A 72,089-nucleotide genomic window follows, 5' to 3' on the forward strand; every position below is an offset into this window, starting at 1 on the left:
CAATTAATAGTTTACTTTTTAAAGCAGACGTGTCAATCATTCTGCTTTACCTCATATCATTGTAAACTGAATATCTTTGGGTTTGGAGCGTTGGGTTGCACAAACAAAGATGAATCAATTAACAAAGAAAGTAAACAGCAGCTTAATCAATAATCAAAATAATTGTTAGCTGCAGCCACAAAATATTCACTGTTGCCACAAAATGTTGCCATGTATTGTTGCCATCAGACTGGTACTAAAGGAGTCTTGCACCTTTGAAACAGTTTAAGGCCAGAGGTACATTAACACTACATTAAAAAAAACAATAAAAACAACTAAAAGCAGAAATCATGTTGACTGTTCTGAATAGATGTTTTGGAAATGTTTGGTTGATATTTACATTGCAGGTTTTTTCATTTTAAGATTAAATGTAGAGCGAGCAACCGTGGCTGTTGATGGAAACTTTGGCTCTTGCTCGGTTACAGGATGTTTGTTATCAACAAGAAAAAGATATCCAGCAGAAAAACAATCCAAAACAAATACTCAAAGTCTTGGTATCCGAATCAAAAACAGGTGATCAATTATAAAAAACAGTGAGTCCGTTAACAAAGGCTGAAACATTGTTGTCGTGTTTTTTTTCTCTCTTTTCACGTAAAATATACACCTTATGTTCAGAGGGTTCCCGGGGCTCCAGCAGTCCACCAGGCAGAAAAAAACAACAACATTGTACCATCGCAGCATTTATTTGTCCCATTCTTCTGAAAACAGGACTAAGATACGATCCGTTCTATCGTACACAAGCATCCTTCATGTATCGTCACGTCTATGTTTCAGCATTATCACAACTCACGTATTATTTTTTTCTCCACGTTAAACGTACCGTATAAAAAAGGTTGACATGCACATTCTCTCCCTCACAGTCTCAGCGTCGAGCCCGCAGACGGTGAAGGCCCAGAGCCGCAGATGGATTTCGGGTAAACCAGCCCAGTTTTTTTTTTATGTCTTAGCAAACCATGGATAAGTAAGTTTGTACCTTTGTACGTACCTTATCAACATTTCTACAAGTTGCATATTAACATGAGCCGACTTGCTGCTAGGTGAGAGATAACAGTTCAACATCAAGGTATTTTTTTTCATCCGTGTTTGTGGCAACAGAACCAGGTATTTTAAGCCGAACCCAAACCAACTGGTTTATGTCACAACATAACACTGAAAATTAGACACAAAGAAACGTAAAGTTTCAACATAAACGTACATTATCAGCATCTATTCTGTCAATTAGGCATTTTTTTCCTCGTCACGTACAGACTTGTACATTGCGTTTAGATTTCCTGACCTGACTTTGGATTTGTGCACGCAGAAAATCTGCTTTTGCTTAAATCTAACTTTTTGAAACCATACTAGCTTTAAAGGAGGACATGAGTGTCGTTTGGAGTTGGAGCTTTCAAAAACTGGTTCACAAGTCGTCCTGGAAAGACATCATGGAGCCAAAGTGGCTGAAAATCTCCCAAACACGGTCCATCTACGGCTCTGGGCTCGATTTTCTTTTCATAATTAATATTAATAATCTCTAACTCACAACTCACACTGCAGACACGACAACGTACCAAACCTCACCTGCTCCGTGTCAAAAACTACAGAAGGTAACGCTACAATCAACTTAATCAATATCTCGACACCCCCCTGTGACCAAAACACACACACTCAAACACACACACACACACACACACACACACTCAAACACACAGAGTGATAAACTGAAAATCAACAAATGCACTTTTTGATAGAGGACGATGAAATAAGTCAGACTGAAATCCACAAATGCAAGATAGGAAGCTAGGACCTTAAAACACACACACAAATGCACACACACACACACACACACACACACACACACACACACACAAATGCAACACACACACACACACACACACACACACACACACACACACACACACACACACACACACACACACACACACACACACACACACAGTCTGCAGCAGAGGGTGGTCCGGAGCTTTAACAGAAAAACGTAGAAAACAATCAAAAATTGATTTAAAAAAACAAACTCCCATGAGTCTTTGGGCTCTGTTGTAACACTCTCTTCATCTCATATTAGCGGTGACATCACTTGATCACAGATCGACCGATGATGTCATACAGTCAGCCCCCGATCTTCCTGTCTGAGTCCAGTGGAGTGTTGAAAAAGAAGTTACAGGAAGAAACTGCCTTTCTTTCTCCCTGTGAGGGTGAGGCTGGGGGTGGGGGTGGGAGGGAGGTCAAGCGTGGGGTCAAAGGTCACAGGATGAAGGAGCAGGCAGTGGAGGATACAAAAACAAAGAAGAAACGAAAACGAAGAAGGGAGAGAAAAACTGTAGGCCCTTCAAAGGGTTTTGTAACCCGACCAGCAGCCATCACTTCCCTCCCATCTACTGGAAATAAAATAAAAAAAGAGAAGAAAGAAAAGAGAGAGAGAGAGGGAGAGAGAGAGAGGGAGAGAAAGGGGAGAGAGAGAGATAGAGAGAGAGAGATTGACAGATAAAATAATGAGTGCAAAGCTAGCGGTTGTTCTTGGCAGCCTCCTTGGCAGCCACAATGAGAGGAGTCAGACTGGAGAGAGGCTTCGCCATCTTCAGGAACTGATGCTGAGAGAGGAGAAGGAAGAGGGGAGGAAGAGGGAGGAGGGGAGGAAGAAAGGAGGAAAAGGGGAGAGCAGAGGAAGACAAGATAGGAGGGGAGAGAGGAATAGAGAGAAGAGGAGGGTAACAAAGGAAGAGAGGAAGAGGAGGAGAGAAGAGGAGGGGAGGGAGAGGTCCAGGGAGGAGAAGAGAAGATGGGAAAGGAAAAGGAGGAAGAGGAGAAACAGGGAGGAGGAGAAAGGAAAGCAAAGGCAGTGTGGTGGAAGGAGTGAAGGAAGGATTGAGGTGGAGGAAAGAAAGAAAAACATATTTTAGATTACTTTGCAAAAACAGACAAAGTATAGACACTAAAACAAACAATACACTCACTTCAATATACACTTGTATTCATAATGTTAGTGTTCAATCATGGTGTCCTACAACACTTCACATGTGATAATGTTTACTGTCTTCAGTCTATAAACACAATTCACTCTGTTTGTGTACACATTAATGGACCTGTACAGTATCTGAGTTTATATATTCATTATTATATTCTGTTGTGTAATGAACTTGTGTAAGCCTCACTGCAGAGGACTCACCACGTAGACACACTCCAATAAAGTGAATTACGTCTTAAACAAGTCTCAGTTTCACCTTGGAGCTCTGAGTCATCGTACAGTTACACAACTCATGTTGCTGCTCAGTTACACCTCCACCTCCACATCTCGACACCCACACCACTGCCTGTCTGTCTTCCTGTCTGTGAGAGGACAGCTGAACCTCAAAGAAACACCTAGCGGGGATCTAACTTTTATTTCTCAGACCACCTCTGAAGGCCGCTCGAGACAGACTGAGTATTTATTGTTTGTCGAGTGTGAAAGGATTTTCATACCATTTGTGTCGTCACCAACCCGAAACAATAAGAAGACCTCAGATACAGTATAAAGATAAGAGACACAAGATGTTATGAATTTAAAAAATGGGTCTGTCTCACTATCCTGTGGTGAAATGCAACTCAGCACAGTACTAAAGTACGTATTTGAGGTACTTGTACTTGACTTCAGTATTTCAGTGTATTGTATGCACACAGTGTACTGTACCTGCAGCAGCTCTTTGGCCGAGCCTCTCTTCTCCACGTCCATCTCCAGACATCTGTTCAGGAAGTCTCTGAACGTCGTCGTCAGTTTCTCTGGGTTCTGCAGCTCCGGCGTCCCATTGGTTGCTATGAGATACAGCGCCTAAGCAACAAACACGAGCAACATGTTCGTCAACATCCCGTGGAGCCCGTGTACAGTAAGTACTCAAACACATCTCATAAGCACTATGTGTAGCGGAGTTACTTTGGTGCCATCCAGTGGTGGTTTTAAGAATGACACTGAAGCAGCCATTCAGTGTTTAGGACTTAAGGTACTGTGGATATTTACAGAGAAACACTGCTATTATAAGATGCACCAGTCCTAAAGATTCCCAATTTCTCCTTCTGTTCCTGGAAACAGACTTTTTAAAGATAAACACTTTCAGTCCTGTTGGGAAAGTTTACCCAAGTCCAAGTTTTATGTGAGATGTTTCCTCGCCCTTTCTTTTGTTGTCCACTGCTCTAAAATATCTCCTTCTCTCCTCAGAGCCTGATCGGTGAAAGGAGAGAGCACCCAAGCTGATTTGAGGCTTCATGTCCATAAAGATAGAGACAGCAGAACGGAGAGCCCGACCAACACGAAGCCTTTTGTTGTGTTCGAGTTATTTTGATTTGTGTAGGTTTCCCGTAGTAACTTTGTGGTGGCAGAATTCTGGTTAATGCTTCATGTAATAAATGCATTTGTGGTATTTAATGTCAAACTGTTTTTGATCATATTCAGAGGAATAAAAATGCTGTGCTCATCAGTTCTCTTTAGCCTTCAGTAAATGCACTCGCAGAACCTCACCCTGAGAGGATTTTCATTCAGGTAAGGCGGCTCCCCCTCCACCATCTCGATGGCCATGATGCCCAGGGACCAGATGTCCACTTTGGGGCCGTAGGCTTTACGGGTCACGACCTCTGGAGCCATCCAGTACGGAGTCCCGACCATGGTGCTGCGTTTGCTCTGCTCTGGAGTGATCTGAGCGCAGAACCCAAAGTCAGCTGGGAGGAGGAGAGAGGACAGAGTCAGCCATGTGATCACAATGTTCAGATGAACACATCGATATTGTTTGAATCAAGCCTCGACATGATGTTTCACAAATCTACTGTAACAATATAAAGACTCAGGTAAATGCCATTAACTATAACATTTTATCATCTACTGACAGTCAAAGATACATCTTAAACACAGGCAAGTGGCACAACTAAATGATCATTTACATTTAAGAGGACAACAACCATTGTACTTTCATTCAGGAGTAAGTAAAGGAAGTCATTGTGTGGATAAAATATAATTTCCTGGAGTGTAACTCAGTATAAAGTCAAATATATGAGTCATGTGACTATTATCTCTCACATACTAACAGGAAAAATGAAATCTGCGCTTTAATGAATCCATCAAAACATTTTCACAGCATCTGTAAATGTTGCTTCGTCCTCCATCGAACATCGCTGAAAAAACACTTTGTTGAACATAATTGCTGATGCCTGATGGAAACATTTCCTCTATGGCCTCTGACATCACAGTGGTTGAATAGACTAAACGTCAATACAGGCTCCAACAGTGTCAGAGCTCCCTCTGCTGGTCCAACAGCCACAAAGCAAGACGCCATACTAAAACATTACAGTAACTAAAGTAGTGTTAAATACAATGAATGAATAATTGACAGAATGAGTGCTGCAGGACTGAGTTAAAACCCAGAAATGAGTTAGCATTTCTGCATGTCTGGTTCCCTCTTCTGGAGGTCAATCTTTATTTTTTGTATTTTTCGATAAATGCCTGAAATAAAGTCTGTGATTAACACAACCTTAAAAGATTTTCATGTTTTGTTCTAGGATATAATGTCAGTCAATACCTAAAAAAAATCATATAATCATTTCTAGTCAGCCTTTGACTCGGTCTTTCTATTTTTTTTATATAAACGTACTGTGTTACTCTGCCTTCTTTTATTATTTTTTAATTTTTTTTGTTGTAAAGCACTCTGTAACAAAGTTTTGAAAGGTGCTATATAAATAAAGTTGAGTTGAGTTGAAGTGGCTAAATGAGGCTACAGAGGTTGTTGGGGAGGTTGAACATCATCGCACCAAGAACAGAGACTCATCTACTCACTAGTCTCTCTTTACAGCCTCGTTGTGTTTATACTTGTAGATTTATCAATAAGTGTGTTAAATATAGTGTAGTAGGAAGCTTAGTGGTGGTGACGTTGAATTCATGCGATCGCAATGTTGTTTGTTTATAGCCTAAAATTAGCCTTTTACTTCTGATGATTGTATTAAGCTTCAAAAATCATAAAAGTGGTGTTCATCTGTGAGGATTATCTTGCTGAACAACACGTGTAAGTATCACAAACTCCTGTTAGCCACAGAGCTTATTCAAATTCAATTCCAATAAAAAAATCACATAGGCTTTTTGTTGAGTGAACCAGGGTGTTGCTAGCTTCTAGGTTAGCCTACAAAAATACGTCATCCCTGCAGCACTCTACGACACGATGTCAGCTGATGTGGACTGACTGAGTTTGACGGAGCCGTCCATGCCCAGCAGGATGTTGTCGCTCTTGATGTCTCGATGGATGACCTGGTTCGAGTGGAGGAACTCCAACGCCTGGAGACACTGGAGAGAGATAGAGACAAAGGGAAAAAAAATTTATGACAGAGAGACAGTAAGACAGAGAGAGACAGTAAGACAGAGAGAGAGAGCGAGAGAGAGAGAGAGACTGCTGGGTAAATGGGTGCAGTGTGACAAAGCTCTGAGACCTGATATTATCACGATAATGTACATTTTGATTATTGTCTCCTTATTGTATCCTCCTGGGTATCTAAATATCTCAGTGTAAGATGAAAGCAAATGAATAAAGCCAAATTTTACTATCATTAGTTTTTACCTTTACCTCTTCCTCTCTGGATGTATAAGGTTGCGTTATGTTTCTTGTTTCATAGATATCCCTTGACAATGAAAAGAAATAGACTGTGGCTCAATCTAAATGAACATGAGGCTTGAGAGACTATATATGTGGAGCAGGATACTCTCTTAATTATTTTTTTATACTTGGCTCTGTAGCCCTCAACACCACCGGCTCCCTTAAAACACCACCGGCTCCCTTAAAACACCACCGGCTCCTTTAAAACACCACCGGCTTCTTTAAAACACCACCGGCTCCTTTAAAACACCACCGGCTTCTTTAAAACACCACCGGCTCCTTTAAAACACCACCGGCTCCTTTAAAACACCACCGGCTTCTTTAAAGCCAACAAAGTAAGTGTCTGTTTTTCTGGGACATCCCAAACTCTGAATAATCCATGAATTTTAGGAGATGATCCAGGTCCAGAGAGAGCGGGAGAGAGACTGAGATGCTGTCAGAGTGAATGTTTCATGTCTTACCTCTCTGCAGACAGCAGCTATCTGAGCTTCATCCATGCAGGTTTCTGTTACAACATCAGTTAACGAACCTCCAGCCAGGTACTCCATCACCACCCACAGCTCATCACCCACCAGGTAACTATGGAAACAAGACATCAACATATGCAGGTATTTATGTTAATGACACGACTAGTATTTGAAACTCTTTTTGTCAGACCTTAGAAGAGACAAAATGTTTGAGAATCAGAGGGGACTCACTATATTTAACTAAAATAAAATATATATAATTTAAGAGTATTTTGTGAGTTACTGCTCAAATTTTTAAATGCGATTATTCATTTCAACAGTTTGTCAGTTTTATTGGTCGGCCTTTCTGTTAAAAGAACAATATGTAATTTCTGCCACTAGGGGTCTCTCTCAATCAAAACAAAATATAAGACGTTTGCCAAATGTTGTGTGGGGAGGGCCGGTCAGAGACAGAAACAGAACAGCTGCTCAGAGCCAGCCAGTTCTGGAGGAGAGAGTTGGTGCAGAGCCAGAACCTCTGGAGTCTGATTCTGCTCAAAGCTCAGAGACTACTTTTTAACTTTTGGGATTAAAAAGAGGATTTATCTTCACTCCTGTTTATCAACCTGACTGCAGCAGTGATCCGGAGGTGACCTCCACTGTCGGGTGTTTCTGTTCTGTAATGTCGACTGCTGACTGGAGCTGGAGGGGAAATGGACTTTACTTCATGAACGTAACATTACAGAGAGGAGAGGGGAAGAAGAGGAGAGAGAACCAGAGTCTGTGCTGAGTGCTGAGTTCACTCAGAGATGACCTTTAATTTAAACACACAGACACCCTCAGTTTGTGCCTTGCTCACTAGCTTATGGCTAATGTACAGTAAAATTGGGAATGGGGGAAACACAACGCTGGCTGTTTTTATTATTCAGTTTAGTGCGTCATGGACCACATTTATTCCCCATTTAACTTCGGAATAATGAACAAAATATGAAATAAATAAATGGAGATAAATACAAAAAGTACTTGATGATTTTGGGACACAGAGTCAACAACAACATTTAAAAGAATAAAAAGAGACAAAATGCATTCTTTTGTTAATCCTCTAAAATACACACACACACACACACACACACAGTAAATCAGAGACGGTGAAAATGTTGTTTCCATGGGGATGACAACTTTACAGTCTTGCATGTGCTCCTCAATGTCTCTGACGACAAACAGGTAACTACGGAAACCAGACACCCGCCCCCCTCCTACATGTCCACCGGGTTGGCATGGCAACAGCCACACTGAACTGGATGGCCTCTCATCACGGTTGAGTCGTAACGTGTTTCCAGGGAAAGTTTGGGAACTTCACATTTTGGCTCGTTTTACAGCAGATTGTGTTTTTGTTTCACATTTTTGCTGCAGTCATTATTCATTTTAGTCAGAACAGCAACATTAACAGAAGGATCTCAGCTGAGTGGGAACCTGCCAAAACTAAATATAATCCTCAAACTTTTAGCAGCAGTCTACAGGAAGGTTTTTTTCTGCTGACAGAGCTGTTCAAATGTTTCCCCCCTGCCTGTGTATCCTGAGTACTGATGAATACACACAGCGGTCACCTGTCAACCAATCACTATAGACACAGTGAGTAGGTTCACTCATGAAATACGATGTCATCCATAGCAACAGGGTCAACCCCACCTCCTGAACAGAAGTGACAACATGACGTTCCAACTTATTTCCTGAAAAACCAAACAATTTTGGTGATGTGAATTTCACTTTGATTTGTCCTAAAACTGAAGAGATTTCCACGTACTGTTACTTATGGGATAGTGTCAGACCTAAACACAGTTTTTAGTGTATAATGTGCAGTTGTCACGTTAGAAATAAACTGTAAGCATTTAGAGTGGTAAAATTATTATATCATTAATTTACACACTTGGTCATTTCCTTCCAGCCTTGATAACCATCGTCATGGTACCGGTTTTCTCTGACTGGGGTTTGAGGTTTTGTCGAGCCAGCTCACACAAAGAAAGCCGTATTTATGCTATGGTGGCCGAGTGTGTGTGTGTGTGTGTGTGTGTGTGTCTAACCTGTCCAGGTAGTTGACGATGTTGGGGTTCTTATTTTCCCTCATCACCAGAATCTCGTTGATGATCAGCTCCTTCTTCGGCTGCTGCTGCAGGTTCATCTGTTTAATGGCGACCTGAGACAAAAGACAAAATTTTGACTTTTCACAGAAGCTCGGACTCAGATTCAAGCAAATAAATCATACTGAATTGAAAGAAAGAGAGGCTGGAGAAAATGGGGAAAAGTACAATAAAAGAAAGACAGAGGTTTATTAGAAGAAAAGATAATGTGACAGAATAAACGAAGACAAGAGGATGAAAAAGAAAATGGTAAGAAACTGAAGACAGACAACAGACAGGCAGACGGAGAAGCGGTGTGGGGGGAAATATCTAAATCAAATGGCAGTAAAAGGTTGTTAGGCAGCGCAGCCTGACAGACATTCAAAACTGAGCCCACAGACTAATCCTCAGAGAGTGAAACTGAGGAGGATTAGCTGTCAGACGAACTGAGCTCCTTTAAAATTAACCTCGAAGCCTGAGCTATTGAAGACAGACGTAAATCCAGTTACTTTTCTCAGTGTGGAAACTCACTGTTCTCTTCCATCAAGTCTCTGTGCTTCTCTTCTTTACTTCATTTTACCTGAATAACGACTGACGCCCTGGATGAACCTACCTTCCTCTCACTCTACCATCTTTCCTAACCGCTCTTCATTAAATGCTTTCAGTTTGAACTTTATTTCCCCCGAGATTTGCAATTTAAACCATTTCGTCTTTCTTAGCTTTGGAAATTGATTTTAAATCCACTTCTGTATCATGATTTAACTTCATTTTACTTTAAAGTTGCTATTCTATTCTGGCCTTTCAGCTCACAATCAAACAGGCTGAACACTTTGTGTGGAGTCATCTTTATCGTCCCAGTGAACTTTATTTCTCCTCTACTTCCTCTTTGACTTCAGGATGTTTAACTTGATTCCTTTTCAACCTTTCAGAGTTTATTAAGTTTATTTGTTAATTAAGTTTGAGTAAAAAAAACAAACAAATAAAAAACAAGTATTATCTTTACAAAGCACTCTTAAAATCAACAATTTGATGCCACTTCTTTGTAAATTTAAAATCAATAATCATAAACTATTCAGCTTCTATCTGTAACTGAATTGTTTTTTAATCTATTTTGTATACTTTATGGCATTTTAAACTGAAACCTTCAATGATCTTCAGATCTCTATCTGGTGTTTCTGGTGATTTTGGTCGGACAGACGTCCAACATGGCGGCGCTACAGGCGTTTGCAGTAGCCTCATCAATTATGTTATCTGATGTGTTGTTAGATGGGAAAATTCTAGATATTTATTGATGTCTCTGTTTGTCTGTCTGTGTCTGTTAAATTAAGTCCTGAATGTCGAAGTTTAAATAAAAGGTATTAATAATAATTCATGTTTTCCTGTGTTGGTAAATTCATCATGGATCTTCAGAAGAGTTGAAAGCACAATATTTGATTTGTCAGATTTTTTATATATTCATGTATGTATAAATGGATGGATGGATGTGTTTTTTTTTGTGAATTATGTGTTGGGTGGATCGGCTAAAACATTCTCAGTCCTCAGACGATGAATCCTACTGACTTTATTGATCAGTGTGCGCTGGAGGCTTCAAGTATTCACTTCACACTTGTGTTTGCTGAATATTCGACCAGGATTGGCTTCAAAACTACATGTGATGTCACAAATCATGCTCGTTAGGCCCACACTTTGACAGTAGAAGGCTGTTTCGCATTCATTGCTCGGACTCTGCACATACATATTTTGTGTACAGCCTCAGAGAGCTGCTAGCATGTAGACTCTTGTTGTAACTATTATTCTCCAGTTTTACCAGCATGTCTTCTTAGCACTATTAGTACTCCCTTTGTAACCAATTGGCGAGGCTAGCTGTAAACTGAAGGAGGATCAAGAAGAGAGAAATGTATGAAGGAGAACAGAAATCTGGAGGATGATAAAGGAAACCTACCTCCTGTCCTGTAGCGATGTCTATAGCTGTGTACACAGTCCCAGACGCTCTGAAAACAGACAGCAGAGAGGTCCAGTTAAACTTTATAAAGTATGTCATCATTTCTCCGTTGAGATGGAAACTTCTTTTGTTTCTTACTTGAGGAAACACCACGAATATTTGCAGGTTTTAACACAGAGTCACCATATGAATAACAATGTGAATATGAAGAACAACTGAAACTGAACCAGGATCAATCTCAGGAGACTTGATGTACATGATGGATTAATGACTTACCCCTGTCCGATCTTCTCAAAGCGTGTATATTTCTTCTTGGGGTCTCCAACACTTACAATCGTCCCTGAGTTAAAGAAAGAAAGACAACAAAGCAAGAACTTATTGATTGATCAAACGGAACAGTAACGTGTATGGATCTGCTAGAGAGCAAGATGAACAAAATCCTGCCCTTTAATCCACAGCTGATTTTACAGTACCACTGAATCTGAATGGATAGAAGAGTCAGCTGTCTTTCTATCCATCCAAATTCTGCTTTATGTGGATCACACTCAGGTCAATGCAGCATGCTGACTGGGAGAAAGAGCTGAGAGAAGAGAAGATGGAGAGAAGGAACGAGGGATGACTAAAACTAAACATGTCAGAAAAAACGCCAATGGAGATGTAAAGAAATTCATAAAAATGTATAATAACAGTCAGTTCAGGAAGGAAAAGGTGATAAAGAGGAAGAAAGAAAGAAAGACAGGAAACAAAGAATGAAGTGAGAAAGGGAGGGATCGAGAGGAAATAATGACATGAGGAAGGAAAAAAATCGAGAAGGAAAGAAGGGCTAAAATAAAACCAGAAAAAAGGAAAGAATCAGTAACAGAAAGAAACAAAGACGTGATGGAAAGAAAGAATCGAGAAGGAAAGAAGAGCTGCAGCAGCTCAGTCTGCAGTAATCAGAGTCCACAGGAGGAAAATGATTAGAGGACAAAACTTGGAGTCACTCTGTAACCGCAGGAGACTGGATGATGGAAAGAGAGAGGACGACCAATCAGACGTGAGGATTGGACAGTGGGGGCGGGGACAGAGGATATCGGGTCTGTCAGTCAGAGAGACGGACAGGCAGTATCCTGGTCTTACCAGCAGAGGGAGATCTGAGCACATCTGGACAGGCGTGGGGCATGATTTAAAAAATATACAGGCGTTTATTCACCGGTTACAAATACACAACAACACATTTCATGAAGGGAGGAGTTTTAAGTATAGACACTTGTAAAAAAAATACATAAACACCCTTTAATTATGGGAATTTATACTTGATTTGAGTAAAAAGGATTTGGCAATATATTTTGAGACTGATCGATCTGAGGGACAACTTTTCAGCAGATATTCTTCCACACAAAATTATTTTAATTATTTTCTCACTTCTCTCTAATTATAACTCATTTCTTTACCACTGAGAAACTAATAGTTTTTACTTAAACTCATATTTAACCTGTTATCTTATTCATCATTATTTCAAAACTGTAAATCGAGGTCAAGTATACTGTGGTACATGGTGTAAAATGCTTTTAAGGGAAAGGTTTACCCAAAAATGAAAATTCAGTCATTATCTCCTCACCTCCATGATGATGGAAAGTCAGGTGAAGTTTCGTAGTCCACAAAACATTTCTGGATCTTCACAGTGAAACAGCGTTGCAGCATTCTGCTAAACAACTGAAGTAGCTGGAGACTTGCAGCTCCATACAGCTCACCTTGCATAATCCAAGTCTCAAGAAGCCCTGAGATCCCAAAATGATTTGAAAAGATGATATTGACACCATCTGTGCGACTCTTCAAGCTTGTGCACACACTTCAGACGGGGTACCCGCTAACACTTTCAGCTTAGCAGCTACAGTGAAGATTGCAGCTAAAAAAAACCTTTAAACAACACCTCTTCAAATAAATGTTTGGATCTCTGGGCTTGGATTATGTGAGATAAACTGTATTGAGCAATTTTATTTGGAGTTGCCAGCTACTTCAGTTGTTTAGGAGAATGCTGCAACGTTGTTTTGCTGTGAAGCTCCAGAAATGTTTTGTGGACTACGAAACTTCACCTGACTCTCCATCAGCATGGGGGTGAGTAGAGAATGACTCAATTAAATTTTTGGGGAGAATTTGTTCCTTTAACAACTTTAGGACATGATGTAAAAATCATGGATGTTCTAATAAAATTTGGACCCTTTTAATGATTGTTTAAATAAGCAAGATATTGCTATAAAATCACCAGAAAGTAAAAGAGTTTGTAAGACATGTTGGATGAATACCAAACACATTGTGTTCTTTAGCCTGCTGTGTATTCTGGACTTTGTTTTTCATGTCAGATTAATGTTAATACTTCATTCTAATTTAAAATAAGGAATATTATCATTTAACAACATTAAATTGAGGTAAAAAGAAATACTTTCACAGACAAAGCCTCTGTGTGGGAAGCTTGTTTGAATTGTCCATGTTAAATGCTGTAGTTGGTGGAGGAGAGCTTCAAGAGGAAAGCCTGTGGGTTTCTGTTCAACAAACCACAATGCAATTACTTTTATATCTGTGGTTAATTTCTGAGATCATCTTCGCTGAGCATCTGTTAGCTGTGGCAGCATCAGTCAACACAGCAGCCAGGCCGCCATGTTGAGAAACGTGACGGAACATTAACACTTCAATAAAGTTTTTAACAGGATCGTTTGAACACAGCGAGACACTGCAGGCGGTTTCTTTTGTTAGAAGTGATAACGTTATGTAACATCTTTCACAGAGCCTCACGAACTCTGGCAAACACTCCTCGCTGTAAAATCATTGTTTTCATCATGATGTGGAGGCCTAAAGTAAGAACTGGCACAGTATTATGTGCGTGGTTTATGTAATTGGTAAAATACTCAACAAACTATAAACCAAATTCACAAGAAAGAATATCTGTATCACAAAGAGGCTGTTCACATTTTATATTAAGTGTTGTCTTACTGTAGTGAACTATGTTTTCTGAGTTGTATTTGTTAAAAATATAATAAAATACTGTTCACTGTAAAAAATCTGGTTTGTGCTGAAATCACCACTGACCTGACTTGAGCTTAAAATAAATCCAAACCCTGAGTTTGCACATGAATGCAATGTGATGAAACAGCCTGTCAAAACTCAAAGTGCTAACGAGGCTAAAATTAGCACCCGGAGACTCTGTCCTCACTGAACTACAGCAGGTACACACAGCAGCAGTATTCACTTTGCAGACATATTAACACTCATATTATATAATAAAGCCTGTGAAAGACGTGTATGTACAGGCGCTGTCTTGTTAATACAAAATGTTAATGCATGTAATTGACTTTGTATGATTAAAAGCACTTTGATCATGACCCTGGTGGATTCCTAACTGGTCACAGCTCATTGGTTTTAATCTTCTCATGTCCTCGTAAGGCTTTTAATATATCAGCAGAGCACCTTGGACTTTGACTTCAGTCTAACAGACGCCAGCTTCACCTTTAACAAGGTGAAGTCACTGCTTCTCTACAGCTGATACTAATATTATTTCTAGGGGTGTTAGCATTTCTATTCAATACCAAAAATCAATTGAAATACACTTTCAGTTTTGATTATCAAATTTAAAAGCAGGATAGTTTTTTCTCCCAGTTTTTTTCTCTCTCCACCCCGCCTACTTGTGTGCATCCAGAGTATACAAAACCCACATCAGAGACAACACAGCTAGCTTAGCATTAGCCTGCAGCTGCACTTTCAGACACTTCATGTGTGCGCGTCTGAGCGTCTCAGATGTTGGGTTTATTTTCCTTGTTCAGCGATCCTTTATTGATTTGTTTGGGAAGAGGGTTTACTCAGGACAGCTTTGAGAAACCGAACTGTGTAACAGTAGCATAACGCTGTAAAAACAAACAAATGGAATTTTGAGAGTCATGATAGCCCGAATTATTCATACAAACAAAATCCAGGCAGGGCTTCAGATTCTCTTTTTATCAGAAAAGGAGTTTTCGAACCGCTCACTAAATTGTTGTCTGAAACTATAATGTAACTGGTGCCGATCATCATCATATACTGTCTGCATCCTTTGAGTGACACCAATTTAGTGGACTAGTGTCGGTGTATTTGTGTGTGCACTTGTCTGTCAGTCTCACCTAAACCTTGCACCATGCATATGTCCTCTATGTGGCCATTCACCTTCGTCCACACCAAACGGGGAAAACCATTTCTTTATGGAGCTGCTTTTTGCATGGAGGCACTGTCACAGCAGCATTAAGATATGCCCAAACCATGTAAAACAGCCTCGGGTCAAAAGATCACACTGTGGACTGGGGTGTCCACATACTGTCAGCCATATAGTTTTGTTCAGCCAGTGTGTGTGTCTGAAATAGTTCATGTGATTTAAATGTGTATAATAATGTAAAAAGTATACTAAAAAAATATATTTGCATGTATAAACAAGTCTTACGTAGTTTCTCCAGGATCTCCTCATCCGACATCTTCTTCTTCCTGGTTTTGTCTTGGGGGCGGGGCACAGAAGGCCCGGGGGCGGGGCTCGCACTTGGAGGGCTGCTGGGAGCTCCTTCTGCAGGGGGGGGCGGGGGTGACGGCAGCTGCAGCAGCTGTCGGCGGGGAGATGGGGGAGGTCGCAGCATCTTTGGTGGGAGGAGGAGGGAGGGGCTCGATCACTGAGCGAGTGTATATCTAAAAGAATGACAACACAGTTTAAAACGATCAAGAAAATATTACTTCACTCGTTTATTTTTATTGACAATTCTATGACATGTTAAAAGTATTCGTATATGCATCTTGTGCTAACTGTTAGAACAATTAGTCTTAAACCATCAAGTTTATGTGTAGATAAATCAAAACCAAGTGCTTCAAGTGAGCTGTGAGGTGTTTGAGGCCTGCTCCGCTTTCAGAACGTCGGCATGAAAAGACGAATAACAACAGAGAGAGACCATCGTGTGTGTGTGTGTGTGTGTCTGGTCGTGGGAGCTCCAGTCAGGTGCACTAGACTCGTCACCATGGAAACGTTGGTGGCGCCATGGAAGCAGCCTCTCAACCGCCGACCTGTCTGACAGAGGAGGAACAATGTGTGTTTGTGTGTGTGTGTGTGTGTGTGTGTGTGTGTGACAGTGAGCGTGTGAAAGCAAAGGACATAAAAAAGGAATTTGTGAAGTGTTAATGTGACAAACAGTGTGTGTGTGTGTGTGTGTGTGTGTGTGTGTGTGTGTGTGTGTGTGTGTGTGTGTGTGTGTGCGTGTGTGTGTGTGTGTGTGTGTGTGTGTGCAAGGGATGAAGGCTATAAAGACAAAATACTCATTCCCGACTCGTCAAATACTGACACTTTGAGATTGTAGGTCGAGTCGGCCTCCGTCCCAAAGTGTCAGTATTTGACAAGTCTTACAACATGGACCTTTAATGAAGCAGGATTTACTGCAGGAACGTTGTAGCTCGGTGTACCTAATAAACTTGCAATTGAGTATAAATCAGTCTGTGAGGAAAAAAGTGTGTGTGTGTGTGTATATGTGTATGTGTGTGTGTGTGTGTGTGTGTGTGTGTGTGTGTGTGTGTGTGTGTGTGTGTGTGTGTGTGTGTGTGTCTGTGGTGCTGACTTAACCTCACAGAAAACAGAAAGCTTCTTAGTAAGCGGTCTAAATAAAAATCCTCTGCTTCCCTTGTGACTGTCACACACACATATAAACATGTGCATACACACACACAAACACACACACACACACACACGCACACACACACACACGTCCCTGGGGTCTTATAATAGAGCCGAGGTGAGGCAGGACACAGGACCATTTAAAGATTAATGAGTGAGAGAAATCTAATGAGTGTGTGTGTGTGTGTGTGTGTGTGTGTGTGTGTGTGTGTGTGTGTACAGACTGTACATGATTAAGTAAACATTTGTTTGTTTGTGGAGAAAAGTCTAACGTGTGAACTATACAGCTAGTAAAATGGAGACATCCGGGGTTTAAGGCCGTTGTTGTTGTTCTGTACTGTCAGCTGTCAAGTACAGTCACGTTAATTATGAGTAATTATTAAGATAAACGTTAACATGGACAGTTGCAAACTAATTGTGATATGGCTGCTTTCACAGTAAACTCTGTAGTGAGCTTCTGGCTCTAAATTTAGTTTCAGGTTTTCTTTCATTCTTCCATAAATATTAGCATTATTATTGCCTACCTGTCCCTTTTGTGCACCTTTGTCTCAGCTTTTAGGAGTAAATCACTAAAAGTGTCAACCAATCATCCGTGAGACTCGAGACAACTTTTGAGTTGTTGTTGAAGTCAGCACACTTTCATGTGTTCTTCTTAGTTGTTCCATTTAAAGAGGAGATTGTGATGTAGATGATGTATCGATGTCTCGGCCTCATATTAATAACTAAGGATCAACTCGTGTTTTTTACTGATTATTAGTAAACAAGGAGACCAATTACTACTCTATATGCAGTAAAAATGAAAGTCTTAGTGACAGAATCTAGAATACCTAGTGATTGAATGTGAGTCCGTGAACTTCCACTAAATTTTGGAGGGAAATATTAAACTTTTTACTCGACTACATTTATTATGTAATTAACACTACAAGTTTCTTTTCAGATTCAGGTATACTTTACTGTTATTGGGCATCAGAGCCCAGAAGTACATTTCTAAATTAACATATTTTATCAGAAATCTGCCAAAAAAAAAACCCCACCAACATACCAATAATCAGAGATGCTGAATATCTGATGATATGATCGATCTATTCATACTAAGTAGGTGTTAGTTGTAGTGTTTGTGTGTACGCACAGTATATGTGTATGTGTGTTTGAGCTTGTATTGCCATCTTTGTGACGAACAATTTCAGTTATTAACCTACCTGATGAGGACCTTTGAGCATTTTGAGGACATTTGGGCCAATCCTCACTACTTCAACATTAGTGAAGGTTAAGGTGACGTTAAAATTAGGTTTAGGTGAGTTAAGAGAGGGTTGGACTACATGAGTGTTTGGTTGAGGTTGCATCATATCAATGTGGGTCCTAAGTATATATAGTAATGTGTCCTTACTGATTTGGTGTGCTCTGGTCGGGGGGCAATCACCGGCGGTGGCTCAGCCTCGTCTTCATCCTCGTCCTCAGATACCGTTGTTATGGCGGGCGTCTCCGACACGGCCTTGGAGCTCTGCGTGATGTCACAAGGGAAGAGAGGGCGGGGCTTCAGAGACATCATCGTCACGTGAGCCAACAGCGATACCAGACCCATCATTGCTTCCTACTGTTGCTGCCACTTCCTCTACTGCTTCGTCATCTCATCCTGCAGAGAAGTCCTCCAGCTCGTCTCCAGCTCTTCTTCTCTGCTCGTTTCTCACTCAGTTTAACCTTCTTCTTCTCTGTCTTTCCACCCTGTTTCCCTTCCCTTCTCTCGCCCTCCTCTCGTCATCACTGTTGATGTCTGAGAGCTCTGGTCATGTCTGGCTTCTGATGCCACTAGTCACACATCCTCCTCTCCATCCCTCTCTTTTTCTCTCCTCTATCTCTCTCTGATAGTCTGACGCTCGGCTGGTGGCCAAGCTGCAGAGACACGGAGACGGTGAAAGGAGGAAAAGATGCTGAATCACAATGCAGAGAGAGAGAGAGAGGGGGACAGAGAGAGAGAGGAAGAGGAGTGCATCTCTAGGAGTGGCATCATCATCACTTCCTCTCCCCTTCTTCTTTTTATTCTCACCTTTGTGGGTTTGTTTAAAGGCACCTTTCAAAAAACAGATGCACTGCTGTGAAAAAGCTTCCCCATTTATTTCAAGATGAACAACTGAGTTTGGAGCTGTATTGGAAATGTGTTGGCCAATCAAATTGCGTGAACTCACACGTTTCAGAATACCTGCGTCCTTTTAAGGGGAGATACCACAGGTGAATAGAGACGTTAAGACAGACATTTTGCAAATGAGGCATTATCTAGTTAAAGATGCATCATTTGCATAAATGTCCAGAACAGAAATGTGAATATTGGCTAGAGCCAGGATTAAAATCATTCATTTTGTTGAGCTATAACAGGCAAAGGTTTGTACTGAGGGAAATCTGGATATCTGATATCTGATCTATTTTGATCTCTCCATCAATCAAAAAATACTTTCAACAGCCACAAACAAATCTGATTTATCCATGTTGTATAAAATGTTCTGTAAATCAGTCCATGAATGATGTATGAACAAATCCCTCTGTAAAAACCTTCAGAATATAAGTAAGAATAACTGGTAAAGTGTTAGTTAATAGGTAATAAGGCCCCTAAGAAACATTAACATTATTAAGATGATATAACTTAATAATAGCATAGTCATTAATACATTTTAAGACATAAGTATTTATAAGAAACAGTTTCTAGACTGCCTAAGAACATTAATGTAATGTAATCTTTAAAAAAAACTGTTAATAAGTGCACAATAAAGGATCTAATAACCTTAACAAGAGCTTATCTTTGCTTTAAATCCAGTAGCTGCATTAAATAAAGTTAACTGTTAATTACTGCATAGTTAACTGCTAATAAATACATAATTAAGTATGTATTAATTTATAAATTATTAGTAAAGCAACAAAAAAGGCTTTGTAAAGATTTAACTATGACATAGTAGTATTATATATATATATATATATATAAGTGTGTGTAGGAAACACAATGTCTCCGACCTCCTCCACTTCTCTTCCTACTCCCTGTTACCCTCTCTCCTCAGACACTTCATCTCCTCTCGTGCTCTCGGTCTGTCTTGTCAAACGGTAGATTAAACTTCATCTCCAGCTCTCCTTTTTATAATCTCCTCATCGTCTCACCCTGCAGCTCTCCCTCCTTCCTTTATTAATCCTTTCATTCCTTGTTACCCTGACAGACTACAGACAGGCTCCATTTCCCTTCAACATACTCTCCTCTAACATTTCTACTCGACCTTGTTTACCCTCAAACTAGTCTTTAGGGCGTCTTCTGAAATGTCTTGATTAGAGCTGTAACGATTAATCGGTTAGTTTAATTTTAGAATAGTTTTCAAATATTAAGTTAATCGGCAATTATTTTGATAATCAGTTTGAGTACTGTTTTTTTTGGGGGGGGGTGCTCTATGACAGTAAACTGAATATCTTTAGGTCGGGAATGTCTGAATTGTGTTTTTCAAAATTTTCTGACATTTTACAGACAACTAATCGATTGGTCAAGAAAATATCGCCAGATTATCACAATGAAAGTAATCGTTAGTTGCAGCTCCAGCCTGATTAACATGTTAATGCAGACATGATTTACTGTTCAATTCTCGGTTATTTTACCACCTGTGCTTCATATTGTTTTAGTTGTAGTCTCTTGGCTCTTAAAATTCACCTGTGCACATGGTAGTCACATAAGTAATAAAAATATGTCTGCTGCTGTGATAGTTTGATTTCCTTGATCAATGTAAAAACCTCAAAGTCACCACAGCCTCTGTGTCCACTGAATATGACGTCACTGTCAACGTACAATGTTAGGCTGAGTGACTGAGGAGTGACACGACAGAAATTCAGTGGGATTTTTGAGATGGATATCCAGAACCTCACAGGGAATTTCCTGTAGTTACTCTGTTAAAAAATATTGCGACAGAAGCTTCTGAAAGTATTTTTGTTCAGTGTTATTTATTCTCTTGGTTAAAGCTTGACTTTTCTCATCTCTAACAGTAAATTAACGGCGCTGTTAGTTTGTTCCACTGACGTGTGATCACTGATGGTTGCCTTGTATGAGGGACATAAGACACATTCTGTGTTCGTGTCTGTGTGTTGACACAATGCTTTCTTACCGTTGTGGTGGAGGAGATGTAGGCATCTGAGTTTTTATCTGCAGGGGAAAAAAACACAATTAGAAATAAAAACAAGAGGAAGGAGGATGATGTGTGTGTGTGAGTGTGTGAGTGTGTGTGTGTGTCTACCTGTGAAGCTCATGTATTTCTGGCTGTTGGCTGTTTCTTTCGAGTCGTAGAACTTTAAAACGTCGAGGACGGCCTGAGGATTCTTCTTCTGCTCCAGTTTGGTGATGTTGGACGTCTGCAGGAGCCGAGCCCACTGCTCGGGCATGCCCTACACACACACGCACACACACACGCACACACACACGCACACGCACACACGCGCACACACACACACACACACACACACACACAATTTTACTTCTTTTCAGATGCCATATAGTCCATGTGTATTTTTTTTGTATTTGTTATTTTGAGCCGTGTTAAACAGAAATTTCCATCGCTTTATGATGAACAATAAGTTTCAGACAAAAACAACACATACATCACACACATAGTGTTCCTACAGACTCCTAACAAGCCAGTCTTGTCATATTTGTACTTCAGTCACATAAACTGGGTCACATCTCCTTGTTTTCTGGTTCTCTTTCTACTCATCTGTCTGGGTCAGTCTATCCTACACACACACACCCACACACCCACACACCCACACACACACACACACACACACACACACACACACACACACACACACACACACACACACACACACACACACACACACACACATCCATCCCTCACTCTATTCAGGTCTCATCTTCCTTCCTGAACCATCAGTTCCTCCATACTTCCAGTGTCTCGTGTTGAATGTTCAGCGCTCTGCTGTTGTTTACTCACTGGATTATATTTAGATTGTGTTGATTTGAGTAAAAATGACAAATGGTTATTTGCATATAGAAGTGTGTGAGCAGCAGGAACTATGTCCCAGATTACAGAAAAGGAAGGAGTGTGTACGTGTGTGTGCACACACACGTACACACACACACACACAATTTAACTCCCAGCTAAAAGAGCTTGGTCAGGCGGATCAAGTGAGTCAGCTAAACAAGGCGTCTTTGTCTAATGTGATTATTTAAAAAGGTTCATTTGTAGAGAACACGACACACACACACACACACACACACACACAAACACACACACACACACACACACACTTGCATGCAACAGTAACCATGGGTCCTTTGGTAAGCAATTAAAAAGTGATGTAAACACACCAGACACACAAATACACACCACAACTGTGGAGTGTGTTGCCACACACATGGGAACAAACACACACACACACACACACTTACAGTAAACTCTCCAGTGACAGCATCAAAGCCGACATGGATGGTGTGTTCAAAATCAGATGGCAGAGAAATCTCTGGACGCTCCTTCTTCTTATAGGCTGAAAGAAAGAAAAACAATTTTAATTTCTGTTACAGATTAGACTCGTTAAATATACTGTATATATTTCAGGATATTCAAGGTTTCAACTTTAAGGATGCAGGATTATCTGATAATTCATTTTCCCTAAAAACAAAAGGTTTAAGAGTCCTGACTCGGCTCTGAAAGGCTGCAGAAGAGTGGTTGAGATGTTGAACCATTTCAATAATTAAACTGACTGTGACAGAAAATCCTAAATGCAACATTTTGGGGAAAAGGGCCCTTGAACAGGAGGTACAAAGAAAGCCAGGTTCATTAAAATTCCTGGAAAGGTCTTAAATCCAGAGAGAAACTGTAAGAAGGGATAGAGGAAGAGGTAGAGGCAGAGGCAGATAGAGAGGGAAAGCTTGAGGAAAACAACCACAGAAAATTAGGAAGTAGGAGGAGGAAGAGGAAACTGGTGATGGAGAGAAAAATACAGATAGAGTGAGAAAAAAGAAAGAGACAGACGACAAAGGAGACGCCATATGTTGAAAACGATGCAAGATGATCCTCTGGGAAATCATAACTCCACTGAGAATCACAGACAGCAGAGCCCCCTGGGACGACTAACAATGATGCAGGACCACCAGCCTCCCACAAAGCATCATGGGTAATCTGTGTGTGTGTGTGTGTGTGTGTGTGTGTGTGTGTGTGTGTGTGTGTGTGTGTGTGTGTGTGTGTGTGTGTAATACGCCACTGAAGTAAAATACCATAGTATAAACTATAGAAAATAAAAAAACTTAAAGCCAAAGTTCAGGATGTGTTTATTCATCTTCTAGCTGATAGTTCGATGAGAAGATCGATGCCGGTCTCATGTCTGCCTGCCAGCAAATGTTTAGCTTTTAGCTTAGCACAAAGACTGGCCTGTTGCAGCACAAACTCTGTGTGAGTACATGCATGTGTGTATTGTCTAAAGTAGGCCAGCCATGTGAAACTGTTACAGCACTGCTTCCTTTATCTGTGCAGAAGTTTGAAGGTCACACGTTGTTGAATTAACACTTAAAACACTTTTATTTTCATGAGTGAACTTTATACAGCAGTGTAGAGCCCCAACAATTGATTGATTAGCTGTCAAATATTAAATTAATCGCCAACTATTTTGATAATTGATTGATTGTTTTGAATATTTTTTTCAAGAAAAAAGACCAAATTCTCTGATTGCAGCTTCTTAAATGTGAATATTTTCTGGTTTTCTTTCCCGCTCTATGACAGTGAACTGAATATCTTTGGGTTGACGACAAAACACGAGATTTGAGACACTTTTTCGCAGTTTTCTAACATTTTACAAACCAAAAACCTGATCAATTAATTTAGAAAAAAATAATCAACACATTTATCAACAGTGAAAATAATCATTTGCAGCCCTACAGTAGTTCTCATTGAGAATCTGTGTCAGGATCTGTACAGGATTTAAATTGAATTTCTGTCATCCAGCACTACTGTTAGTCATGTTATCTCACTGTTACTGTCACTGTCAGAGCTGTGTTAACTTACTGCACACGCACACACAGTGTTTCCTACTTCTGCTGCTTCAAATTAAAGGTATTCAACGAGTGAAACACAAAGTGGCTTTATTGTAAATCAGTCAAAGGAAACAAAATGCATTTATCAGTAAGGTAGGACTAACAGATCGTTTTACAAAACTAGACATTTTCATCATCATTTTGAAATATTTCATGAAGGAATGGTAGAGTGAGGAGCAGCCATAGAGAGCTGTTAGACCTCCAACACCAGTGTACCGTGTGGATTAATCACGTCTTTCAGATTATCAATCTAATCACTAAAGTCCAGACATGTAACTCCAGTCATTTGGTCCAAGTCTCAAGCAAGTCTTCAAGTCAGGTCACTTTATTTCTCCCTCAAGCTTCTGCAGTCTAACCTTCAGTACAGTATCTTTATAAAGACAAAAGACAAGGTATTTGTAAATGTCTAATAATATTATTCAATTTATCTAACCTGTTCAAAAGGTATAACAGTGTATTGAATTTGTATTTTAGTTGTTGATATTCAGTGAAATATATGTAATCAAACAAATAACTTTATTAAAGCTGATCTATTTCTTAATTTCTTCTCAATCAAAAAAACCATCCCCTCCACCTCACTTTTAAACAGTGAAATACTGACAGCCAGACTTAATTAAAACTGAAAAACTAAACTGAAAACAACCGACTGTCGAGTCATTCCGGATTTCATGTCTCAAATCAAGTTCAAGTCAAGTCTCAAGTCATTTATTTTCTGTCAAATCTAGCTGCAAGTCCTCAAAACTGTCACAATGACTCGAGTCTACGTCACTGCTAAAGTCAGTATCAGATTCAGAATGAAGAACAGGTGCATCACTGTCGGTTTCAGTACAGGTGCAGTATGTCTGCAGCTGTATGGACTCGCTGTATGGATGATGAAACAGAAACAATTTGCTGTGTTTAATGAGATTCTGAGAGAGCGACTCCGCTCTCTGTACTGACACAACAAGGCCAAACTCATCTGTCTCCATGAGCACAATAACACTGTAAACATGAGTCTATTTATATAATCTAGCACTGGTAACACTGCACGCTTTACTGAATGTTCTGGCCTTTCCTTCTAAATCAGTGGCCTCACTGCACTCATAATTGAATCTGAATTCTATCATGTAATCCTTGTTTGTGTTGTAAAGACTGCAGCTGTAGCAGTCTGTCTGTGAGGCAGAAATACTCTTTATGTTTCCCCAATTAACGACTGGAATTCAGTGATACATGTTTGTATCGTATGGACACTGGACCGAAATGCAAAAATGCAACTTTTTAAAATGAAACTGAAGACAAAAATGGAGCATCAAACAAACTAGAAAAGAACAGATTGCTCAGTCTTTGACGACGACATGTCGGTCAACACACATCGACTGCTAACATGTCCACATTAACAGTGCTCCTCATGTCTTATCAGCACATTTCTGCACCTCTCTGCACTTTTTAATGGTTGAGATAAACAGTAGTTTCCTCAACAGACTTCAAAGAAGCTCAGAGAAGCTAAAGGAGAGTTGAATTCTGCTGCAGAGCATCTGAAAGCAGCGTCTGACACAATAAGGCCAGGCTGATGTAAACTGTACAACTCTGCTCTGATACACAGAGGGAGGCTGTGGAAGTGGAAGCAGACACTCTGAGGAGGTTTAAATATGTTTGCTGACTATTGATCGAGCTGCGATTGATCTGGTAATAAAAACATGATATCTTGAACATTTTCTCAGAAAATGACGTGGAGAAACTCTGGCACTGTTTAAAAAATGACTATATTTGGCTATAATTGGTGTGATTTTAACGTGAAGATAAAAATGTTTTGCCGTGACACCTTGTTGCTTCTTTTTGAACCCGCACCTCTTCTGAGTTCACTAGTTCAGGTTCTGGTACTTTATATTCTGACAGAGGCCTCTCCTATATGTAAAAATTGAATCTATACTTGCATGATTTTATGGTTTCATGCCGTTTTCTTCTGCCACAAATGATAGAAATACGAGCATTCTGAATTTCAAGTTTATCTTGTGGCTGAATGACTTTATATCACTCCAAGCCAGATATACTAGAAATACTTTTCAAAGAAGAGATATAATATTTCTCCAAAAACATCCTATTTAAGTATATTTTAACCTTTTAGACGAGATGTGTTGTGGCTTTTGTTCCCACCAAGTACAATATTTTTTTTCCTGCATTACAACACAGACAACTGTCAAAACATTTAAAAGGTGAAGATAAATGTGCAAAACAGGTTTTATATCATGCACATTTCTTCTGTCTGTAATCAAGGCCCCTGTTACTTCCGGATAGCAGCAGATGTTTGTGAACACAAGCTCTGTTTCAGTGATCCAACCATTAAACTAGTAACCACAACATCCCCAGACTCCTTTAAAAAATGCTCAATTTTGAGAGTTGTTGAGGAGAAACTTAAAAAACGGCTTCTTATTCTTTCTCAATTTCATTCTAAATTTCTGTTTCAACTGATTTCACCATTTACAGTCAAATTATAAAGGGAGACAACATTTCATCCAGGGCAGTAAACAGTAACCAATATAGACTACTTCTTTGCCACCCTGGAGAAAGTCCCCAGATTCCTTTAAAGAATTGCTCAATTTTGTGAGTGGCTGAGTTAGGAGAAACTTTATAAACTATGTGAAAAGCTCTCTGACAAATTCTTAATTATTTGGGCCTGATTCTTAATTCGGCAAATGTCCTACATCAAGATATTTCTCTTCTTCGTGTACTAAACATCATGTCAGTTTTGTCCTAGAGATGTGCTTGTTTATTTGCATGTGGAGCGGGGAGATGAGATTCAGAATCACAAGCGGTCACTCAAGACACATATTCATGTCAGGTCTGAACAGGCTCCAACAGGGCTGAAGTGCTTTGCTCAAAGGCAACATGTGTGTGGGCAGAAATGTGATGTCAGCACTCACTCTTATCGCCTCCACCGGTCAGGATGAAGCGGATCGAGCGGTCTTTCTTCTTCTTGTCCTCCGGGTTCGGTGGGAGGGGCTTGGAGCCGTGGTTGAGGGGGGCGGGGTCCTTGTTGCAGGAGCCAATCATGGTGCTGGTATTCCTCATGGGCGGAGCTGGGGGCTTGTCCTCGACCTCCCCATTATCAGACATCTTCAGCTAGGCTGCAGCCGGCCGCTCCTGCACAAAAACACACCAATCACAGAGGACGCAAGGTGAGCGGCAGCAGAATCAACCAATCATAGTTGAGCATTCAGAATTCATTCATTTTTGTAATTATTTATTCATATCTTGAAGGTTTTTTTTCTATTTCATTTGACTTTTAATGTCCCATTATTATTATTTTTTTTAATAGTGTCTTGTTTCTTTTAGATCTTAGTTTTATGCCTTTTATGCGCTACACAAGAAAGGCAACCTCAAATACAAATGTATTACATATTGTTGGTTAATTAGTAGGCTGTAAATCCAAAAAGGAACAAAAACAATTTAATTATTAACAATAAAAGGTAATTTACTCTGCTGTAGATATGTGAAGAAAACCAAACGAAACACAATTTTTGGTTTGGGTTTTTTATCATCAAGTCGGAAATCAAAGCTAGAAAAAGAAACGAACAAAGAGTTTCCATTTGCTCACTGAATCTATTTGATCTACAAACACTGTGCTGACTAAACCATGGTGTGTGTGTGTGTGTGTGTGTGTGTGTGTGTGTGTGTGTGTGTGTGTGTGTGTGTGTGTGTGTGTGTGTGTGTGTGTGTGTGTGTTTGTCTACTGACTCAGACTTAAATGCTGTGAGGAGAAGGAAAAGAGCAACTTTCAGCCTCTTCAAAAGATCACACACACACAAACACACATGCACGCACACACACTGTTGTGTAATTACAACCTGGAGTATGTACACACAGCTGAGAGGCAGAGAGGGGCATTTTAATAACACACACACACACACACACACACACACACACACACCCTCATGCAAAAAAAAACCCTACACCATCATGCACGCAAGCTAACCTGCTCTGCTAAATGCTCCAGTGGACGCAGAGTACCACGAGGACAGTCTTATGTGGGTCAGAGCTACACAGAAGAAGTCAACACACACACACACACACACACACACACACACACACACACACACACACACACACACACACACACACACACACACACTGAGATAATGATGATTCATCAGTGATCTATTAATCCTCATAAAGAATTTGATTTGTCAGAACATTTTTACAGTCCTGACAGTATCAGTTCCCTGCAGGTGTTTTCAGCTGCTGCAGTATGAAATATACTGAGCAGAGGAAACAGCACTTTTCTTCCTACTGGTCCAAACTTTGTTGATGTTGATATTTTATCATATCAATCCAGGCTGCATGTTAGGGTAAAAAAATCATATTGCGATTAGTTTTGCAGATATTGAGATTCGACATGATTCACGATCAGTGGAAACGAATATTTTTGGATCACAATTCTCATTTTGGCTGACAAAAAATATTAAAATTACTGTGATTATTGGGGTCTGTACCAAACAAACGTGTTTTTCTTACATCTGGTGAACAAGATTTGTACACCACTACAGTACTTCATTATAATACCTTTTTGTCACACATTTTACTTTTATCCAAAAATAGTGTGATAGTGTGATTTGGATATTGCACTTAGCCATATTGCAATTTTATTTAATATAATATTTTGATTAATTGTGCAACACTAATATTCATCAATAAAGTCAACACTGAAAGACTAAACTAAATTTAGTTTCTAAAGTGTGTTTGTAGTACAAAATCCAGGATAAGTTACTGAGTGTCCTCATGACTGAGTCAGTCTGCTGCTCCAGTAAAATCAAACATGTAAAATATTCAGATTTTCCTTGAATGTCCCGGATCAAATCCCCCAGGCTGTCCACACCAGAACAAAACTTTTCATAAAGGGGAACTCCACATATTAAAAAGCAAACAGCTGAAGGCGTTTTCGAACCTGCATCATCCAGTCTCTGGTTTGTTTGAACAGATCTGAACACAGCAATCGTACTCAGACCAAAACAACCACACTGAGACTTTAGAGGAAGTCCAGTCACAAACTAATTCTGGAGTGGTTGGTCTAAGATGGGAACGTAATCTAACCTCAAGCCGGTCCAACTACAAGCCAACCTTGAGACCTCAAGAATAGGGAAGATTTTGAAACCAAAGTGGGGGTGTCGGCGACACAGAGACGTTGTTTCCTTCATTCTGGTGACTTTTGAAGAATTAAAAAAGAAAACCCCAAAGTAAAAAATTGCACCACAGCAGCATTATTATGTTAAATACTTTTAATTTTACTTTCAAATCTCAGGGAAGATTGCAGAATTACTCGCCCCCTGGGGTGAACTTGGCATTAACTAATATTCACCAGTTTTCATTCATTCATTCATGTCCCTTATAGAGTCTGTGCATGCAACTGCCTTTTATTTGTCAGACTTTTGACCCCCATGATCGATAGGAAAAACAATGTGGCAGATTTTACAAAATGCATGCCACTTTCCTTTAAAACTTTTTGTGAGAAACGGGAATTCATCTTTCCAGGACGTCTGAAATTTGATTTCTTTCTCTTCTCCATGTATCTGTCCGTCTCTCACTCACTGAGAAGGATGAGACTCAACAGTACAGAAGACTACACACTGTATAGTGCCAAGAACAGGTTGTAATAAAAGGGGAGAAGGGTTTAAAAATGTGTCATAAATCGGGAGAAAAACGGGAGAATTGGCAAGTATTGCTACAAGGTGATCTATGTAAGTTGAAGCTAATGGGCTTCCATAGCCATGTGTGCTTTGCATGCTGGGATGCTGATGAGTGTAATCAAACAGTTTCTAGTAGCTCAGCAGGGAGTGAACTGAGGTCTGACCTGGACTAGCAAATTAAGTACGTTGTCTTCTCGAGATTTCGGCAGTTGGAGCTTCGTCAGAACTTTCTCCCGTTGTTTACCTTCCTGCTCAGACGCATCCAACCAATGAGAGAAGTGAATGTTTCCATGTGGCTTTCAGAGTGAAGAGAAAAAAAAAAAGACTAAATTTCTCCACCAGGGAACGGAAAACAACAGAAAATGATTTCCTATTTACAAAGAACTATAAGAATGGTATAAATGGACTTGAAGAAGTGAGCAGAAAGTTTTAAGGAGACTCAGCAGAAACAAGAAGGTGAAGATTCAGCTCACACATTCAGCCTCAAAGATCATTTACAAAACACAGATTTAAAAACTCCACAAAGCAGCAGGTAGATCTTACCTTAGCAGGCCTGGACAAACATGTCTACAGCTTCAATCCACAAACAAACAAACAAAAAGAAAACAAATCACTCTGTATGAAGAGAAACTGTTGGATCCACTGAGAGCTAAAGAGGAGAGTGACTGCCTGAGATTGAGAGGCTCTGTCTGCCTTTTGACCAACCCTGCCTCCCATAGACGGTGATGTCACAGAATGATGTCACAAGGTGAGTCACATGAGGAAGTGGGAAATATGGCATACACTTCAGACACACACTCAGACACACACACATAGAGGCACCATGAAAAACTAAAACACACAAGTGTTTATTGTGTCTGCTGGGTCAAAACACACACACACACCAAGTCACACACAAGTACAGAGGTGGAGTGTGTTTACAGTCACACATACAAACAATCATTGTTTACAGGGAAGTGATGCCCCCTTTGTTGTCTGTTGATCTAACACACACACACACACACACACACACACACACACACACACACACACACACACACACACACACACACACACACACACACGTCATCCAAACACAAGCACACACACTGAAACTGAGTCTAAAACCACCTTTAACCCCCTGAAATAGCTTCTTTAAAAATAGCCTGACAGTGACATTATAAATCTTTGTCAATCTTTAACTAACACACACACACACACACACACACACACACACACACAAGGGATGTGACAACAGAGGTCTCATATTTCAGACACTGCTGTCAGTTTCAGCAGAGCCCTGTTATCAAACAAACCCACACACTGTCTGCTGCATCACACACACACACACACACACACACACACACACACACACACACACACACACACACACACACACTAATTGACCTTCTAAAGTGAGCACCAGATGAGTAAAGTGAGGGTTTTCCCAACCACGTAAGACTTTATCTTTAAACATAATACAGTCATCTCTCCTGGACAATGTGTCATTGAGCAAGGCACTAAACCTAACTCTAACCCTAACCCTATCGTAAACTAACGTTCGAGCTAAAATCATAAAATACAGTATACAATATAAATATTGAGTGAACGTCGAGCGGATATTTTTGACATTTGCAGACGTCGCATTGGACTAGAAGTACTAACAATGACAAGGAAACAGCACAACATGATGTCACACATTACAACATGACAACAAGAAGAAACATCACAACACAACATAAAGCTACACACAGTGTAAGAAAACACAAGCAGACACACAGCAACGACATCAGGCAACAGAGTCAGACAGCAATTCACTTCATACTTTGCATCACCAGTTAATCTCGTTTATTTTATCCAACCATAATCCCACAAACATCAAGAGCATAAAATTTCAAAACAAGAATGGTAACCAAGGTTAGTAACTGTGGACAAGAGAAAAGGCTGTGAAACTTTACGTCTGAGAGGATGAAACCATCAAAACAACCTGACAAAAAATCACAGCACAGCAACCAGTGGATCAACAAAAACAACACAAACAGTCTGTGTTTATGGTGTGCAGAGACACACTTCACTGCACACACACACAAACACACACAGTATAGTGTGTCTGTCTGACTGATGAGAAAATATCACAGTGTCAGAGACCTTATATGATATCTGGAATTACAGCACACACACACACACACACACACACTCACACACAGGATGATTACAGTGTGTCTCGGAGCTGTCATGGCCGACCCATCTATTTCTCTGCTGACAACTTTCTCACTTTTCACCTCCTCGTCCACTTTGCTTATGTTCTTCTCCCTTCTCCTCCTCTTCTCATCACGCTCTGCGTCCTCCTGTCACCTCGCAGGAGTCTCTATCTTTTCTTTTCCACATCCAAATCTTCTTTTCTCACATATTAAACCTTTACTTTTTGCTTCATCCTTCTCTCCTCCTGACATTGCCTCAACACGATCAGCTGATGGTTCTACGAGTGAAGAGGTCTCACTGTGTTGGGAATTGCTTGAACTACAGAAGCACTCAGTCCACTGTGTTTGTAGTGTTAGAGCTTCTTCCTTTACAAATGATCTTTGGTCGTGGATAACCACAGAAACCAATAAACGGGCAAGTTTTGTTTTGGCTCTTTATCAAGTTACTGACAGAATTAAGGTTAATTAATGACAGCTGATATGAGCTGCAACCTGAGACGTTGTTGCTGTACTGTAGGTTGTGTAAAGGAGAGCAGTGCTACACCAACAGCAAGCTGAGGTTAGGAAAAAGAAGACAAGAAGGATTGATTTTTGTTCAGGAGACATCTCTGCCTGCTGAGGCTGGACACGGGCTTGATGAAGGTGGAGGTCAGAACCAAAACACAACAAAAAGGTGAAAGATGATAAAAAAAACAGTCTGAAGAACTGAGGGAATCTGCAGCATCGTGTAATTATTCTGTGTTTCTCACTTTGACCACCCGCCTTCTACATTACAGTCATCTGATCCATATTTACTATAGAAATATTGATTAGCGCAGCTTTAAAATGGAGAATCACTCATCAGTTCATATTCTATTCTCTTGTGCCCTCATCACAAACAGCTCTGCAGCAGCCTTCAAACCCTGATATCAAGTCTCTGGAAAAACACATTACTGCTGCTGAGATGTAGCAGAGCTTCATGACTCTGTCTGTTGTCCATCGACCTCACTGACTCATTATGTCCATCTCTCTATAATGTACTTATCAATGACAACGAAACCGAATCAAACAGAGACAATATTTTCAAAATATACATCCAGCAACCACAGGCAGATACTGTATATGTCCATGTCCATGTAAGAGACTCACACTCACACACACATCTCACGAGATAGCTGCCATTAAATGTCAGCACTTCCTGGAAACGCCATGTCAGCCTCTGCAGCCACGTTTACTGGAAGAGTTCACACACACACACAGAGAACCATCCGTGCATACATTTACCCTCCCTGACACACACACACACACACACATTGGTGCATGTCATTGCTGTTTAAACTCAGCACAGTCTTCACAGTCTCCTCCTGCACTGCATCTCTTTACTCACGCTATCAAGTAAAACATTCATCCTATAGGCCACAAGTTTCCTATTTTTTTTTCTTCACACGATATTTGTCCACTGCTCACTTTCAAGATGAATATGTGGAGCTAGTTTTGCTAAAGTTGTTTTTTTCTGATTTATATGAGAGTTCAGGTAGACGATAAATAAACGGATCCATAATGTGAATCAGGCTGGAATTACTGTAAAATAAATCACACAAAAACATATTTTAGTAAAATAATAAAAAAAATAAAAAACCGCCAGATGAACAGGAACATGTCTATTCGCCAAATATAGCTGCAACAAGTAATCAATTAATTGCTGGTTTTCCTTGACACTCACTTTGGGTTCTGAGAAACTGTAATGGACATTTTTCACAAGAGAATTATCAATAGATTCATTAATAATCAAAATAATCATTAGCTGCAGCTGGGGGTGTTACGATATACTGATACTGACATAGCCATGACATTCAAAAATGAAATATTAATATACACATATTATAATATTGTGTATATAATCTTATACCTTAAGTAATTTCTGCTTCCTTTCATTCTCACTTTGTCATTGAAGTGGCAGCAATGCATCTTAACGCTGGTTGCCACCTGGCATGCTGGTTGATTTGACAGCAGGTCAATTCTGCAAATAAAATGTATTTTATTCTACTGTAAAGCAGCTATTGTTGCCACACACACACACACACACACACACACACACACACAGACAGTCACACTTACTTCCCTCTCTGCCTCCGTCCTTGTTAAACATTTAGCTGACCTAGCAGACCCAGCAGGGGGGATCCGCCCCTGCCGTAGCCAGGAGAGTTCAGTGTCTCTGGGCATGGTGAGGGCACAGAGCCCCTGCCTGCTGCTGGATCTCCCACTGTTACACTCACACACTCAACACTGTCGGACACTCATAGCTATAACAACCTCTGTGTGTGTGTGTGTGTGTGTGTGTGTGTGTGTGTGTGTGTGTGTGTGTGTGTGTGTGTGTGTAGTGTGAGGGAGGAGATAAATAAGAGACATAAACAGGAAGAGACAAAGAGACAGAGACAGATGAAAGGAGAGATGGAGACATTAGAGCGGGCTGTCAGCCAAAGAAGCAACAAAAGAACAAAAGAAGAAGAAAGACGAGGAGTAAATTTCTTCTGAGCTCTGAAATCCCCAAAACACCAACCGAGACAAACAGCAGAGAGACCGAACAGGTCTGACTGATCAAGACGAGGAAACACCACAGAGGAAGAGGAGAGGAAGAGGAGAGGAAGAGGAGAGGAAGAGGAGAGATCGAATTCTGTCTCGTCTGTCAACTCCGACATCAGGTCGTCATGGTAATGAGACAAACCCCAAGGCCCAGACTTCAAATGTATATTTTAACATATTTTACAGAAAAGACACATATATATGGATACATGTGCAAGTCCCAACACACACAGACACACACGCACACATACACACACACACACACACACACACAACCTCACACACGCAGACACACACACACACACACACACAACCTCACACACACACACACAACCTCACACACACAGAATCTATTTTCAAGTTCAAATGCACAGTGTCTCCACACACACACACACACACACACACACACACACACACACACACACACACACACACACACACACACACACACACACAGACGTCTCGACCACACCCATTATAATTTGGGTCTTTGAAGTGCCAACCTCGGGAGAGTCCTGCGTTACACTCTTCATCCCGACTCTTCTTTTGTGTTCAGTACAGTTTTCATTCTTTTTCATTTTTCATCAGCTCGATTAATATAAAAACAAAAAGCTTTAAAGTTTCATTTTCAAACCAACAGTCCAAAACCAAAAGACTCTTCATTAACTATCGTGACTGCTAAAGAAAGCAAATCCTCACATTTAATAAACTTGAACCAGCAAATAACTGAAATGACTTCAATCTACTGATCGATTAATTGACTAACTGTTACATTTGCATTCATCACCATGAACACACACACTGTTGTTCACTTTGAATCCCACACACACACACAGTCCTGCTGCCACAAATACTCACCAAATGTGGATTAATCCGCTGCAGGAAATAGTCCCCAACAAATGCATTATTTCCCCTTTGTTTTACTGAGACTTCTTAAAAAATTGAAACATTTCTTTTGTGACCAGTTTAAAAAGATTTCAGTAGAAACCAGTGGGCTTGGGTTGAGTGCTACAGATGTTATTGATAGTTTTTGTCTTTTGTTTATGGGAAAATAAAAAGAATCACATCAGCCTTATCATTTAAAACCTTTTACAGATACACACACACACACACACACTCCGCACTTTCATTAATTATCAACACATCTGAGAAGCAGCGAGTGTGTGTTTAAAGGCTGTGCCAGTGTGCGTGTGTGTGTGTGTGTTAGAGAGACAGATGGTAATTTTTGAAGAGCAGGATGTGGCCAAACATAAAATAATGGATAGATGAGAAGAAGGAGAGCAGAAAGCGAGAGAAGAGAAAAGAGGAGAGGAGAGGAGAGGAGAGGGGGATGGTGGTTTTCTTCTGCATGGATGAAGGAGATGACAAGCCAATTGGGATGGGGCGAGAGACACAGAGAGAGAGAGAGAGAGAGGGAGAGAGAGAGAGGGAGAGAGAGAGAGAGAGAGAGAGAGAGAGGAAGTTAAGAAAATAAGAGAATAAAAGCAAAGAGTAAGAGAGGGAGAGGGTGTGGATGAAAAGAGAGCGTGCGTGACCAAATAACAGACTGTCCCCTTAGCAGGGGGCGTGCACACACACACACACACACACACACACACACACACACACACACACACACACACACACACACACACACACACACACACACACACACACACACACACACACACACACACACACACACACACACACTGCAGTAGATCAGTTGGAGGTGTTCGGTGCCTTGCCCGGGGGAACTTCAACTCATAACAACATAATCGGTTCAGGTGTCAAAATCCCTCTCATTTTACCCATAATCCTTTGTGTTTCAGGCTCCTGTAGTCCGCTCGGATTACATCCTCATTCCAAATGAGCAGCTCTCTATTTAGACAACTTTTCAGGTTTTAGACGTCTCTGCATTGTTTTTTAGTGCTTTCATTTTCTGCCCTCAGAGTCTCTGTAGGGTCCATTTCAGAGCTGAAGAGATTTGTGAGATAACTGATAAATATTTTTCAAGCAATAACTCTAAAAATTCTAAAAACTCAGAAGCTTCTCATTTGTGAGGAACTGCTTCCTTTCTCCGATTCATATGATTGTAAATTGAATTTCTTTGGCGTGTTGGTCAGAAATAACAAGACATACTGTACAATGACATCACTTGGGGCTTTGTGAGATTGTTGCAGTTAATTCAGGAGATGTTAGAACAGACTAAACATTTAATCAAGATGTATTAAGATGTACTAATCAAGAAAATCAATCAATCATAACATAAATAATCATTAGTTGCACCCAAAGTCTATTGACTTTAAGATTATATTAATTTAAACAGAAAATAAGATCATCACATCAACAAAAGCTGACGGCATGAATGGTTTAACTTCGTACAACAACATTTTGTAAATTGTTCGTATGTTTTTCTTTGCTTTCATCTCCACTCCGCAGCTAAATGTGCACAGCATGAGTCCAAGACAACTTTAACTGTAGTCACTTTATCTAAGGCCTTGAATTTAACATTATTTCAGATGTTTCAAGAAATTTCCCAGAAATACTAGAGTTCCATAAATAGACCAGAACAGACACAGATTACAGAAATATCTATTGTACTCACACACACACACACACACACAGGACATGATTAACTAGCTGTCCATCCGGCTGTGTGTGCAGCACATTGATTATGCAGGTTATTATAAGCAAGGCATCCCATCCCAGAACTGCTGCCACACACCATACAACCATCTGTCCAGCCCCGCCTCAGCATATTGCCTTCAGGGGCCAACTGAGGCCACTGTGTGTGTGTGTGTGTGTGTGTGTGTAGTGTGCGGTGTGTGTGTGCATGCGTGCGTGTGCTTATAAAAACATACATAATAAATTTAGTTCACTACCCACTGAGATCATCTGGGCGATCTCTCGCTGCTCGGCTCAGTCATGAGAACATTTACATGGTTGTCCGCTAATCGTTGCCGGTTTTGAATAATCAGTCGAGAAGAGTCAAATCTCATTTTGTCAGCGCAGTGCAGTCGACTTAACTACTTTTGAACCAGACGCTGGTACAGCTTTCTCTACTGTCCAGTGTGAATAAAGACATGAAAAACAATCTCAAACTCAAAGTGCAGCTGCTCTGAACAGCCCTGTAAACACTAACTTATGCTCACTTATGATAAAGAAGTCTGAACAGTGGAAGACATCTGAAAGTGCTGGAAATGAATTATTGTTAATTTCTCTCATTGGTGAAGTGACAAGATTTCTAATAGACGCCACAATTTCATTCTGATTCAGATGGCAAAGATGTGATTATAAACCTGTTATCAAGGCATCTTGATGACCCATAATTAAAATAAAATAATGAATTTATTTCCATTATCTTTGCTCGCACTCAGCCTAATTTACATCCATAACGCTTCATCATCCAATTTGTTCAGCGGTAAAGAACTTACAGTCCAGTCTTACAAAACTGTTACAGGTAATGTTAATAATAGTGTTGAGAGTTAGGTTTTAAATTTCCATTTATTGACTTTTCTTTATCAAGACACAATCTTTAATAAGAGAAGCCCAGAGGACAGACTCTGCTAATGACTTGAAAATCAGAAGGTGGCCACGCCCTCAAGCTTACCCTGCTTTTTTGTGTATTTTACTCTGAATAGGACCATATTTTACAAATTTAACATCATGCTATATTGAAGAAGACTTGAAACTAGCCATAAACTCATTAGGAAACAGTTTATTGAGATAATAAATCAAGTGAGAAGTACAGTAATTTACTCATACGCTTACAAACAATCTGACCAAATTCCAGCCTCCTTTCGGCCATTAGAAAACACTCTCTGTTCAGAACAGGAAGCTCTGCCCAGTTTCTTATACACTCAATGGTTTACACCATGTAAGAGCAGTGCTGCAAAACTGTCCAGGTATCAATGAATTGTAGTCGGAAAGACACTGAGCAGTACCACAACCAAGAAACAAAAGAGGATGGCTTCAGTGTGAAAGAAAAGCGATTAAATGAGAAGCTACTAGTCCCTCAAAACCTTGGAGGCTGTTTGATGCGATGTGTGATAAGATGAGTACAGGCTTCACTGGTCTACTGGACAAACTGGGTCCTGATTATCATCCCAACTGTACTTCCTGTCAAACTGAACCAGCATCACTGCTTAAATCATTTTAACCCAGTTTATGTCCATTTTGAGCGAGACATTCATGAGAGCACGAAAACAGAGAAATGCACCTGACAGTGATAAGACAGACAGTCAACTGGCATTTTACAGACATTTAAATACCCAGAGGCACTTCTTCAGGCTAACCCCGTCACGCTGGCATCATTTTTATTTATTATCGAGAAAAAACATTTTGTGCTTAAAGAAAGTAAAAAAAAATCTGTTGCATTGAGGAAATTGCCCTCTCTCTTCAGCTTGTCTAATTCAATACATCATAAGTCGTGTTAGTTTCCTCTCGATCTACTGAACCAGAAAGCATCGAAACTGACAGTCCTGTGAAATGAAACCATCCCTGTTCATCGGAGACGAAGGATCTGATGACATGTCTCTTGTTTAAGGGAAAACATTTAATTATAAAGTTCAACTGAGCAAAGTCTGATTAAAAGCTAACAGCTCAAAGCATAATGGTTTAAACGTTTGAAAGGGAAACGATCTTGTCACAAACTAAACCTCACACCTTCAGTGTTGGACAGCAAACGATCTACTCCACAGTAAACTACAGAGAAAATTGAACTTGTGTTAAAATGGGTGTTTGTGTGATACATACGTACATACAGGCAGACTGAGAGCTTTGATCTAGAGCTGAAACAATGAGTTGATTCATTGATTAGTTGATAATCAAAAATAAAAATCAACTCAGCCCGGTCTCCAGGAAATAATGTTAGCAGTTAACGTTTCTGCAAACCACAGATACGACGATACAGTTGAAAACTGTACCAAACGTGCCATAACACGTTCCCATCTGAAGGAGATGGTGGTGGCGTTATTACAGCTAGCAAGAACGTCAAGTCACACCACTGGATATTTGTATGGATGTTTTTGTCTAGTCAAAAACTGGTGTTTTTCAAGGAGACCTGCGGACATTTACAACAGATTTTTTGGCAAGCAAAACCGGCCATTTTTCAAAACACATATTTTAAGCCAAACCATGAGTGTTTCCTCGACCTAACCGAGTGTTTTGTGTGCTTAGACCTAACCAGAGCATAAATACAGAGTTGTGACAAGAGAGAAATTAGAAATTCAACCTAAACAAGTGTAAAGTTGCAACATAAGAAATGTTCAGCTTTAACTTATCTATGTTTTTTATAGACATATAACATTTTTTCAAGCACAATTTGCTGTTTCTCTTGATCCTACAGGATAGTAAATTGAGTATTTTGGGGCTTTAGACTTTTGGTCAGCAATTAAAAAAATGTAATATAATAAGGTGATGGGCTTTTCCCTTGTAAAGTAGACCAACAGATTAATCAGTTAATATAGTAAATAATCAGCAGATTAATAAATAATGACAAATTGTTTGTCAATATTAGCCTGTGTCAGGTGTCAAAGATAAGATGCTGTGTGAGTGTGTGCAAATTTAGGGTGAAAGCATCAAAGGCCAGATCGTGATGTGTGTGATGTCTTTGTGTGTGTGCGTGTACATGTGTGTGTGTGTCTTTGTGTGTGTGTGAGTGAGTGTGAGTGCGTTTCTAAGATCAAGTACATAGAACTACAAAGTAATCACCGACAACACGGACTCCAGAGTCTTCCTTTAAGTCAACACATACACAACAAAATCCAATAAGGAACCAGTACACATACACACACACACACACACACACACACACACACACACGCACACGCACACGCACACACACACACACAGAGAGAGCTTTACATAATCAATACTGACATGGACTACAAGGTCACATTAAGACCCCCAGCTGGGAGACCTGATGTTTCAGGTCTGTTGTGCCCTTTAGACTATACACACACACACACACACACACACACACACACACACACACACACACACACACACACCTTTTTCTCCCATGTGTCTCCTTTTATTGCGTCAGTGAAATTTAAAACCAAATCAAATCATCACGAGGAAAATGTGAGGATTTCCTTCGGTTATAAAAATGAATAAATCCACTTTTCACATATGAAATATCGTTCAAAAATTATAATCTCATCCTGACTAGAGGAGGTGATGATAAAGTGATTATTATTTAATCACCATTATTAATTTAATGAATCAAATGAAGTATGCTAAGCGACAACATCATAGAAGAGGAGGCAAGTGTCGAGTTACTTGGCAGAAACTGTACTGGTGATGCTATGATCTGTTTAATGAGCGGGCATTACAGGTGTGTGTGGCGTCCACCTGTCATTGTCGGACCCACATTAACAAGCGATTACGTCTCAGGTAAAAAATTAAAGACTAATTCAAACATTTGTCCTGTTAATCATGATGCACACATACACACGTACATAACACACACACAGCCAGCCAACATACATGTGTGAATGACGTTGGTTATGTCACCTTTTACAGGCATTGACTTTGACTGCATCATCACCACCTTTTCTACTGATACTGAATTGTTCTGCAAGGTATACTTTAAAAAAATCTACTTCTGGGGCAGAAAATGAATGTAAACTTTATTTAAAGTGATTTCCTCCACACATGAACATAACGCAGATTGAAGGAAGAGGAACAACAAAAGGAGGAGAGCATTAAAGAAGTCCTTAATGATTTAACAGCTGAGCATCGCTGACTCTGTGTGTGTCTGATGTCATAGGAAAGGTCTGAATCAGCAGCTGCTATTGGTCAGAGTTGACTTACTGCCTCTGATTGATTGGCCGTCCGAAGTCGACCTGATTGGTTTTACGAGAAGCAGAAGAGCTGGAAAATACCAGGACAGAGGAAGAGAGGGAGGGAGGGAAGGATAGATTATAAATAGGAACAATAAAAGCAAATGAGTAAAAAAAAGGGGAGGTAGAGTTAAGTTAGAGGAAGTTAAGTTAGTTAGAGGTTGGAGTCGGTATATAGGAAGGCTATACAGTTAAATGTCTACACTGTAGGCTGTCATTTAGGAGAGGAGGTTTGCAACATCAGCAGGCTGAGGAGGACAAAACACAGAAGAGTTCAGTAAATAAAGAAATGAAATTTTGAATGTTTTGGCTTTACTTTAATTGAAGCACTACAATACTGAGATACTATGTGGGTGAAAAGAGGTAAAGAAGAAAAGGAAACATCCAAAAACAGATTTAAGTAAGACATGAAAGATAACAGAAAGAACAAAAGAGAGAAAAGGACATTAAAAAAAGAGAAAGAAGAAGAAGATGGAGGACGAGAAGCTGCAGGAGATGAAGACGCCCGAAGTGAAGCGTTCGATTCAATCCCAGGATGCACTGCAGAGCCTTAAGTGGCAAGTCCTCTAATGATGGTAATAGGCTTAATGTAAACTTACACACACACACACACACACACATCAGATATCCAGTCAGTAACATGGATACACACTTTACCCTATACTGTACCATGATTGAAATCAACACACACACACACACACACACACACACACACACACACACACACACATACACAGCGCGGTTAGGATCGCATAATGTGAGCCATAAACATGATGGAAGCATCTTTCACACACACACACACACACACACACACACACACACACACACACACACACACACACTGCAGTGGAGATAAATCAGTCGTGGCATCCAATAGATTGCCGCACAGCAGAAGAAGATTCCTACAGTCTGTCGTATACAAAGCTGCAGGTGTGTGTGTGTGTGTGTGTGTGTGTGTGTGTGTGTGTGTGTGTGCGTGTCCTATATATTTTATACGGGGTGGAGGATATAGGTATAGGTATGTATAACTGGATGTCTTCTCTCTTCTCCTTCACACCGGCAGCTGTGTCCCTTACAGGCTCCCGTACATCTCCGGTCCCATTTCTCTCCTCCAGCAGGTCAACAAATCAGAGACTTTTAATTAAATTTATGTACAGAATTAAATTTAGTAGGGGTGTCATGATTCTCTGATTCCAAGATTAGACTTCACTTTCGATTTAAACATTTTTTTTAGCACTGGCGGCTCTACCATCGTTAGACTATATCAACAGATCGTTGGCTTTATGCCCTGACAACTGTCATTTTCAAAGTCATCTTCTTTGAAAATATTGGGGTACTTTACAGCAACAGCTTGACTTTATCCTGGTGGCTCTTTGGAGGTTAGACTTTTTTAAGTTCAAATAATATTCACCAAAAATATAGAAAAATAAAAGGATCTATTAAAAATAATAAAATAATAAACCTGACAATGTCTTTGTGCACACAGGATAAGTGACTGGAACTTGTGGGGTTTATTGTTTTTAGTTGAACAAGTCGGCTGGAGAGAGAAAAAATACTGGGAAAATCAACAATCCCGCTTTTGATTTCGATGATCGAAACTGAAAGCTCATTTTGAGTCATCGCAATCGTGACACCACTAATAATTATGAGTATCAATATCAGTACACTGAGGAGACTTCAGCCTACAATGACATTTAATTTCAAGTAAACAATGTTTCAGCGGTGTTGTAGTTTTCTAATTCATCAGAATTACAGATAATCGGATTACAGATTGATGGCAGAAATTTGTTTCACACTCTCTCTCTCTGTTTAAATTAAAAACTACATAATTGGCATGACAGCTAATGATGCATTTAGCAAAGGAAATGTAAAGGATCAAAGAGAAAAAATAAATTTAAACTCTCTAAACTCTGACAGCAGCTGAACCCTCTGTCTCTTTTTCACACTTTTCTACTTCGTCTTTCCATCACCCCACTCCGTTTAATCTGTCTGGAAAGTGTTCTGCTTACAGCTATTCATCATTTCAATGTGTGCGAGGAAGAAGGAGGACATTTTTTTTTTTTAAAAGTTTTTAAAAAGACTGAATGAATGAAAAGAGGAATCTCTCTGGTCTGAGTGATCCAACAATGAGCAAGCACGAAGGGAAGAGCAAGACAAAAGAGGACAAAAAGGGAAAGTAACACAGAGACTAAGTGGACCAGCGGGAGCGAGAGACATACTGAAAGAACACAAAGTAAAGAGAGAGAGAGAGAGAGAGAGGGGGCAAGTGGGGGCCAGAGGAAAATAAAGAGTGAGGGATCAAAGAATAGAAAGAAAGCTGAGTAGCAACATGAGACCACTGGAATTTAGACAAAACCATTTTTTACTGGAAAATCTGTCTGAGAGTTCACACTAACACACACACACACACACACACACACACTTTATTCTCTAGATCAATCAACAGAAAAGCAATCGGCAACCTCTTTTTAAAATCAATTAATTGTTTGTTTTGGACATTTCTAACATTTTTGGAAACGACTAATCAAATCAGCTGTGGGGCGGCTGTGGCTCAGGGTCTTGTTATCGGAAGGTCGCTGGTTCGACTCCCCTGGTCTGCATGTCAAAGTGTCCTTGGGCAAGATACTGAACCCCAAAACTGCTCCTGATGTGCTGGTCGGCACCTTGCATGGCCGTCAGTGCATGTATGAATTACTGTAAGTCGCTTCGGACCAAAGCGTCTGCTAAATGCCTTAAATGTACATCAATAATCAGCAGATTAATCTATAATGAAAACAGTCATTTAATACAGCTCCGACTTTATATTGTGATTTTGTAACGTCAATATTATGCTCATAGCGTCAGGTAACGTCTAAACTTAATTACTTAACTAACAAAATGCACCTAAAAAGGCTAAATGTAGGGATTATATATGTATTCACTGGATTGTGGTGTCGGTTTCACAGATTTTGACACTAACTGAGATGAAACAAACTCAGCTCAGTGGCTCATTATCACACTCACAGACTGCTTGTCCATGTTCCATGTTCACGTATAAAAATGTCGATATTTGGTGCCCGCATATCGATAATCGAATCTCAAGAGGAATTATCAGGATAGATTGACGTATCAGATATTTTGTCCCTCCTTACGGACAACTTTAAAAATAGACAAAATCTAAAATCATCATTTGATGTCAAATCAGCAACTCTCTCTCTCTCTGTGTATGTGTGTGTGTGTGTGTGTGTGTGTTTGTTGTGGTGCTGGGTTTATCTCAGCCACGCCACGAAGACACGGGATGGCAAACACATACACACACAATCCATCAGCTTCATATTACACACAAACTTGAAAGCAGTGATACACCTGTCTCAAAGATATCTCTCTCTCACACACACACACGCACACACACACACACACCAAACTGAAACAGCTTTTCCACCTGGGGAAGGAGAGATATACAAATCCAGCTGTTGTTCAAAGCAATGAGCTGTGTTCCACTCACTGGCTGGATAAAAGACGCAGCTCTTCTGGTCTGAAAAGTGAAAAGTGAACCCAAGTGGAAATGCTTTAAATCTGCATCCTTTCTGATGACCAGCAGGAGTCGAATCTACTGGTTTCAGAAAGAAGTCTGATTGTAGGTAATAGAGTTAGACCTAGTCTTAGTCTGCATGATTATCGGGGACGGTATTGAGCATTTTTCAAATTTTGTCATTGGTGTTTTTTGTGTGACTGCCAATAAAATGAATAAATGAAAAAATGCAGTACTTTGGCTCTGATGCAGCATCCTGGTCACCACTCTGTGGTCTCAGTGTATCAACACCATCTGATGTCACAAGTAATAGCAGATCAGCACTGAATAATCTGAATTAGCAAAGTAACTAATAACTAAAGTTATCAAATAAAAAGTAGCAGAACATGAAACTGTTGAAGCAAATTACCTCAAAATTGTAAATAAGTACAGTACTTGGGTAAATTGCAGTTGGTTACATTCCAGCACTGGTTATTCTCGACTTTGAGACAAAGATTTTTATTTTTCCTCGACCCCTAGTAGGTAAGCTTATGAGGAAATGAGCTAACTTCTCACTTCTGTCTTCCAGGACATGTGGACCAGCGCCAAGACCGTGTGCTGGAAAACGCTGGAATATGGAATATGTCATTTCAGAGTCATTGGGAATCACGAGGATGTGCCGTTTCTGCCTCAATGTGAAGAAGTATCTTGAGTTTTTTAGTTTAAAAAAAACAAAAAAAAAAACAGTGGATCATACCGTATCACACATTCCTTTTGTGTGGCAATATTCAAAACACTCACAGAGGCGTCCAGAGCTCACACACACGCACACACAATGATGCAGTACATAAAAAATGCATGGTGAGCCCGCAGAGGCCCAGTTCTCAGGAGCACCGTAAACTCCCCCACCCTTAAAGACACACTCACACTCACTCAGGTGTGCCGGTGGGTGGAGGGGGTTCTTTCTCCGTCCCTGATCTACCAGCTGTCAGACTCCGCCCTGCCGCACCCCCATTACTATGGAAACCCCATAAATAATGGAGGCTGCAGTGCATGCTGGGAGCCATCAGGCCAGAAAGGCAGAATCCCATTACAGCTGACTTACATAATGTGAAACACTCTGGTTTCCCTCAGTGAACCACAGCACTGATGAGCTGCTGCATGCTTCCTCTGAAACGTCTTTAGTGTATGAATGATCTAATGAACAGCATGTCTGCAGGGTGACCTGAACCAGAGACAGAGACTGAGAGCATGAGTCCTAAAAGTCCCTGCTGCTAGAGGAGCGTTTCTCTGCTTAATGAACACTCTCAGCATGTTGGATTAAACAACACATTCAACAATCAGTAATTAACCGGCTGCTCTTTTGTGTCTTTTTCTCGATATCTCATCAAGACAAGAATTTCACATTAAAACATAGTGAGTGGGCCCCCCTAAAAACACAAATAACCCTTTTAAAAACATTTTTTCCAGTGTTTGCAGACATGAAACAATGTACAACCTGGGAATGAGTCTCAAAAATAAAGAAATATCTTTTTTAGAAAGTTTGCATGACCAATCGTCTTACTACACTACACTATATGCACTTAAAAAGGTCCAATATACAACATTCAGCCTCACCAGATGTCAAGAAACAACTATTTGTTATGTGAAGATTCAGTGGAGTACAGGCGACCTGTGCAGAGAGTGACGTCACACTCCCTCTCTGTGAATTATTATAATTATATCATTATTATCATTGAGCTTCTATGTTTTCTGTTTTGGAGCTGATCTGGCAATGCATGTATGTTAGTGCATGTTAGGCCCCTCCCTTCGGAAACGTTGCACTGCCCCATTTATGGACACAGAGAGAAGGGTTATGTGTGTTCTGACTTATGGGAAGGTTTGTTTTGGTTTAACATGCTGGTGCTGAACTGCGACCACTAGTTGTGCTCAATTTGGCATTTAGGACCTTGAACTAAAAATCAAATCTACAAGTTAAAGTTAGAATAGTTTAGAATAACAACTAAAGTCCACGTGTAAAGATGGAAATGACTCAGAATTACAGTCCTACCTGTTAATGTCGTATCCGGGTCGCTCCTCTCACAGAAAAGCAAAGAGGCAGCTTCAACCTGCAGCCTGCACACAAACAGAGAGACAGCTGTCATTAGACACTGCTGATCACCTGGTCACTTTTATCAAGGCTTGGAAAGGCTGACAGTATCTCCTGGGTTGTTAGATTTTAATGCCTCTTCATAAAATCACATTTTACAGTCCTGCAGTCGTCAGCATCACAAGAGAAGGACATGACGGCATGTAAATGTCGCTTTGAAACATGACTGAGACGATCACAGAGAGAATCTGAGTAAACAACATTTGGATTTTCCACGTAACTGAACATGGTGAGAATTCATCGACACACAATTAAGAATAAGCAGGAGCGACTGTGTTGGCCATGTTTGTGGAAGGGTGCAATAATTCACTAATCATTTACCGCGTTTTGTTGCGTCTGGTGCTGCACATACTTCAAAATCAGCCTGCTAAAAATCTTTCTGATAACAGAAATCCAAAGTCTGGCTCGCAGACAGCATGCAGTGATCTTTGGGATGAACTGGAACGGAGACCAAAATGAGAAGAAGGAAATATCTTCCTAACCTATTGTGGTGGTTTGGATGGCAAACTTTTAGGTCGGGTTTTACATTTCTATGAGTGGAAGGAAACTCATTCACAAAAATGTTTAAATATATTCACATGAGTGTGGACGGGGCTTCTCTCTGTGCTTTTTTCCCATCTTTCTGCCTTTCTTAGCAGATGGGGTCCACATGCCATCACACAAACAAACAGTCTGTCGTGTTATAAGTGAGGATGAAGCCGTTTGTGTGTCCACAGCGTGTTGGTGTCATCGGGGGCTCAGACGAGGATGAACAGATGATGGTTTGAAAGAGGAAGAGGGAGGTCAAACAGAAGGAGGGCAGGAGGTGAGAGCCAGCCCTGCAGCTGTCCACACATTCACACCTGATTGTGAGAGGACACACACACACACACGCACATGCCAACAGCCAGAAGGTTATGCACACGTAGCTGTAGATTATGGCTTATTAAGGTGTTGGTAAACTCTCATTACCATGGGCTAATGCGACATGTTGCCAGCTGTGTGTTCGTTGCTCTTTCACCTGTGCTACTCTCTCTCACACACACACACACACACACACACACACACACACACACACACACACACACACACACACACACACACACACACACACACACACACACACACACACACACACACACACACACAGACTCAGAGTGACATTTGGCACAGCGTTAGCCTTTGCTAATCATACATCCACTCACTAAGCTTCCAGTTCAGGTGAGCTGCAAGTTGCTCACACAGATCACTCATTATCTGATGGACTGATTTAGGTTCACTTTCAGCACTCAGTTCAGGCAACACAAGACATTCAGAGCTGCTGTATCCAGGTAAAGACAGGGTGCCGTTTTTCTATTACATCTGCCAGCCTGGCTCTACTCGGTTTGACTCGGTGTGGCAGGGATTTGCATATCCACGACAACTGGGCTACCTCCCTGAAGGTGAGTCTTGAACCAGTGATGCGCTTGTCTCGATCCGCACAGTACTATCGAAGAATGACCACGAACAAAGTGGCTCTGCTAATTCAGTTATAAACATGTTTCAAACAACATCAACATCATCATCTGAAAGTGAACACGATAAAACAGTAAAACACAGCAGATGTTTGAAAGAACAAACCGGACGAGAAAAACTCCAGAGATTCAGTTAGAAGCTACAAAAGTACTGAGAGCTGAACACACTGAACTCATCGAGGGGGGGTGGGTGCTTGCTTTGGGTTGGCTGCAGTCACGAGACGTCACCGCAGCCCGCTTGCAGGCAGGACGGGCGTAGTTTGGCCCTACTTCAATTTTAAGGCATTTTTGAGTAAAAAAGTCCAACATCCTCTGGTTTCAAGTTATCAAGTGTGAGGATTTGGTACTTCCACTCCACAACATTTTGAGGGTAAATATTTGTGTATACATTTTACTCAACTACATTTATCTGATGACTTGAATAACTAGTTACTTTGCAGTAGAAGTAGTAGAAGAACATTTTTAATTATTTATATGTATTTATATCATTGTATGGGCAATGGGATAAAATAAATAAACAAAATAAATAAATAAAATGTGGAATATTGGATCAGACCGACCAGGCAGATAATTGGTTGAACCAAAGTATACATGATATACATTATTTTTTACATTTTACTTGTAGTTTTGACACATATCCTTGATATGTGTATATCCTTATAACACTGCTCTTCTGTTAGTTTGTAATTAAAGATTGCACACAATAATTCATTTGGACAACAGTGACTTGTAGAACGATACCATGATAATATCATTTATTACAGCGTTAGACTCTGCTAACAAGTTATTAAGGATAGTATTTGATCATTACTCAGCACTAATCTACTGTCATTATTAACAGGTTTATTGTTCACTTTGAAACAGTTTGGCTGCCATACATGCAGCTTCATTGCTGTCAGTGGTAACGTCATTATTAGAGCAGACTGCGGAGGTTTAGCTCCAAATTAGCTTTGTCTGTTCAGTTCAAGGCTGAAGCATCAACAACCACAGCAGCCTGAAAATCCAACGTGTTGCTCTCTAAACCAGCTTTGTTTCCCCCCCCCTACCGGCTGCCTGTCTTATCTGTGAGGTGAAACACACACATACAATAAGTCAGACTACTTGTGCGTGTAATGTACTTGGCAGAGAAATGTGAAAGTAATTGTGTTTCATGGCTGCAAGCCTAATTATTCCTGCCGAGCATGCCGATTATCTGATGAATGCTGACAAGCAGCTGCCGGAGACGCACACATGAAAATATGTTGGAATCTTACTCAAAATCTAAAACTAAACATGAATGAAGCATCAGTAGACTTTAGAGAAATAAGCATTGAGCATAAGTTTAACCTAAAAATAATAACTTCAGTCATTCTCTCCTCCCCCCATGCTGACAGAAAGTCAAGGGGAAGTATCGTAGTCCACAAAACATTTCTGGAGCTTCACACTAAAACAGCGTAGCAGCATTCTCCAAAACAACTGCAGTAGCTGGGGACCTGCTTTAAAACTTCCCATGACTTTCCATCAACAGGAGATGATTTACATTTCTGGGTGGACTTATCCTTTAAGTTGAGGAAGGATATCAGTGTGAATCAGTGCTGCGACTAATGATAATTTACATTATGGATTAATATGATTGTTTGGTCTGTAAATAAATAAATAAATAAATAATAGGTCCCCGGAGCCCATGTTATGTCTTAACATTGCTTTTGTTTTTTGTCCGACAGTCCTGAACTAAATGATATTCAATTTTCAAAGAGGACCAAAAAAAAGACAGCAAATATTCACATTTGAGAAGCCAGACCAGGGAATTATTGGCCCTCCATTATTAAAAAAATGACTTACAATATTAATCGAATTATGAAACATTAATTTTCTGCTGATCCATTAATCCTTTGAGCTGTAGTTTGACTGCCAGGTCTTTGGAAAATACACCAAAACCGAGCTCTTTAGTATCAATATGGTTTATTTTGATGGTTTTTGACATTTTGAAAGAGAGAGAGAGAGAGTGCATGTAGAGGGCAAGCTGACGCGCTCGACTGGCCATATTTAAAATTTGGAGTGTGTTGGCGAGCGAGGGGGGTGTTGTTCTCGTCTCTGTTGAAACGGAGGTGAGAACACAGCATGAAACATCCCCCTGGGGAAGAGACAAGATGGGAGAGAGACAGAGAAAATGAGAGACAGATCTTGGCCTGAGAGCAATGAGGCTGAGAAGAAAATCAGGAAAGAGGCAACGAGGGAGAAGGACAAGTGGAGAAAAAGTAAGAAAAAATATAAAGCAATATAAAAGAGATGTCAAGAGATGGCAGCCATCACAACAAGGCATTTCAAGAAGCAACACAACACCACATGTTCATGCCCATCATGTTAACACTCTGAGCGATTAAAGGCATAACTTCTTTTTGTAGTCCGTGTTTGCCCCACATTCGGACATGATGCACATGAACACAACAGAGTCAGAAGAACGACTTCCCAACTTCAGAAACAGGACTGTCCGAAGAGCACGTGAATGCAGCATTCATCCAGTCAAACGAGGCGAGTACTCAGTCTGGTAATCATAGAGCGGGAAGTTTGTTTCCTTAAACTAAAAGTAAGACGGTTAGTGGTGGTGACGTTTAAGTCATGTGACCGTGATGTGGTCTGTTTATAGCCTAACATTAGCTTTTTACTGCTAGAGGTTTAACTTACACCTCGAAAATCAAAAAAGCGGTGTTTATCTGTGAAGATTATCTGGATGAACAAAACGTGTAAGTATCATAAACTTGTGTTTGACCGAGTGATTATTTTCTGCAAAAATCCAAAAACAAAATCCCATAGGCTTTCAGACCAGGGAACCAGGGCGATGCTAACTTTGGGGTTAGCCTACAAAAATATGTCATCGCTACATCACTGTATATACACAGGTTGTCATTTATGATCGTAGCAACATTAAATTCATAGTTTGGAGACTGGACATCTTGGGGACATCACAACAGACGTGTTACAAGGACGCCATCTTGGCTCCCTCTTTAACCTTTGTCAACCTTCTGTGATTTGAATATTGCAACTGACCATATTGTGAATTAGATCAAATTTGAATTCACTGAGCAGCCTCGTCAGTCACATTTACTTAAACCTTTTCAATATTAGACATTTATTAAATTACAAAAATTGTCAAGTCATCCTCAAATGTTGGATTTTGATCAGCCTCCTCTATTCCACACTGCTGATGTTTCTCTACACTGATGATGTTTTTCTCCTTTAATAACAAATCAAGTCGAGCACTATAAATAAAACTGCGTCCAGTCTGAATAGAAAAAGTTTCCGTCTGTTCAAAATTTGTGAGGTAGAGACTAAAAGTGAGAGGATCCTTCGGCAGGAATAGCAGAGAGAAGACAACATAATCGGTAAATGGAAGAAAGTGGAGGACAGTTAAAGAGAGACTTCCTCTGTTTGACAGTGAGAGAAATGAAGGGATATTTATAGATAACAGTATTATAGTTGCTTCACTGGTTACAGATAGGCTGGAGGAGAGGAGTGGACATGAGAGGAGGAGGTGAAGAAGAGGACGAGGAGGAGGAGGAAATCAGCCATGAAGACATGAGGGATAGAGAAGAAGGAAAGATTGAAGAGGGATGGAGATGAAAGGAGGAGGGACAGAGGGTTAAGGAGGAGGAGAGGAAAGGAGAGAAAGGTCATGAGGAGGAGGTAAGTAAGGAAAGATTCGTAAGGAGAGGAAGAAGGAAAGAGGAGGTTGGCAAAAGGAAAGAGAAAAGGAGATGAGGTTGAGGAGAGCGGGGTGAAGGGGAAGGACACGGAAAACAAAGACACAAAAACAGACTGCTCTAAGGAGAGAGAATTCAGTTTGCAGTCCTGAGTGGCTGTTTGATATCTGAGGAGATGATATCATGATGTTGGCATTTGAAAATTTCATGATAGGTCATTTCACTTGTGGAGCTGCCGCTCCCTCCAGCTGAGAAGAAAAATTAAATGTTCATGTTGAATATGTCACTGCAGACCCTGATCTACAATCATTCATTATTGTTTTCTTTAGTGATTAATCTGCTGATCGTTCGGTCCGTAAAATGTCGGAAAACATTACTCAGAGCCTGTGCATCATCTTCAAGTACTCTCGGTCCAGTTAACAGACAAAAAAACATCATATTTCATTTAAAATGGTGCTTGTGCACACCTTAAGATCAACAGGTGCGTAGGAGAAGACTGAAGGCCGACAAAATCAGGAAAAAGACACACTCACACTGTCCACTTCACTTGCAATTAAGTTTAATGACAACGATTCAGTACTGAGACCTGACCCTAGATAACCTGATGAAGGTCGAAGTACCGAAATGTTGTTGTCATTAAACTTAATTGCAGATGTAGTGGACGGTGTGCGGGAGTCTTTAACCTGATTTAAAATGTTATAAAATGACCTCAGAAAAGCAGAAACATGTGTATGTCGTGAATTAGATCAAATACTGTATGAACCCATTCACCTCGTCTGTGTGTGTTGTGCTGGTGGAGACAGGGTCATCTCATGTGTTCATCTCCCAGCAGACACACTCAACAGAAACAGTATGTTAATCATGTCATGATGTAATGCACACACACACAGACACACACACACCGTAGGGTGTGAATACAATACTTCAACACTGAAACATTCAGACTCTCACACACACACACAGTTGGTTGGTCAGAGGTGTGACACACAAACGTCTTCTATATACTCGACCTACTTTCACTCTGTAATTTGTAATTCATTTATCTCACTCACACACACTTGTGCGAGTGTTTGCTGCTTGTGTGTGTTTGAAGGTGTGTGCACGTGTCACTGGGACAGATTAAAAGTAAAGAAATGTGTGAGTGTGTGTGGGTGTTACTGAAAGGTGTGGCTGGTCCCAATGAGTGGGTGGTTCCTCCACCATATGGTCACTGGGCTCCACACACACACACACACACACACACACACACACACACACACACACACAATCACACACACACACACACATGATGTCAGCTCTCAAGAAGCTGGGATTTGGCCTTGAGTATCTTCAGTATCAGCACTCCTCACTGATACTTTCCTGTTCAGGTTCTCTGTGTGTTCGTCTGTTGTCAGGATTTTCAGACATGCAACTTCTCTAAAATGTTAAGATCATGATAACTAACTACTGAACGATACATTTGTCGATACCAATTTTATTAAATCCATTTTACCAAAAGATTACATTACATACAAGTGTTGAGCCCCGTCGCTGGGCATAACCTAGTATTTTTCCTGCATTGCCTCGAGTCTCGCACTATTAGATCTTAGCATAATAATAAGCATGCTGCTTATTGGCTCACTGGTGCTGATAAATCCTTAGATATTGAAATTTGTTATCGAGTGACAAGACATTTTTCGATATTCGCTTGTATCGAGGCAATTCCTTCGTTGTTATAAAAGTATCAAATTTTAATACCCAGCCCTACTTACAGAGCAATGACTTAAAAAAAAAAACGTGTTGGTCTGTTTGAATGATGGTCCATGAACAGCGATATCAGAACGTTAACGCTCGAAGTTACAAAGCAGCCCTCTGTGTTCATATGGAGACCAAGATGGCACATGCTATTACTTCAATACCACTTGAAGCTCTTCACAACACTTGCCATATTCACCTATTCATATGCACATTCATACACTGATGGCAGAGACTACCATGCAAGGTGGCGCCCTGCTCATCAGGACTGACACAGCGCTTCTACGCTCAGCCCTTCAAACACACTCACACACCGATGAACAGCCACCACAAGTGATTTAGGGTTCAGCATCTTACACAAGGGCACTTTGACCCTCCGTTTAGTAGACGACCTGATCTACCTGCTGAGCAACAGCCGCCCCAAAAGCACAAGCTGGTGACTTTCTGCAGGTCAAGCGAATCTGCAGTGCTTCTGACTGCAGCGAGTACATTCAGACAGATCAGTGCTGACAGAAAACAGATTAAATTACACCGATGTTATCCCTGAATGGAGCCCCACCTGTTAAAGCTTCTTCCTCCCCTGTCCTCTAAACAGACAGAGCTCTGACTCCTGAATGAAACGGAGCTGAAGCAAGAGGAATATTTCAGTCCCCTCTCCAGGTTTGATCATAATTACACCAACAATATTGGGACTATCTGTGTTATCCTGAACCATACTATTACCAGCTTAGAGATGCCTCATCTCCCATTCTTTCATTTGCCTTCACATCAATGAGGTGGATAAAATACTTAAAGAAGGAAAAAAATCAATGCAGGATCACAGTTTTCCTGTGGATTCAGCCAGTCAGCCTGTTTCATGGAGAGACGAGGAGAGTGCATGTAGTTTTGTGCTGTCTAGACGCCATGCTCAGCAGCTCCAGGAGCCTTCAGGCAGACAGACTATCCATTATTCAGCTGCTGGCAGGCTTCTGCCTGCTCAACAGCCAATATTACTATTTCTGTTGGTACCGTGTGTGAGCCGGTGTCAAAACTGCAAAGAAAAAATATCCATCTTCATGAGTTATTTAGTTTTAGTTTAATAAATTGAAATTAAGAAGGCAGTGAAGCCTGATCCTTCATCTCATCGGAGGGATTCCTGAGGTGCTCCCAGCTCTGCTCTTCATCACAACAGTCCAGGAGGATGCAACCAACATCGCTGACCACACAATAATCTGCCGGTTTAAGTGTGACATTTTGGGGAAATACACTTATTTCATCTCTTGCCAAAAGTTAGAGTAAAAGATGTATATCACTCTGTCACAATTAATTGCCCATTATTTTGATAATAGATTAAAATGCCAGTGGAGTCAAGGTGTTAGACAGAGTCAGGTTAGCGGCTTCCCCCTTTATTCATCTTCTCAGCATATCTTCTTAATTCTCTGCAAAAGAGCAAACAAACCTTTATCCCAAATTATCAAACTGTTCCTTTAGTTCGCACTCACGCTTGGCCCAGTTGCTCCGTACCGTGCCAAGGCACGACTGTCCCTCCTCCCCAGTCCCCCGCTGGCCTGCACTCACATTGGTCCGGCCACAGCCAGGCCTGAGCACAGTTACCTCTTGTACATACGTCATCATGTCGGTCGCAGCACAATGGAGAACAATACAGAGAACATGACTGGTCCTAGACGGCCCTCACATTCCTGGATTTCTTGACTGTGCAAGGAGGCGTAATATGCAGGATTATGATTGGGGCAGCAACTCACTCACATCCCAAGAGAGCTTGTTCCTTATCTTCTACGAGGTAACATGGCCTCAGAGTTTAACACGCTAAAAGCCTGATTAATCAACCAGGTAAAGAATCCCGTGGACACCAAACTGGACACACCATTCATGTTCTGCATGCATTGTGAGATGTTTGATGACAGCGTCTACCCCACATATGTAATCATCTCCTCCCTAATCTCCCTCTACCACAGCAAGAGGCTGTTTTCAGTGAAAGTGCTCTAAAAACTCACTGTAACTACCTGCCTGGCATTAAACAGACACCGTTGGAGACCAGCTGGTGAACATAGAGGAGCATTCAGAAGCTAAGGAGCCAGGTACTTCCCTCAGGAGTTGGTAGAGCGCATAAAGACCAACAAACAAGAAGAGCAAATATTGGACTTACATTCACCAGGTGGCGGGAACATAACTCGAAATGAATGACGGTTCTAGCCTGGACGTGTAAATAAACAACTGATTGGCAACCTGATTTTGCATTTTGTTTTTCTTTTCTTAACGCTAAATGTTTAAGTTTTCACAAAATAACTGAAACATAAGCAAAATGCTGCAATGGAAATAACTGATTTCATAAATCTCAAATAACTAAAATACGTGGAAATGAAGTGCATTGTATATTTCTCTGTGAGTGTGTGGTTGTCCCTGGCAGTAGGTAGCTCACACTGTAGGTCAGCAGGTCTAATTCACTTAGAGCCCAAACAAACTGTCTCAGGGTTAAAAATAACTTCAACGACAGGTGAGACAGAGCCCAAAGACAGGCCAAAACACACACACACACACACACACACACAACCAACACACACTGTCCTCTTTCTCCTGAAGTAGTCGAGCCCAAAGCCACAGGAGCCAAATGGGTCATTAACTCCTCCCAGCCTTCCTCTCTCTTCACCATGCTGTCGAGGTGTCAAGGCGACAACTGGGTGGCCTCATGCTCCACATGGGGCCATAAAACACTCCTTTAGCCACGCCCAGGTCTCCATGGCAACAGCTGTGCCGCCACTGCCCTTAAAACCATAACGCAGTCCACGGGTTCAACTCAACTCAAGCTGCACAGACTCATGCTACAGGATCGTGGGACGGACTGGAAGCAGCTCTGGACACAATCAAACTCAGATCTTATTCTGTTTGATTTACTGCACTTGTTCTGACGCTGCTCTTCACCCATCGCAGACCCTCCAGTGCACAAGCTTTCTTCAAACCAACACATACTTTTTATGTAGTCCTGAAAAATTGTGTCCTGGGTTTGAAAATTACACTAAATGTAACTAATTAAAGTAGAACGGAAGCAAGAAAATAAAAATATATACCTATACATCATTCTGTGTATACAAAATAGGGCTGGGCAATATATTGATATTATATCGTTACTGTGATATGAGACTATACATCTTCTTAGACTTTGGATACGGTTATACAGTATGGTGATATGTCATCCTGGTTTTAAAGGCTGCATTACAGCAAAGTGATGTAATTTGATCTTACCAGACTCTTCTACTTATTCCAATATTTGGCTTTAACTACTTAGTCATTATCTCCACATTACTAATGGGAACCAATCGAGAGCTGAAGTCACGCCCCTTCTGGACCCCTATGGGACCTTATTTTGGAAAAAATGTCATATAGTGAAGAGAGAGAGATAAAAAAAAATGTTTTTCCCTGTTTGAGATGTGCCATTAATCCCACATACGATGTTTGTCAATTTAAAAGATCATTTTTCAAGACAAGAAAGCCTCAGTTTTTGTCGTAAATAAAGTAAAATATCATCCAGTTTTGTGTGAAACCGACTCCATGAACTAAACACGTCACCAACACCAACATGGCTGCCAACTCAGACTTTCTTGACTTGCAATATTATCTTTTAAAAACGGGATACAGAATAAAAAAATTATTTATCTGGAGAACGAGCTGTGATCCTACCCTCTCACTGAAGTTACGAAGTGCAGAAACAAGTGACAGAGACACCAATCACCCTATTACATGTAGGGCTGCACAATAATCGCAAAATAACCGAAATCGCAATATAATACTAAGTGCAATATCCAAATCGCAAGAACTGCAATTATTTTATGAAAGGTAAAATGTGTCACAAAACATTGTTCTAATGAAATTTTGTTTTGCTGCAGAGATGCTCTGGTCTACAAAGCTTGTTCTCCAGATATAATAAAACATGTTTATTTGGCAGAGACCAGGAGAAATGCCACATCATCATGATTTTACTAGTTTTTCAATGAAAATTGTGATGTAAAATCTAATCATCCATGATAATCATGCATTATATCGCAATCGCAATATCTGTAAAAATAATCGCAATATCACTTTTTGACCATATCGTGCAGCCTTTACTACAAGACACTGTGCTATCAACATAATTCTGAAGCTGCTAATTTAAGGTGAAAAAGTTATATTATATTGCTTTAAAGTAGGGGCGCAAGTAATAATAATAATTTCCATTACTGATTAATCTGATTATGATGTTATGTGTACAAAATTTGAAACCAGAACTGGCACCCAGTAGAGTGCATACCTCCACCAATGCCTAACAGTCACTCATAGATACTAGCCACCTACATATGCCTGATATTTTTCATCAAGATCCATTCATTATTCCCTGAGAAACTGGCGCAAAATCATCAGTAATGTGGATATAATGAGGGGGTATCTCACTTTCTCAGCCTTTTAAACCAGGACAAGACAACACTTACAACATATCACCATATAACGATATCCAAAATGTAAAACGATGTAGTCTCATATCACGATAACGATATAATATTGATATACTGCCCAGACCTATGACTGATAAATGCACTGACATATTGTTTCAGGTCTAATGTAAGTGAAAATGAGGATTCAATGAGTTAACTTTCCATTTCCTACAAGACTAACCCACCAAAGATTGGATACAATTGATAAATACACTCCACACACATTTAACCTTCTTCTCCATTCAAATTCAGAGGTTTTCAACCTGAGCTGTGGGAACTCTAAAACATGACAGGCCAATAAAAATCACTGTCATTTAACCAACTGGAAATAATCCCCTCTCTCCACTATCAGCTCCCCTCATGCAGGTGTGAAGCTCAGGAGTAAAACAACATCGAGCACATGATGGGAAAAGAATAACACAGGGAGTCCAGCAATAACTGCATGTGTGTTTCATTCAGGAGCACCGACACTTTTAATCAGCTTCGCACACTTAATCCAGGAAACTGCTCGCTCAGATGACGAGGAAACTTTTTATAACGGGGAGCAAAGGGCAGCGTCAGCCCAACTCGGCCGGAGAGAGGCTGTACTTTATGCACAGAGAGACAAAGACACAAGTTTATTTAGAAGGGAACTGACTCTAAATACTGATAAAAAAAATGCCAAATGAGAAATAGAGCGCCCTTTTCTGTCCATCTGTAATCAATAACAAGCAGCAGATATACACTGTCGGACTCGCTTAAGACTTTCAAATGCCTCCAGAAATCTACTGGCACATAAATACGACTGAAGGATGGAGACGAGTGCACTGCTTTCTGCTGATCAGACAGATTACTGTGCATGTATCACAGAAAACTAGAAGTTTATAGCAATTAATGACACGGCAGGTGATGTGAATCTACAGTGAAGCACAATGACGTCCCTGTAAAGTCACCACTGAGTACTGCAGACGGCTTACAGTGACATTAAAGGGATATTGTGCAAATAATTTACAAAATATGTGTGGATTTCTGCTTCCTTAAGACTCACCCTTGATTACTTGTACACTTTAAATATATTACACCAGATTAGAGCTAAAATTAAAACTTAAAATCTGAATAATTTCAGGATATGAAGGAGTGAGAGGAGAGCAGGGGATCTGCCTGTTCTTGGGCACCGCATGGACTTTCTGATGAATCATGTCAGAGGTATCCTTTGAGGCAGATTTCTGGAAAACTGGCAGGATTTCTTTCTTCCATTCATTCATTCATTCATTCATTCATTCATTCATTCATTCATTCATTCATTCATTCGTGATACTCGCCCCTGACGTTCACCAGCAAAAACTCCCATGTTATCACAGCCTGCTGGTGCTGGTAAACTGGGAGGAAACCGGTGTAATAAAAAATAATAATCACACCATCCACCTCCGGCTGTTATAACCTCGTCGTGGCTGACTTCAGGTCCACTGTGTGAGGGCTAACCGGGCCTGCGTGGTCCGGGGTGTGAATACATGGATGAAGATAAAGGATAAAGAGAATAATAGTGTGATCCCAGACTACAGTAACCATTAACCCTTTCCTATTCTCAAGCAAACGAGCCCCTAATTCACAACGCACCGTGCCCGGCTGAGGAGGGAAGATGTGGGGCTAAATGTGAGGTGTGGGACTAAAGTCGAAAGGCTCACTCACCACCTGTCTTGGTTGCAAATGTAGATCCCAGAATGTTGGGTGATAATTTCCGACACCGGGACACACCGTCTCATGTATTCGGCAAACTCTGCTCTCCCCTCGGCTCGGCTCTGCTCCGCTCCGTCGCCCTGCTGGTCGGTTTTTTAACAGTAAACTTGCCGAACCCAGGCTATTGTTAGCCAGGCGCAGAGAAGCCTGCTGCACAGAAACACCCGCCCCCTAACGCGCCGCTCCGGACGTCTCATTGGTTCATTTCAGCATCGCCCGCCGCCGATTGGTTGGTGCGGACGTCCGCTCAAATCCTGGGGCGGGTCGCAGCCCGTCAGTAGAAGGCGAACGTTGGTGCGTTCAGTGATCACTGGGAAAAAGTCCGACATTCCAGGTCCCTTCAAGCCCTGGCTAAGGGCGTTGCTTTCACGTATGAGGTTGCCAGGAGATCACAAACCAGAAATAAGTAGGAATTTATAAAGAGTATAATTCATCAAGAGTACCTCACATAACGTGTGATGCATTTATGATATAAGAAAAAATGCTCAAAAACAAACTTTTGAGGATTGAAAACTAATGAAAACTAGCAATACTAATCTTATTACTATCACCACTACCACTACTACTACGAACTATTTAACTAAATAATAATAATAATAATAATAATAATAATAATAATAATAATAACAATAATAATAATAATAATATATTATTATAGTATGCCCCTGTAAAGCACTTAGTAACATTTGGCTTTGAAAAGCGTTATGTAAGTAAATTTTACTTACTAACTTTACTATATCAAAAATAAAAACAATCAATATACAAGATTATACAAGATTATATTCAAGATTAATCAATATTGGTTTTTCATGTGACATTACAGAAAAAATGCTTTTTTTTTGCTTTTTTTTATCAGAATCAAATGTGAGAAAATGGAACATCCTGCAGCTTTGTCTCACTGTGTTCAAGCAAACTAAAAGCACAATGTCTGACCAGGTCAAAACTACAAATGTCCATAATATGGCTATCCAAACAGTGCTATCGTCAGTGTCATCTTCATTTATAATTGCACCATCAACATAGGATTTATTTATTTTTGGGAGATTACCAGTTTGTTATTCTGTTTAGCATCTTCCATAGTCTAACATAAAAAGCAAAACATTTGATTGTTTAAACAAATGTTGAAAACTTCGAGCTCATTGTGAAGATGTTGTTACTTGTATTATTTGTATATACTTGTATACTTTGAACATTTTTGGTCCTCTCCAGCATCGCCCATTGTGAAAACAGAAACAAAACATCAAACCTGGAAACAAACAAACAATTCCCCCGTTGTGGAAAACCAAATTAAGTTTGATCATCTCAATTAAATTCTTGAAAAAAAAAGTGCAATGTTTCCTCAAAGCACACTATTTAAAAAAAAATGAAAAAAACCCCACCTAATTTTAGCATTATTTTGAACATACTGTATTAAATGAGGTTAAGAATTACAAGACAGCGACATCTTGTGGTAAGAGTGAAGAACTCCACAAACTCTTAAGTGTAGGCTGAGCTGCTCCCTGCAAAACAAACCTAAGAAAATACATAGAACATAACATTTCAGCTCTGCCTTCCTCAGTTCAGCTTCAGAGATGACATCATTTAAGTCCACCAACAATGCGTGTTCAACCACTTATCATCAACAGGTGCACTAAGTGACTACCTGTAGTAAGATAAGAATGTTTAGGGGGTCTAACTTACGTTGGCAAGTCCATATTAACGCAATACATACAGTTACTGAGTTCCATGAAGTTTGGTAAAGACATTAGGGGCATATCTATGGCCCCGTTGTCCTATATTCCCAAATTCTCATGGTCTTACGTTCCCACGGTCTTATGTTCCCACATCCTCATGGTCTTATGTTGCCATGGCCCTATGTTCCCATGGCCCTATGTTCCCAGAGTAATATGTTCTTAAGGTCTAATGTTCCAATGGTGCTATGTTCCCACATTCTCATGGTCTTATGTTCCCATTCCTCAGTGTTTCCAGGGTCCTATATTCCCAACTTCAATATTCTGTTAAAACATCTTAACTCTCCTTTTGGGTTCGGGTCAAAGCCCTGACGCTGATCCAGGGACATAACATACTACCCTGGGAAAATGGGACCCTGTGTGAGAACATATATAGAACTAGGGAACATAGACCCCTTTGTATTGTACCCATTAATTACCATGTAAAATTGGGTAACATTCTCCACTTGTACAATATAGTGTGACGTATGTCGCCTTTACAAACTGGACGTTCTTTTGCTTCGGCTGCTGTATCATATAATAAGATATAATATAATATAATATAATATAACATAATATAATATAATATAATATAATATAATATAATATAATATAATATAATATAATAAAATATAATATAATATAATATAATATAATATAATATAATATAATATAATATATTTTACTAGGTTAGGAATGAAAAAGCACTGAGATAACCACAGATGTATACTGTACAGTTGGCACCAGAAGCAAAGGGACGTACAGTCTGTAAAGTGGATATATGTCACACTACATTGTTGAAGAGAAGAATAGGACCCTAGGAACATATGAATGACCTCCAGGCATTCAGAGTATGAATCCCACATGACAACCCCCCTGACTTTTCATCTAGCGCCACCATGTGGTTAACATTTGTGTTTCTTTGTGAAATGTCTCAACAGCTGTTGGATGGATTGCCACTGACATTTGGTTCAGATTTGTTTTTCTGAGAATTAACTGATCCCTGACCATTTCACCCGGTAACATCATCAGGTCAAACTGTAAATGTGTACTTTTGACAGCTGATGAAGCTCAGTGTTGCTGATGTTTTATTGATGCAGTAATTAAGCAAAGCAAACTAACACGTGTCACACATGTCTGATCACATGTTACAAGAAATAATGCAAATAATGAAACTTCTCAGGAGCCATGGTGTAACAGCATGTCACTAGTCTGGGGACTTCTGTTTAGATGAATCTTGCAGTAAACTCAAGTTAACACCTTTAATGTGTCTAAAAGTCATTTCACAACATGTGTCTAATCTGTTGAGGTTGGATTTCTTGGTACAGAGCCTAATGCGTCAAAGTTTCCTATGATGATGAGATAAACAAGTCACGTTCCTCCAATCACAAACAACAAGCTGCCGATGAGGGTTGATGTAATGTAGAGATAATCAAGTGAGAGGTGTCAGTGTTTGCTCGTCCTCAGAGCAGAATGGCTGCAGTCACAGAGCTCTCCTTCCTGCTGTTTGCTCTCATCAACAACATTCATGCAGAAGAACGTATCGTCATCGCAGAGGAACGGGACTCTTACACCTTCAGCCTCCCCGAGGAGGCCAACTCCTGCCTGATCTCCAGATTTGTTGGTGAGGAGAAGCTCGTCCTGTGGAATACCTCTGCCCTCTGGTCCCAGAACTCCACAGTACCTGAAGACTTGAAACATCGACTGTCAGTTGTCAGCAGAGACAATACTTCTTCTTACAGGATCCAGAACCTGACCCACTCAGACTCCGGCCAGTACCAAGAGGAGTGTTGGGGCAACGTGACATATGAGAATAACATCACTATTATTGTTTGTAGTACAATAAATGAAGACGATTATATTCCTGTGACAGTTGGAGAAACAGTGGACCTGCCATGTGAGGGAGCGGCTGACAATCTGGACATCCAGTGGCTCAAGAGTGAGTCTGAATATGTGGACGACATTTGGACAAGAGTTTTTGGGGACAGTGTAACATCGGTGATGGACAATGTTAAAGGAAGATCCCAAGTGGTGAAAACCTCATCAGGACTTCGTATTTACAACCTCATGTTAACACAGTTCAGATTTTACACCTGTCTGGTGATGAACCAACAGCAGTGTGTCAGCAGTCACCCTGTAATGTTAGACCTACCATTGGAGAGGATCCTCCACACAGTGGGAGAGACAGCTGTGTTACAGTGCCCTGCCACTGATTTCACTGACGACCAGCCCCCACTTTGGGCAAAGTATAATAGGATAACCTCCAACTCTGTCTCAGAGGTGGGCAGAAACTACTCACTGGTGCTTTCATCGCTTCAGTTAAATCACTCAGGTATATACTGGTGTCGAATCTACAACCCTGTTCAACGGTATGACCTGGTGGTGTGCCCCAAACCTGGCCCACCTGCTGTCGAGCTCTTCTCAGAAGGAGACAATGTCACTTTCAGATGCAGAGGTTGGGAAGAGGGTGAGTGGCACTACTGGTTCATCAAGTCAAACCAAAAAGAAGGCAGACTCTTGAGTAGATTTAATTTAGCATCTGATTCTGATCTGAAGAGCAGACTGAACATATTTAAAGATGATGGCTTGTTGATTCTCTCTAATGCCTCACTGGAAGACACAGGAGAGTACTGGTGTGCTGTTCTTGACCCAGATGACCAGTGTGTGTCATCAAACAAAACTCTTCTGAAGGTCAGAGAGCCCTCTGGGATGGACTTCACCCTCTACACGTTGAGGTCCTCACTGCTCCCTGGTCTGCTGGTGATCCTCTGTGTTGTTGTGGTCGCTGTGAACCAGAGGACCAGGAGAGGAGAGCAGCGTTCAGCTCAGACAGACAGTTAATAAACAAACTGTGTGTTCATACTTACTCATCATCATGGTTTATCACCTATTGTAGATGTAAGTACTCATTTCTCTTCATCTTTAATACAGGATGTTCTATATTATATTATATTATATTATATTATATTATATTATATTATATTATATTGTATTATATTATATTATATTATATTATATTACATTATATCATGTTATATTATATTATATTACATTATATCATATTATATTATATTATCTTATATTATATTATATTATGTTATATTATATTATATTATTTATGTTGATGGTGGCCAATTCATGCAAAATTTAACATATTTGAACTTGAGAGAAAGATGGAGACAGATTATTGTTATTATTATTACTATTAATAGTAGTACCAGTAGTATTAATATCTGATTATTAGAAGTGTTGTTGTTGTTGTTGTTGTTGTTTAGAGGTGACATAAAATATGAAAATAAATAAAAAGAGGGGTAACACTTCATAATAACATCATTAAAAAATGATTACATTTATAGTCAATTAAACTTTAGTTAATAGTTATTTCACTGGTAACAAAACATGCTTTATTAACAACTGTAAATGTTGATAAACATCAGTTGCAACTTTATAATGTCCATCCAAATAATGTTTACAGATGAACTGCACAGTATTTATTAACATTTACAAAGTATTATCAACCTCAGTTGCCACATAACAATAAACAAGTGCTTAATAAAGGGTTTGTAAAACATCTGATTGTTTGTCAACAGTGGAATAACTATTAACTTAACTTTAATTAACTATACATTTACCATTTATTAATCACGTTCATTAGAAAGTGTTTCCAAAAGAGGTCGTCGCAATAAAGAAAACTAAATGTAATAATGTTATTGATATTGATAACATGGGAATAAATAGCTAACAGTTATATTATTAATAATGATAATAATAGAAATACTGATGGTAGTTTTAAGGATGTCCCCTCAGTTTCTGTATTAGTTTGTGTACAGTGATGTATAATAATAATAATATGTATAATGTATAATAACATTATGTTTTTAAGTCATTTTTAACATGTATGTATGTTTGCTTAAAATAAAATCTTGTTCTGATGATTATGTTATTTTTGTTTCAATGACATGTGAAGGAATCTGAGTTGGCTTTTATGCATATATATATATATAATAACTGTATCTTGTAGTGTTGTTAGTGCTATATAATTGTTATGATACCTTGGTCTATATCAGTCATCTGTATAAATAAACAATACATGTTGATACCCAGTTTCTACTGTGTTGATTGTTATTTCTGATTGTAATTATTATGAGTAACCCATCTCTCAGTGTGCAAAATATATCTTAAAGTCAGATTAACGCCAACATTCACAAGTATAGTTTTTATCAGTGCCTGTAGTGTTTCGTACGGCAGCGTGTTGCCGCCACGCCACAAAAACACAAACAGTTCAGTATCATGTTATAACGACAAAAGTTTATTGTTATAATAAAAATTTTCATGTTTTAACACGATGATGTAAAATATCTTTTATAATATGAAAATATCTTGTTACTACATGAAATGTTTTACAACAATAAGTTGTCACATTATAACAAGAAGTGTTTGCTGTTATAATGTGATCAGTTTGTATTTCACAATATGAAAATGTCTTGTTATTATGTAAAAACATCTTGTTATAGCATCAAACTTTTCACGTTATAACAAGATACTGAACTGTTTTTCTTTTTGTGGCGTGTCAGCAACATGTTTCTGTAGCTCTGAACTTTGTCTTTTGTATTTAAACTCTTTAAAAGTGTTCAGAAATAGCAGAATGGAAATATTCATCTGTAATATTTTATAATAACCATCATTAATAAATCAACTTTCATTCATAATTATTTCACTGTGAACAAAAAATGAACTGCTTCATAAACAATTTAATGACAAATTGTTGCAACTGATGTTTATAATAGTTTGTAAATGATTAATAAAGACTGTGTAGTTCATCTGTAAACATTATTTAGATGATATTATAAAGTTGCCTGATGAACCTCTACAGTTGTTTGATAAATGATGCATAAAGCATCTCATTGTTTATCAGCAGGGAAATAATTATTAACTAAGTTTTAATTAATTATGCATTTACCATTCATTAATGATGGTTATTATAAAGTGTTACCTGTTGATCAAACAATCATTTATATGAAATTACTGATTAGAAATGACAAAAAAAAGTATCTTGCTGCATTTTATTACTCAGTATTCGTCCTTTTTAATGTCCACAAGAAATATTGTTTCTAATTGCTCAAAACAAAAGTGACAGAAGTTGTGTGAACAGGCCGGATAGCAGCTTCAGTCGAGGGAAAAGCAGGAAATATCAGTAAACTGGATTATAGCTCCCAAACTTTTATTTTAAGCGTCAACATTTCAACTTTAACATCCATCTCATCAGGACGGCTTAAATCCCTCCATCACTAACATCTGCTGTGATAAACATACAGGTCCTGATGAGTAAAACACTTTGAAAACCAATATATAACAGAATATTATAGTGATTATTTTCTAAGGGAACTGTCTGTCTGAGTGTGTTTATTTCTCCTCATTAATCTGGGTGCATCTTGTGTTTACTCTCTAATGAGGTTTGTGGATATGATGGGGATGGCGCCTTTGCGGTTCAGACTGCTGTCACGCACACGCGATCGGTGGAGGAGAAATACCGCGTGCACGCGGTGGCTGCAGCGATCGCAACAGTGGTGTACGCAGGTATGACTGCTCTGTGATGTTTGTGATGACGTCACGTGAATAATTTACAATAACCTTCATTAATAAATGTTATTGTAGAGTTAATTAAACGTCAGGAGGAGCTCCATGTAGTTTTAGAGAAGAAGTTAAAACTCAGAAGTTTAATATTTACAATATTAATGAGGTAATAATACAAACTCAGGAAAATAAGGTCCCCACAACACTGAAGCTAGAAAGGTGGCAGGGTCCGCCACAGATAAACAAGGTAAAGCAGTATAAATTGTGTTGTCCTTTAAGGTCAGTTTGTTTATTCAGTTTGTTCAGTCATGAAAACAAAGAGAGTTTGATTATTTAGTTTGTTTAGGCAGAAAAAAAATCAGCCAATGAAGATCTTTCTCTTCTCATTAACATTTCTTACGTAAAACTACATAATGCTCCTTTAACATACAATTGAATGCTTCATAAAACATTTACTGAGCAACTGTTTATTGTAAAGTTGCAACTGATGTTCATAATACTTTGTAAATGTTATTAAACACTGTGCAGTGAGGTTATAAACATTATCTTGATGGCCATGAGAAAGTTGATGTTTAAAAAGATAAATAACTATTAACTAAAGTTTGATTTACTGTAAATTCACCATTCATTAATGATGGTTTTTATAAAGTGGGACCTTGTTTTCATACTCTTCTTATACGGACACAGTCTGAGTCACAATGTGAGGTCAGAGGTCAGCCTGATTCAGTGTGTTGCTGTTTGGCACTTCAGTGGGTCTCTGATCAAATGCAGCAGAATAGAGTGGTGTAGCCACAGTAGTATGTTTGTAGGCTGAACGCTGAAGTTAGCATCGCTCTGGTTCCCTCCACAAAAAGCCTACGGGATCTTTCAACTGGATTTTGGATTATTGCAGAAAATAATCTCTGTGACTCTGACAGGTTTTGTTCATCAAGATAATCTTCACAGATGAACACCACTTTTGTGATTTTTAAAGAGCGTAAATTAAATCTCTAGCAGTAAAAAGCTAATGTTAGGCTACAAACAGACGACATCATGGTCACATAACCAAAGTCAGATCGGGGGGAAACCAGGAAGTCGGGATGAGGGGCAGTGGCCTATCAGGAGGCCTGCGGTGAAGGCGGAAACCCTCTGGGACTGCAGAAGCCCTCTGGAGTCTGTTGGCAACAGTGGCGATGGCTGGAACCCCCTGGAGGCCGGCGGTGAAAGCTGGAACCCTCTGGACTCGACCGGACCGCTGACGGAGGAGCAGGAACAGGTGTCGGCCAGGCTGCCGACGGAGGAGCACAGGGGCTGGTCAGCCGGACCACTGCCAGTTGTCGGCCAGATAGTCGAAAGTGAACCACTGGCAGGTGTTGGCCGGGCCGCCGTTAATGGAGCTGGGGTGCTGGGCAGGCCTGGCTCCAGGGCACTGGGCAGCAGAACAGCTGGACCTGAACAGCAGATCAGGGGGCAAGGACATGGACGGGGACGACGTTTTCTTGGCGGGAGCACCTTGTAGGCCAGGTGGGTTCCCAAAAATGGGTCCACTTAGGACTTGTCTGGGGCTGAGGCTGGGGCTGGTAGCTGGGCTGAGGCGTGAGCTTGGGCTGGTCTCCGGGGTGGGGCTGAGGCATGGGCTTGGGTTGGTGCGCTGGCAACTACCTGGGAGTCGCTGGTGTCCAGGTTCTCCAATAAAGCCCTTTCGAGCTCCTCCACCTCTGAAATTAGTTCCGCAGCGCTCGGAGCCTCCCGCAACCAGGGCCTAAAGAACAGCTTTCCCTTGAAAGCAAATACAGCCTCTAGCATATCCACCACACCTGTCCTGCCATTGAAAACAACTGCCAATTCAAGTCCAAAAACTGTGCGTACTTGTCTGCTGGGTCCATACTTTTGGTCAGTTCGTTCTGTTATGAGTTAGGTTTAACAAGAGATCAGGACCCAAATGCAGACACACAGGTGAGGCTGGATTGGGGGAAACAAAAGGTGAGTTTTAATTGAATAAAGCTGAAGATAAATAAAATGAGGAATACAGATAAACCAAAACCAGTCACGAGGACAAAAACAAAGTAGCAACAAAAAGCTAACACACAGTGCAAAGAAAAGCAAAGTACAAATCAAAAGAGAAACAAGAAACCAAAACCAGGACCATACCAAACGGGAGACATGAGGAGACACTGGAGAAGAGAGCAGGGTGGCAACACGGGGGAGGACAGACAGACACAGAGGATGACGGACCAAGACGGACATGGGAGAAGTTGGGCGAAGTCGGAACAACATGGAAGGGCAGCGAAACGGGAACGGGACATCACATAACGATCTGACAAAGACACGAGGGAGAACAAAGACTGTATAGACGGACACACTAACAAGGGGATCAGGAACAGGTGGGGTGAGGCGGGAAAAGGACAGGTGAGGGAACAAACAGAAAAACACTGGGAGGGAAAAACACACAGGAGAAACTGTAAAGCTAGACGCGACACATGAGGGCAACATTTTCAAAATAAAACAGGCAACCAGTGAACATAAACTGGGATCATAACAGTCCTGACATTGGTCGGGAGTTCGTTCCACCACCGAGGCGCCAGAACTGAGAAGAGTCGTGACTTCCCTGAGCGATCTTTGTTTGGTCTCAGCGATGGCGGTACCAGCCAGCTGATGTAGTGGGGCATGTGGTCTGACCAGTGTTTGGAGGTAGATGGGTGCAGTTCTGTTGATGGTCTTGAAGGCCAGTACCATCGTCTTGAATCGGATCCGGGCTGCAACAGGAAGCCAGAAGAGGTCACAGCAGAGGGGGGTCACATGGGAGTGTTTGGGTAGATTGAAAACAAGGTGCGTTGCAGGGTTCTGGATATGCTGTACCGGTTAAGTCGCAGAGGCTGGGAGTCCAGCCAAGAGCTAGTTGTAGTAGTCCAGGTGGGAGATGACCAGCACTTGGACCAGGAGTTGCATTGTGACCTTTGTAAGGAAAGACCAGATCCTGCGGATGTTGTAGAGAGCATATCTGCAGGATTGGGCCACAGCAGTGATGTTGGGGGTGCGGGATAGTCTGTCCGTCATTCCTCCCAGTCGATGAAGACGATACTGTGACGTCCTCGACAGTGACTGACAGGTTCATGCAAGGGCAGTCTTTCCCCGGGATGAAGAGGAGTTCAGTTTTATGAAGGTTGAGCTTGAGGTGGAGATGTCTACCAGGCATTCCAAGATGTATGTTGGGGAAAAAGGGAAGAACAGTTGGGTGTCATCTGCATAACAGTGGTAAAAGAATCCATGTGATGTGCTTGCAGAGCTGAGTGATCTGGTGTAGAGTGAGAACAGAAGTGGTCTTAGGACTGAGCCGTGAGGGACACCAGATTACAGAAAGCAGGGTTTGGACAAGGAGCCATTCCTTATGACCTGAAAGGTGCGATTTGTCAGATATGATGTGAACCAGGTTAGAGCAGCGTCAGCGATGCCAAGTTCAGCCAGAGTGGAGAGGAGGATTTGGTGGCTGACTGTGTCAAACGCAGAAGATGGGTCAAGAAGAATGAGGACGGACGAGTGGGATGAGGCTCTGGTGGCACAGAGGGACTCAGTCACTGTGAGGAGGGCCGTCTCAGTGGAGTGAGCAGTCCTGAAGCCTGACTGATTGGGGTCAAGGAGGTCGTTTTGTAAAGGAGACCACTCAAAAAAAAACACAGACTTTTAGACGAGGGAACCAAAGTGCAGAAATGCAAACTGATTTCCAGGTTTTAGGACTACAGACTACACCACTCTATAGAGTCTCTTTAGGTTTGTATAGCCTACATAACACAAAACAAAGGAACAAATGTTTTCTGTTTGTGACGCAGACTAAGTGAAATAACTGCAGCTCATTTATGGAAATGAAATGTGACACTGCTGCCCTGAGGAATGACAGTAAGCTGACTTTCTGCAACAGCCATCTGACACTCAGTATACAAACTGGGTAGAAACAGTGTTTGTGATGTGCGTCAGTGTTGCAACATCCTCCTTCTCAGAACTCACTATCTGAAGACTTGTACCTGATGACAGAAGATTTCCTGAAAACATAGCGTGGCTGTACTTATCTCCAAAATCTGAAAGTTTCATGAGCTAAGAAAGTTCATCAGTGACAAATAAAAAAACATCCTTCTCTCATGTTTTTCCTCACCCCTGGCCCTAATACTCCTCCGTATAAAACAGCCATGTTTTCAGCTTTGTGGCAATGCATTTTTCAGGTGATTCAATGACTTTGTTAAAGGTTTGTTTGGCTTCAGAAATACAAGAACCATCTCAGCTCATAATGGAGCACTTGTTACACTATGTTAGACGAGGTGAGGACCCAAACGAAGACAACACACCTCCTGTGTGTTGTCTGCGTTTGGGTGTAACATGGTGTAACAGTGTCAGAAAAAGGCCGCTTTAAGGTCCCTTTTAACAAAATGATGGTCCAACCACAATAGCACTTCAGTGCAAAGGTGTATTTATTTCGTCCGTGCAAAACAGTGACAAAAAGCAAAAGAAGCCACAATGGATCCACAAGTATATTCAAAATAATGAGAAAACAAAAAAACACTATTATTGATACCGTCTCTCACAGGCTCAGAGTTCCTACTCCCTCTAGGACCCAGCCTCAACTCAACTTCCCAGGTTTCCTCAGCCGGTTTTATGCCCTGTAACCACATCCCCCATGGCCCAAACCAAAAATGCAGGGATGTCATATCAGCACACATTAATGAGTTACCAGGTAAAAATAACACAGACAGCAATCACACAACATGAAAACCATGTCTCTTTAGCAAATGTCTGAAAAACACCTAAATGTCATGTCTTCCTTCTTCACATATGCCCTGGCCAGTTTATTACCTCAGTTACTTCCCCCTCCCCGTGAGCTCACCTAAATTATCATTTTCCCGGGACTATTTCCCTTAAAAAGCCTCACTAGAGCGCTAGTTCAGTTTGTCCCGACGCAGCACCCATACCCCGGAAGTGCAACCACGGAGACGGGACCAAACACAGAGGAAGAGAGCCGCGTCTGCCG

General features: G+C 40.4%; 1 protein-coding gene across 1 annotated transcript; it reads right to left on the reverse strand.

Annotated features, from left to right (window-relative positions):
• Positions 1-210: 210 nt before the first annotated feature.
• pak1 (p21 protein (Cdc42/Rac)-activated kinase 1) lies at positions 211-59,929 on the reverse strand. The gene is given in 17 exon segments (XM_073493874.1): positions 211-2,627; positions 3,704-3,841; positions 4,526-4,722; positions 6,232-6,331; positions 7,100-7,217; positions 9,166-9,278; positions 11,144-11,192; positions 11,420-11,483; positions 15,588-15,714; positions 15,716-15,823; positions 18,181-18,294; positions 20,918-20,955; positions 21,047-21,194; positions 22,219-22,313; positions 26,757-26,976; positions 46,626-46,690; positions 59,763-59,929. Coding segments are annotated over 15 exon segments (1,689 nt in total). The 5' UTR covers positions 26,950-26,976; positions 46,626-46,690; positions 59,763-59,929; the 3' UTR covers positions 211-2,540.
• Positions 59,930-72,089: the final 12,160 nt, after the last annotated feature.

Source organism: Pagrus major, chromosome 2 (assembly GCF_040436345.1).
Source record: "Pagrus major chromosome 2, Pma_NU_1.0".
Classification (NCBI taxonomy): domain Eukaryota; kingdom Metazoa; phylum Chordata; class Actinopteri; order Spariformes; family Sparidae; genus Pagrus; species Pagrus major.